The 72,089-nt window shown below is 31.2% G+C and overlaps 7 protein-coding genes and 1 long non-coding RNA gene across 14 annotated transcripts; 5 read left to right on the top strand and 3 right to left on the bottom strand.

The window, feature by feature from the left end:
* Nucleotides 1–8,024: 8,024 nt before the first annotated feature.
* LOC124826892 (kinesin-like protein KIN-13B) lies at nucleotides 8,025–13,373 on the bottom strand. Its single transcript, XM_047299884.2, has 12 exons — nucleotides 12,846–13,373; nucleotides 12,639–12,743; nucleotides 11,995–12,183; nucleotides 11,770–11,871; nucleotides 10,978–11,055; nucleotides 10,805–10,886; nucleotides 10,092–10,251; nucleotides 9,713–10,015; nucleotides 9,280–9,498; nucleotides 8,709–9,201; nucleotides 8,564–8,629; nucleotides 8,025–8,489 (listed from the first exon to the last, which is right to left on the bottom strand). The coding sequence occupies exons 1-12, from the start codon at nucleotides 12,945–12,947 to the stop codon at nucleotides 8,313–8,315; spliced, it is 2,076 nt and encodes a 691-aa protein (XP_047155840.1). The 5' UTR covers nucleotides 12,948–13,373; the 3' UTR covers nucleotides 8,025–8,312.
* A 9,503-nt stretch (nucleotides 13,374–22,876) lies between these two features.
* LOC124826800 (uncharacterized) lies at nucleotides 22,877–27,834 on the top strand. Its single transcript, XM_047299774.2, has 6 exons — nucleotides 22,877–23,092; nucleotides 23,211–23,343; nucleotides 24,439–24,542; nucleotides 25,261–25,405; nucleotides 25,497–25,637; nucleotides 25,803–27,834. Exons 1-6 carry the CDS (start codon nucleotides 23,052–23,054, stop codon nucleotides 27,414–27,416), a joined length of 2,178 nt encoding a protein of 725 aa, XP_047155730.1. The 5' UTR covers nucleotides 22,877–23,051; the 3' UTR covers nucleotides 27,417–27,834.
* A 660-nt stretch (nucleotides 27,835–28,494) lies between these two features.
* Nucleotides 28,495–29,748, top strand: LOC124826717 (uncharacterized). Its single transcript, XM_047299662.2, has one exon. The coding sequence runs from the start codon at nucleotides 28,652–28,654 to the stop codon at nucleotides 29,495–29,497; it is 846 nt and encodes a 281-aa protein (XP_047155618.2). The 5' UTR covers nucleotides 28,495–28,651; the 3' UTR covers nucleotides 29,498–29,748.
* A 3,078-nt stretch (nucleotides 29,749–32,826) lies between these two features.
* LOC148199909 (succinate dehydrogenase assembly factor) lies at nucleotides 32,827–39,595 on the bottom strand. 6 transcript variants are annotated; one of them, XM_088112561.1, is made up of 3 exons: nucleotides 38,611–38,700; nucleotides 34,223–34,260; nucleotides 32,827–33,430 (listed from the first exon to the last, which is right to left on the bottom strand). In XM_088112561.1, the coding sequence occupies exon 3, from the start codon at nucleotides 33,357–33,359 to the stop codon at nucleotides 33,024–33,026; it is 336 nt and encodes a 111-aa protein (XP_087968687.1). In that variant the 5' UTR covers nucleotides 33,360–33,430; nucleotides 34,223–34,260; nucleotides 38,611–38,700; the 3' UTR covers nucleotides 32,827–33,023. The 6 variants fall into 6 exon arrangements, with proteins under 6 accessions (XP_087968687.1, XP_087968686.1, XP_087968685.1 ...); XM_088112560.1 differs by lacking the exon at nucleotides 38,611–38,700 and adding an exon at nucleotides 34,673–38,246; XM_088112559.1 differs by lacking the exons at nucleotides 34,223–34,260; nucleotides 38,611–38,700 and adding an exon at nucleotides 39,443–39,595.
* A 3,183-nt stretch (nucleotides 39,596–42,778) lies between these two features.
* LOC148199908 (uncharacterized) lies at nucleotides 42,779–43,693 on the top strand. Its single transcript, XM_088112047.1, has 2 exons — nucleotides 42,779–43,199; nucleotides 43,497–43,693. Exon 1 carries the CDS (start codon nucleotides 42,892–42,894, stop codon nucleotides 43,141–43,143), a length of 252 nt encoding a protein of 83 aa, XP_087968173.1. The 5' UTR covers nucleotides 42,779–42,891; the 3' UTR covers nucleotides 43,144–43,199; nucleotides 43,497–43,693.
* Nucleotides 43,694–47,658: 3,965 nt separating this feature from the next.
* On the top strand, nucleotides 47,659–50,973 carry LOC124821230 (uncharacterized). Of its 2 annotated transcripts, XM_047293091.2 has the most exons (3): nucleotides 47,668–48,347; nucleotides 49,102–49,173; nucleotides 50,674–50,973. In XM_047293091.2, the coding sequence occupies exons 1-3, from the start codon at nucleotides 47,736–47,738 to the stop codon at nucleotides 50,725–50,727; spliced, it is 738 nt and encodes a 245-aa protein (XP_047149047.1). In that variant the 5' UTR covers nucleotides 47,668–47,735; the 3' UTR covers nucleotides 50,728–50,973. The 2 variants fall into 2 exon arrangements, with proteins under 2 accessions (XP_087967550.1, XP_047149047.1); XM_088111424.1 differs by lacking the exon at nucleotides 50,674–50,973 and having other exon boundaries at nucleotides 47,659–48,347; nucleotides 49,102–50,660.
* An 8,702-nt stretch (nucleotides 50,974–59,675) lies between these two features.
* Nucleotides 59,676–60,152, top strand: LOC148199907 (uncharacterized). The gene is made up of 2 exons (XR_015786403.1): nucleotides 59,676–59,819; nucleotides 59,968–60,152. It is a non-coding gene; the product is annotated as an uncharacterized LOC148199907 (long non-coding RNA).
* An 842-nt stretch (nucleotides 60,153–60,994) lies between these two features.
* LOC124821231 (aldehyde dehydrogenase family 2 member C4-like) lies at nucleotides 60,995–64,454 on the bottom strand. The gene is made up of 9 exons (XM_047293093.2): nucleotides 64,177–64,454; nucleotides 63,754–63,896; nucleotides 63,133–63,516; nucleotides 62,443–62,532; nucleotides 62,176–62,349; nucleotides 61,961–62,098; nucleotides 61,650–61,787; nucleotides 61,492–61,553; nucleotides 60,995–61,394 (listed from the first exon to the last, which is right to left on the bottom strand). The coding sequence occupies exons 1-9, from the start codon at nucleotides 64,265–64,267 to the stop codon at nucleotides 61,121–61,123; spliced, it is 1,494 nt and encodes a 497-aa protein (XP_047149049.2). The 5' UTR covers nucleotides 64,268–64,454; the 3' UTR covers nucleotides 60,995–61,120.
* Nucleotides 64,455–72,089: the final 7,635 nt, after the last annotated feature.

The following is a 72,089-nucleotide window of genomic DNA, read 5'->3' as shown; positions in this document are numbered from 1 at the left end:
ATTTTAGTTGTAACACCAACAATATTAATGATAAGAGGTGGTATTGTGTGCATGATAACTAAATGAGATTATTAAAGAGGAATCTACTTACCCCACATATCTATAATGGTAGTGATCATATCTCATATTTTATTTTTTATATAATGTGCATGATTGCTGCTCTCATTACTTGCCCAAACAAGAAATGGTGTTGCAAAATTTGATTGTTGAGAGTTGATTCTTTTGAATATATTAATCTATCTTACCCACTTCATGTTCCAAAGTGTTTGACGTGAATAATATTAAATGTTGTTGTAGAGACATAACCTCCAAGAAAACCTGAAAATAATACTTGGCTACATCACCACCAGTCATTCTTTCGATATAAAAATAATATTTTTAGGTTAAAGAAAGCAAACATCTTTTTAGGTCTTAAATAAATAGGTCTGCTTCATTACTGAGTATAATATGGAGGTAGCTGTCTTTAGTTCAACTTTTCATTTCTCAGATTGGATTCTGCAATCCAATGAAAAATCGTGATTTCGCAATAATCTTGGATGAAGCTACAGAGACAACAAAAGTGCATGCCATTGGATAATTAGGTTAATTTAAAGTTTTCAAAAGTTTGATTTGTGTCTAAAGATGATTCATGGTTATATCTCAGTGATTTCCAAGAGAGCATACAAGTTAGTGTTATCTTAATTTTCGTGGAGAATAACCATTAGTTAGTGATCAGTGAATATGTTGGAAATTTAAGAGGAGTTTAAATTTTTATATTAAATAAAAATGAATAGAATAAATAATATATAAATAGAATAATTTATATGTTTTACGGTTTTAGATTAAAGATGATATTTTAATTTCCTATAATGTATTTACAATTCATAGTATTGAATATATGTTTAGTGTATTCTCCTAAAATAAAACTTCATAACAATACCAAAATAATTTATAATATGAATAAATGATCATCACTATAAGATATGCGTGTTGAGAGAAAGATGTTTCACTGTGTTGAAATTGATACTTGAAAGGAAATTGTTAAGAACTCAACGTGAATTTAAAGTTTTACATTAAATGAAAATATTAATAAATAAGTAGAAAAACATATAAGTATATTATCTTAAATTTTCTTTTATTAAAAGTGAGGTTTTGTTATTTTATATGATTTTGCTCACAACTCATTAATTCAAATCTTTCCGATATTTTTCCTAAAACAAAACCCTCAGAAAAAGTTAATTTGAAATGATAAAAGTCATTAGAGAAGTTGATTTAAATAATACAATAGAGTATAGGATATTTTTGAAAAGAGGGGAGATTCAGGCTTTTTATTATATGAACACTCTTTCTTCTGTTCCTACCTATAAATTTGTAGATGCACAAAACTCTTCTTATATTTTCAAAAAATAATTATTTATAGTATTGTTATGTGAGAATCTATACATTCCTTTCCAATATTTAATGTGTAAGTAAAAAGAAAAGTGGAGAGTCTTACTAATTGAGATTATCATTTTTTTTTACTTTTTAATTAGTACATTATAATTCTAGAATTTTGGCTGAAATTCTTAAAAGAAATAATTTACACTAATCAAGACGGTTATAGAGTTAGTAACATTTTATATTTTTTTAAATAACCTTTCTTAAATCGTAATATCAAGGTGTTTAATTTAAACAAAATTTATAATTAAATGAAGGTCATATTTTTAAAACTATAGTTTGTTTATTTAATATAATTATAGAAGAAGACATATATAGAAAGGGTTACTTTGTATTTCTTCGACTCTAAAATATAAGTTAAAAAACTAAATTATATTAATTAAAAGAATTAGTAGTATTTGATTTTATTATTTTTAAATTATCTTTTTAGTTGGTACAATAATTAAAGATGATTTTGTTGAATGCGAATAGTACAACCTATAGAGTGTTAATAAAATGCCAAAAATAAGTAACATGACTGGTCAATGACTTTATCTTGAATTTGACGTGCTTGCATTTAAATCTTTTGATCTATTTTCTTTTATTAATGTTATTTATATTGCCCTTAGCTTAAGGGCACTTCCCAAATTAGTATTTACTTTTGGCCCTACTTAGCTATGACTTTTATGTACATGGATAAACAAGGTGTTCCCTTTATTTCATCTAATTCATTATTTCATCTTTGTTTGCACCCTTCACAATCGAAACCTAATCAATACAAACATGGGAAATGTAAGGTTGGGATTTAATCACTACACTTTTGTTAACCATCTCCACCTAAGGTATCTATCAATGAAAATGTTGTATCACAAATTATTAAAAAATATTGATAATTATTCATGATAGCTAAGTTAAAATAAATAATTGTATATTTGGTTTCACATTTAAAATGTTCATACCTCATTTAAGTTTTTCCTTTCCAAATTATGAAATTTGTATAATCTACATACTTGTGCAATGCTTTCGAACTATTTAAATATAGTTCAATATCTCTAATGTGTCCCTAATTAATTAGCGACAAATTTATACTTTAATTATTTTGTTAATCATAACTTTGATAGCTAATGATAGAGATTAATTTAGAATTTAGTTCACAAACCAATTATTAATTTTTTATTTAGTGATTCATTTTATTTTGTTAATTTGTTAATAATTGTCCTAAGAAATTGTGTATTACAAATAAAAAGACACTTGAAATGCTCTAAAAGTCTTCAACTTTAAGGGTATTCGCCTTCCTTAAGAGTCCTCGTCCTCTCCTAGCTGGACAGGAGATTGTGCTTATACAAGACATTCTAACGATTAAGTCAACCAAGTACATCATAAGGAAATTAATATAATTAATTTACCTTGTATTATGTACTATTTATACTATGTTTACGGATTTTTTACCTAGATGGGCCTAACCCATGTGATTAATTACCTTTATTGGTCTTTGGTTATTCCATTTACTTAATCATGCTTTAATTATTACCTTAAATAGGTTGTCCATAATAAATCTAGGTAATAGACATGTAATAGGCAATACCATTATGGTTTATTATCAAACCTAATAACTGGTTACTTCTAAGTGTAGGTGGCTGAGATGCTATCATATATCTCTTGTCCTTGGCGTAGTTGGTCATGTTTTCAAACCATAAGATTTAAGGACATCTTAGGCATGTGTCGAGATGTTCTGGATATATACAATACAATCAAGTACTTTCAAAAGTTAAAAGAATATCATTCTTTGATTAAATGACAATCATGTACTAATATATATATATATATATATATATATATATATATGTAAACTTTTCCTTATTATATTAATTAGAACCATGAATAATTTTCACGTAATTAGAGATAAAATCAATTTTATAAAATAAAGTTAAGATTAAATGTAATTCTTACCAATATTTTCTAAAATTTATTAAAACTAGAAAATATTTCTTATACAAATCATTCTACACCTAAAAAAATAAGAAATCATCACTCAAACCTTTATATTTTCAACTTTTATATTTTGAATATTTCCTTTATAATATACACTGATATTATTTTTATCTCTAACTATATTCTTGATTGGTTGGTAAAATCAATAGTAAAACGTGCTTTAATAGAGTAAAATGCTAAACTTGATAATTTGTGACATTGATTTTAGTGATTAAAATATTGTGGCCATAATCAAAGTTTAGGTAAGCTTACATACGAAGTTTTCAATTTGTCTTCTCTCTCAAGAAAACCAAATAGCATAAAACTGTGAAGCAGATTCCACTTCTCTGATTAGTTAATTAGTTGTTAAGTGATCAAAAAATGATTTGAGAGTAATGAAGCAGATTAAGCAACTGATTGGTCGGTTTATATTATTATTATTATTATTATTAGTAGAAAAATGAGCTGAACGTTTTCTTAGGGTCCATGTTTGATAAACAACTCTAGAACAACAAGATTTCCATCACATGGATTATTGAGGCAACCAATAACATTAATTCTTGAGATTATTAAAACCAAATAAAATATTATTAATAGAGTCTTTGACTGGTATTACTAGATTCAAGATTTGCATAGTAATGGAAAAATCGAGGGCAATGGTGACTTAAATTCACCTCTTTTAAATCTTTTTTTTTTCTCAAAATCATAGTAGTTAATCCAAAAATGGTCTTCGACAATAATGAAAACAAATTTTAAGGAGGTTTTGAGAGAAAGTGGATGATGGGCACGTTAAGGTAACATCAAAAAGATTTAGAACCGTTTACAAAATCTGAAATGTCTAATCATTAGAAAACCAAAGAGTAATAATGTAATTAATTAGCCATCTTAAACCGACTTAGTTATAGTACAATTAACTGCAGAATATTTATATCTTTAAGAACAATCCAGTACTACATCACTTCAAGTATGTTCTTTCAGATTGTTTGAATCAGAGGGCAACTTTACACCACATTTTTCTTAGCTGCATTAATTGAAGCATTTGCTCTATCTACCAGTACAAATATAAATATTGTACTTTTAATACAAGCATGCACGTACAAGTCTTATATTAATTAAAAGTAAAATTAATTTATAGTATATAAATATATTTAAATTCTATTTTATAAAGTTGATTTTGTAAAATAAATTTAGATTTAAAGTCCATTCTTAATATAATAAAAATTTAAATTATTTTTTTTCAAAATTTTAATCTAATTTAATCATTTTAATTAAAGTCTATTAAATTTATTTAATATTTAAAAAATTTTATGATAATATTTAAGTTATTTATATTATTTAATATATTTTTTAATGTTAATTTAAAAACAACTTTGAGACTTTAAATAAATTCAATAAAATTTGGTTAAAAGAATTAAATTCATGTGGTTATAAAAATAATAATCTAAAAAATCTAAAAATTCTAATTTTTATGAAAGTTAAGAATATATATATATATATATATATATATATATATATATATATATATATATATATATATATATATATATATATATATATATATATAAGCATGGTAAGTTAAAATTAGCTTGCTTTTCTTATGATTTGGTGAGGTGAGAATGGGATGCATGTGGATACATGAAAAGAAAATTTCTAAGGATCTGAATTTATTTTTCATGTTCTTTCTCTTCTTAAGAGAGAATGAATCATATGATTCAAAAACAACTTTATTGAAGTTAAACAGAAGAAGTGGTTGGTTTTTGAATAAAAAATGAAGGTAAATATTGGCTAAGGCAAAAGGAAAATTGAAAAAGTGCAGCTTCATTCTGTGTATTTCTGTGAGGGTGATGTTACCCATTTTCCAAGTAACAAAAAGAGATGAAGAAAGTTTTGACAAATAACAATCTCACAAGTTCGTCCTTGACTTGCACCATTTTTGTCTATGTTTGTTTTAAAGGTGCTGTCATTCAGAATGAGGACAGGACATCAGGTGAAAGCTGCCAGACACGTGGAGGCCCATTGACCAATCAAATTTCAAGCCGTGGCTGTCAACCGTCACCATAGATTCTCATATCTCTACAGTCAAATGATTCCACTCAACATTTTGTGTGCTTAGGTTTGGATTTCATGGGTAGTTAACCTTTTCTACCGACTTAAAATGTGAACTTATAAATGTCCAATTTTTAGTTTTTGCTGACAGAATTTTGAGCTTACAAGATATATCAGTTGTCACCAATTGCACTAAATGATTGTTTAAATTAACATCCTCTAAAAGTTTTGAAAATAATTTACTGATAAAAGTTAGAAGAAAAATATAAGAGATTGTAAATTTATTTATTTTTTTAAAAGATATAAGAGGATACAGTAAAGTGGAACGTTCAAAATCGAGTAAATGCACTGAAAAACTTAAAAACAGAACTTAATTTTTTGTAAAAAATATGGCTGGTCAGTTTTTCCATTCATTTTTTTTTATCATACATCAAGTTAAGGGTATTGTTAAGAAGCGGTTTGGGAACAGAAGACAAAAAGGTTTTTATTAAAAATCATATAATGGCTTTGTGAATTTGAATTCTGAAATTGACTTGATTCATTTATCATAAAAATAAAATACGATTTAGTTTGATTTGATTTTAATTTAATATAAAATTTAAAGTAAGAATTTTATAATTAAGGTTTTGTAATACATTTTTGTATTACAAAAATATTGAATAAAATTGTTAAATGAAAAGAAATGTTGAAAATTTTCTGATATTATTATTTTCATATTTATAATTTTAACGTTATTTAATGTTCATAAATAATTTTTTGCAATTTTAGAGTTAGGAAGTACAACAATAAATTTACTATTATACTTTAATAATTATATATATTATTTGTATAATATAATCAAATTCCAAAAAAAATTAGAAGATAATCCACGTATGTTTATTAATTTCTAACTATTCAATACAATACGTGATTTACTTTTTGTTTGATTGGGCTTTTGATTTTCAATCTGAACCAAATTCATTGGTTTGGGAAAAGTATATCTACAAAAAAAAAGTTTTAACCATGTTTTTGTTATTTGTTTATTGATGGGGTGTTTTCAGTACCCTACTTAAGGTTATGTTGAGAAACATGTAGTCTTTGCATATTAAGAATTCTAACCAAAAGAAACATTATTTTAGATAAAGCATTTTACTGATATGAAAATTCCGCTGTTCAAGTCTTCGGATGCAGAAAAAAAGGGCGTTTCATAAAATTGATAAGGATGAAGAAGCAAACGCCTTTTGCTTTTCTTTTGGGCATTGGCACTGTTTGGAAATTCATTCTTCAGAATCTGAGAAAGTTTTCACTTTTGTGGCGAAGCTTGAAAAGCACGGTAGACACTTGGCAATTAGCAAGAGTCCAATACGTTGTAGGGTTTAGAATCAGCATGTCATGCCTGTTGTCCACCAAAACTACAGCAAGGTCCTCATCAAGATAAGGGTAGCAGACAAAGATAACATTCTCGATGGGAAAAATACTAACCATACATTATCTTTATTTTTCAAACGTAGTTTTATTGTAGTGAAATTATACGCTGAACATAGTAAACTAAAATGTAGGCCTTAGATATTTGACGAGACTATTATAAAACTCTACATAAAACTTAGTAAAACATTAAATTGATCAAGGAATATGTTATGGTGTTGATAACATAGGGCATGACAGAATAAAATTCATAGGGCAGAAAATGCAAGAGTACCTTTGGATCAGTGTATCTTCTGCATAGAACACGTGGCGAAGACTCCAATGATAAAAGGTCGACCAGAATTGATATCGCCGCTCAAATGTTTAGGTATCATGATAGTATCAAAGAATGACACATCACCAAAGGTTTAGGTGCAACAGACGAAAACATGTTGGACATGGACAGTGAGAAGATCCCTATTGGGCTATGGACCTATGGTGAGAAAATGAATGAATTATTTTGACACATTGACATGTCAAACCACCTGTGTCTACGTTGTGATTTGAAAGACAGGCACGAAAATGGTGATCAAGATGGGGACATGTGTGGGATCGACAATGAGGAATTCAATTGGAACTTTGCAAGTTACGTATGAAATTATCACAGTTACAAGGGTACCAAACTAAATGATTTATCAGCGTGTGCTTGGAAATATTTTAAGAAAGCAACAAAGAAACAACCCACAGATTATGACTAGAGGGGATTTTGTACTGCTGATAATAATTCATATAAGAATGAATTTCTGACAAGCACACCTTGACATCTACTGCAGCAAAAGGAAACAACGATCAAGCCATTTCAACGGGATTGCTGTGACTCTTCATTCTTTATCCTTTACTCATTAACCCGAATCACTCCACGGCACCTGCCCAAGTTTCACATCATCGTGAATGGGAAGAAGAGGGTACACTCTGAACCAATAATATAGAACAAGACACGACAAGCATGCCACAATCGAAGCAAATAAGCAGTATGAACGTGTGTATACATACATATACATAAATACATACATATATATATATACATAAATACATATACATATATATATATATATATATATATATATATATAGATTATATATATATATATATATATATATATATATATATGAGATAATATATATATATATAAATATATTATCTATATATGAAGATTTTCAGTCGCAAAATACAAGCAATCCCCAACAGGGTAGTTTGACTTTACATTGTAAAAATAGAATGTGGGCATACATTTCTATTTGTATATATAGTTCAGGTCACAACAGTGACCCGGCAAAACAAGTGTAGAACAAATATTTGATTCCTATTTCGGCACCCCATAATCCACAATAATCTTGTCAACATCAACACTTTAACAAATGAGAAACAAACCACGGCAATGAAATCATAGAAGCGAAATCTAAGAGCACGAAGAATTCCTCATCCACAACACACCAATCATTTCCACAGCAGCACCATCAATTACCAGAAGATACGAAAACATTATACTCGTTTAAACGTCTCTGAAATTGAGCCAACTGTGTCTGCAATTCAAGGATTCCTGTAGCCTTTTGTGATAAAATGGTATTCAATTTGGAAATATAATCATCCAATTGATTTCCTGGTTGGTCAGCTTCAACAAGTAAATTCATCTCCTACATAAATTCACAAATATTAAAAAGTATAACCACGTTGAGCAAATCACTAAAGGTGTGAGATTTATACAAACCTCTCTAACAATGTCTATGGTTTCCTCCACCTGTCTACGATGAGCTGTTACTAGATCTTCCTCTTCCTGTTTACCAAACAAGATAGGTACCATTCAGTACTTTAATGGTCTAAATTATGTTAGCCAGTTTAGCAAAAGAATATACCTTCAGGAGGGCATTTAAATTATCATCCGGATCAGAATAAGTAGTCTGAAAATTTGATGCATCAACAGTAACACGAGACTCTATCCTCTTCTTGTCTTCAAAAGCAGATAAGTGGTTGTTATCCACCCTCTTAATCGTTTTTCTTGTTCTGTCTTGTTCATATATGGGTCCTATGTAATCATATTCATTTGCAGTTCTGTCATTTTGACCACCTCTTGGACCGTTTGGTGGATTAGAATACCCAGATGACGCCAAATTTCCCCCCATTCTACCACTTGGAACACGGTCCACATTATTTGGAGGAGAGAGTTCTCTTTCTGGATGTTTGGGCCAACCAAATCGATTCCTGTCAGTGGAGACATACGTTATTTCATCCTCCAAGGTATCATCATGAGCTAAAATTGAAGACCCAGGCAACACAGTGGACTCTCTAAGGTTTGAGGAAGAAAGAAGATCCCTTCTAGAGTTGTTTCCTTTTGACAGGCTCTTCACTCTACAATGTAATTGCCAATTAGAATATTTAATCATATCAGATCAATCATTCTCTATGAGAAAATTTCAAACTACATACCTGTCAGCATATCTTAACGTGTTAAGAGTATGCTCGCATGAACCTGAGCTAGGTGAAATGCATGATATCATTACAGTGCGCGAATTACCAACAAAGGAATCTCGCAGAACTTCCGTCAATTTACTTCCTCTGAAAGGGATATGCCCTTGGTCATTGTCCAAAGCTCTAATGCATTCTTTCAGAGCAAGTAAGCTTTTATTTATTTCTGCCCCTTCAATCCTGGAATAAAAGATAAAAAAATAAAAAAAATAGTTAGTTAAACCAAATAGATAATCTAACGTAATTACTTCTGGAAATAGACACATTAACTGTTTGGTAAGTCTTCCAGTTACTCAAATGAAATACCAGCATTCAGCTAACAAAATATGATTTTTTTTTTCATCGGCATTCAGCTAACAAAATATGATTGAAGATTAATAAAAAAAAATCCCACCTAGTCTGCTTGTCATTATCTGTAGTATCTGCACCTCGTTCACTTCCAGCCAGATCTATAAAAGATAGTTTGCCCACAAGTCGAGCAGGCTTTGATTCAGTCCCATCAGCTGATCTCTTAATGCAAAGCTGAAGTATAGCATGTGATCGAGAGGATTCCTCATTTGCTCCAGTTGTGCCAGTACTTCTTGTGGCATTTCCTTTCTCAATAAATTCCTTGATTGTCTCTACTTTAGATACTCTATATTCTTGCAAGCCAACAATGCAAACCTGTTGTTTCCCATCCTCCCTCATGAAAAGTTTTCTGCAAAATCACAAGCTAATCAAGCAAATAACCCCCAAATTAGATACTTATTACACTTCACATGATGATGACTTACTTTCGATCATTGAGGAGATCAAAAAGTTTTCCCCCATATATTTCAAAGAAACTAACAAACAATTGGAAACCTTGATTCCAGTAGGTGTGGTGCATTAATCTTAAAATATCTTGTGAAGCTTTGAGAGGCAATGGTTGCATAGTATATGTCTTCCCACTGCCTATATAATAAAGTAATTTCAAATCAGCTAAAATGTTCAGGTAGTGGAGAAATAGGAGAAAATCAAGACTAATTAAATGCTTTCGTTTACCAAACTGCTTTATGCATAATCTGATAAGCTAAACTTATTCACAATATATAGCAGAACACCAACACCTATTCAAATTCATCTCCAAAAACAAGAGATCCGGAGCATATTCTAATTCAACAAAGATATGGGCAACAATTAAGTAAATTAAGGAAATAGGTGTGGTACAACTAAGAAATAGGTATATGGAGTTTATACAGTTCAGAAACGACATGCCTATGACTATTGAATACATAATAAAAAATGTGGTTTGTAACATCATCAAGATAATATTATGCTATTCAACTCAGATTTGTTTAATTCATATCATATACAAGTGAAGTATCGAAGATTTACTACTGAAGGAAGTGCATCCCTTCCCTAAAAATACCGAATTTCAAAATGTAGAGAGGTATTTTTAATTTTTATAATTAGATTGTTAGTGCACAATGACACATTCCTCTATTAGAAATAAACAAAACCCTACCAGTTTGACCGTATGCAAAGCAAGTTGCTTTTATTCGCTGGAAAATGAGCGGAACAATTGGCTCCACAGTCTCGGCATATACCTATAGCAAAAGGAAACGGTAAAGAATATAGTGAAACCATTGACTAATCAGTCAACATGGTCACAAGAGCCACAACAAATCAAATACTCACTTCATTATTTGAAACATCTTCGTTCAGCACAGCATCAAAGACAAATTCATGTTTCTCAACATATTCTGTTAAGTCCACCTACAGACACAGGTGAAGTGGAAACACAGAAAAAGGCACAATACCCAAACATCCAAGTCAATTATGAGTGAGTATTTCGATTGAAAAATTGTAATATCAATCTATCAACACAAATTACAAAATTATTGATCCGAGTAATTGTCTCTTTGACAGTAATTGTAAGGTCCAATGCTATTTGAAATGTTTAGACACATACCAGAACTTTTGAAACTATTGATATTGAAATTTAAAGCATTGATGTGAAAGGTTGTCCCATCTAAGTCAATCTATTTTGATTTTTTAATACATTTTTCCCATACCTTTACTTTGGATTTGGATGCAACAAAAAAAATGAACAAAATATTCATAATAATTTGGCAGGATCGTTGGCAATATATTTTGAGGAAGTTTGTACTTATCAAATTCTACTAGGCATGCCTAACATTGAAATGCAATTTATGTTCTAAAAAGTCTTCAATAGAATGTAAAAAGAACGAGACATTACATATGTAGAATTTTGATGTCGAAGTATCAGACATAAAAGCATCAGAGTATTATATCATGATGTTCAGTAGTTTGGTTGACTCCTGAATTGCTTGTGAAAAGTACTTTCTATGTCAATATACGCATGCCAACTGCTGCAAAGGCAGCTTAGAGTACTTTGTATTGAACTTGATAATATGTTTCAGAACAGAACAGATTCAATCTAGAGTTTACATCATGAAATATGACAACCTTGAGTTTTCTTTCATGCACTGTGAGAAAATTTGAATCTATAGAAATAATGTCTTCTTCTCTCTTTGCTATTTCCTTCTTATTAAGGGGTCTCTTCCGGACCTGCAACAGACCTCGGCACATTTAGCTAAAACGCAATTGTTGAATGAACTAAAGCCCTTAACTCATCGATAAAAGAAAAGGTCATATTCAGCACTAAACCGAAAGACGTGGCAAGAAGCATACCGCTACTTTAATCTTGGCAACATTGTTTGCTCTCTCCTTTTCTGTTGGGACACTTTTCAGAAAATTGTTCTCAGGCAATCCCCGAGACCTTTGTACATGTTTGTTACCAGAGAGGATTGACTCATAGTCATCAAAACTCTGTCCCCGAACAGTGTAATTAGTGAAGTATCCATTGTGATCACCATAAGTCTATTAAGAATCAAATAAATTTCCAGTCACTTGCATGTTCACACAAGTCGTCATGCAAAATGAAATAATTTAGCAACAAATAAACACTAACGTCATGATGTTCGCTCGAGCAACTCAGCTCGTTTCAAACCGAATGAAACTAAAACATATTAGGCTTTCTACTTGGTCTTCACAACTTTTTAGCTAAGAATTCTATTTGATTACAAGCTTGTTTGGAAGAACTCATCGATAGAGACTTTTAAAAGAGAGAAAAAAAATAAGATTCGTCTTATGCACAAGTTAGTTTCTTTATAAAAGGAACTAGACCACAAAATTTCTACATGTTAGCTTATGTATGAGTTCATTTTAGCTTTATTTTCCTCTAGAAATACTTTGGAGAAGTTTCTTAAAACATACATGTACCTATAAGCTCTTTCAGCACACGAAATAAGCCAATCAAAACACAAACACTAAACCTCAGGTAAAAGCTCGGTATCTAAGGAATGCAGATCAAGCAAGCCGCTGCTCAAAGCACGATCATCGTCTATTTTCCTCAAGCTCGAAGATCGAGTCCCGAACTCCTGCACAAAACGATTTGTTCCGAACACAGACCGAGAAATTAGCTCTCACAGCAATTAATTTTCTTAAAAGGAATCATATGATCGAGAAAGAGAAAACCTCACCTGCGCGAAAGTCGAAGACTGTAACCAGCTTCTATGAGCGTCGAGGATGAAGTTGTCGGAGCTCTGACGGTGGTGGTGCGCGGCGGAATTGGATCGCGGCATCGCTCTCGCAATCACACTCACTCACTCTAAATTTCGCAATCGATATCTCGTTCTAGCACGAGTATGCACACGAGATACGAGAAATGGAACCAGAGACTCGTTAATCTATAAACGAAGATAAACGACTTCAAACGCTTGATACCATTGCTCTCTCTTTCTTTTCCCTTTTGAAAAAATATCGGGAAACAAACAGTACTGAGAGGAGAGAAAGTGAAAGGAGAGTTTGAAACTTCGAAAGGAGAAGCGCTCTTTCTCTATCAAACGGAGTTGAAGCGCGTGTCATCACGCCACAACAGTGAAGAGGAGGAGGAGCGCGTGCGAGAGTCCAATTAATTTTTCCGAAAAAAAGAAGTGTACCACTGTACCGCGGTTTTGCAATTCTTGGTTAGCCCCACCTGAAAATTTGAATATCCAACCACGCGCTTTAGTATGGCCATTTTACACGCTCGTGTGTGAATTCTGGAGCGGTCAAGGACAGTGGAGGTGACAAAGGGCGGAGGAGTTAATGGACTTCACGTTGTCGAGACTACGGCCCCACTGTTTGTGTACATGTAGCTCATAATATACTTGCGGGCTGCACCCCTCAGCTTTTGTCCTTTAGTTCATAATTTTTTTCTTATTATTTTATTTCTGAATTTATTTTTTAATTTTGGTTTAATGTTTTCGTAGATTTCTTTTGTTAAAATCTTAAATAGTTTTCTTATTTATTATTTTTTAATTGGTTCTTATTTTTTAAAAATTAAAACAAACAATGGTTTGTTCTTAAATTGGACAACACCATTTAAAAGATTATTACGTAACATACGATAATATTTTAAGTGACGTGACATGGTATATATGATAATTAGATTATTGTGACGTGTAACTTTTAATCTTTGAATTAAAAATTTAGAGAAATTGTCGTTTCCACTTCCAGAATCCTAATTTATTTTCCTTTCCTTATGTCACCATTGACCCTAGTCGACATCATTGTCTCACCAACCATCCACGTCGCAACCGTCAACTTTCTCAACACCACGTGTCGCTGCCACAAAATCTCCTCTCTCAGTCCACCATGCCACCATTAGCCATCACCTGCAAGCACAACACAAAAACGCAACTCGTGCAAAAATCATTGTTGTGAAACCAAATCACCATCTTTGCCCAACCTTCATCGCCTATTTTTGTTTTTCCAAAGCACCAAGAAAATCAAGCTTCGTTTTCCATCGCTTGCTTCACACTCCTCCTAATGTTGTACCCACTTGAAATCTACAGCATCTCATCGCACCAAAGTGTGGAAGTTTGAATCTTAGAGAAAAAGCAGCACACAGGTAAGTGGTGTTGGGTAGAGAGAGAATCAGAAACTGTGTGTGTGCATCATTGTTATGGTATGGCATAGCGGAGGCAATCGGGAATGGAGAGGCTTGGAGTGAGAGTAGAGTCCACGATCTGTACCCACGATCTATCGAGATTTGGGGTGACGTCGCTCACAAGCACCTGTGGTCCCCGTGATCGACACCAATCTGTTTTTTTATGAATCTTTTCTTTCTTTCTTTCTTTTATCATAATGCCTTTGTTGATTTCGGTGTTCTTGAGCACCCGTGCAAGTGAACATTATGTGTTTTGCATGAACTTGAGTGTGATTTCTTGTTTGGTTTTTGAATAGGAGAGGGTTTTTGAATTCGTAGTTTTTCTTGCTTGATGTTTACTTTAGGCTGTTCAGTTGGTTGACCAGGATTAGGTTATTTAGAGAAATGATAGGTTGAGTTTTTGGTTTCATCTATTATAATCAAATGTTTGTTGTTGCTTTAGCATTAGAGTTTATTTTGTTTTTGTTATTTATTTAGCTTAGTTTGTTTTGGATTTTAAAGACGGTCAATCGGTGTTGCATAAATAAGTAATAATAGTGATGATGGTGTTGATTTAAATAGTGATTCTGATTTTCTTACAAATGTACCTCGGATATAAAAGAACAAAGTCCTTAACTTTGGGCATGCCTCTAGAGGACATGGTTGATATTCAAGATATTGGAATAAGGATAATAGGTGAAGGGATGATGATTATGATGAGGATATGATGGAGCATATAAGTAAGGATTTGGAGATGAAATTGCTGAAGATGATGATGGTGTAAAAGAAGGATCCCAATTTTTTCTCAATTTTTTTAATTTTAAAATAATCCAAATTCACATCATTCACCCACGCAATTAAAAATATAGTAAATCGTGTCACGTCAAGCATACATTAATGTCGTTAGGTTCAATTTAACGACAAGGGTATAATTGATGATTTTCACAAAAATAAGGATCCAATTGAGACGTTGAGAAAGAAAAAGACTAATTTGAAATTTCCATCCAAAATTGGGATCTGCCGAATAATTAAACCTTTAATTTTTTAATCGAAAAGTTAAAAATTATATTAAGATTATATTATCTGAAAACTGTTATTTTTTAATTAAAATATATCAAATTATACAATTTAAAAGTCAAAAATATTTTTTGAGCTGTGTAATAGAGAGGTTAAATAATTTTTTAACAGTACAATTTAAGGTAGTTTTTGTCTTCTGAATTAAATAATCTAAAAATAATATTTTAGAGAAAAATATCTTTTAAATTGTATAATATATAAATTATTTTTTACTTCCAAATTCTACTGTCTATAAACTTTTTAATCGTTAGATTTTGTAATCTACATAAAAAAAAGGAGTAAAATGAAAAACAAATACAGAGGTACAAGAAAAAAAGTTAGGAAAAGTAGGATGAAGGATGTTTCTTCTTGCACCTCCCTCTTTTTCTTTCCACAACTCCATAAAAGTTTTACTCCCAAAATCACTCTTCATAAAAAATATGTAATAAAAATCCATATACTTTCTTATTTTTCAGATTGGGAAGTAAAACTTAAAGTTCACTTTACTATTGACTCAAGCATAAAACTGATGTTTTATAAATTAGGGGGTGAAGGACATAGAAAAAGGTGCAGGAAGTATCAGCCTAGGAAGAATCTGCATGTTCTTGGATAATTGGGCTTATGTAACTTGGGCCCAACTCTCTGCCCAATAAAGGTTAAGGGCCTTTTTCTTCTTGCACCCCTTAATTTCTGGGAACACTCTCTATAATTTTTATATAATCATTTGTAAAAGTGATTTCAAAATTATATATTTTAGAAATTTGTTCAAACAAGGTTTCTTGAATTTCTATGATTCCCATAACGAAATCTCTAAAGTAAGATTTTTGGAATGAAATTCTGAAACGCACGTTATATATTCTGTGAAACAAGTTATTTTAGAACAAAATTTCAAAACATTTTTTCATAAGTTATATAGTATTTTGGGAAATGATTTATTTACAATAAATTTTTTAGAACACACAGAATTCGTTTCCAAAAAAAAAATCTTGAATAACTTTTTTTTAAAGTGTAACATCCCGAAATACAATATAAATTATATTATAGAGCTATTACAATACAATTAATAATATAGTGGATAACTTATTCCTGAGCTGTTAAAGTATTTTAACAATACAGTTATCCAAAATAACTATAAAATTAAAACTTTAAGAAAGAAAATATAAAACATACGAACAAACCGATCGGTTATACAACCAACATTATAAATGGAACGATTTACAAAAATGTAAACACTAAAGTTGCTGACCAATCGGTCTTACTAGACTGCAAGTTTAACATCTTCCAGAGCCTGCTCCACCGAATAATCATCACCTTCTGCTCACATCCACAGGATGATCATTGCAATAGAGAAAACGACCAAACAGAAAACATAAGACAAGACAGGAAAGTATGGTAAACTAGAGTAATTTAATTAATCTGATACAACATATAATTCAAACACATACAAGAGTAAGTAAAAGTCAATCATATAAATCATGCAACCACCAAACATACATTCTTAATAATGATCGAACACATATATACAATGACCGACCACTTTAACTTTGACTGTCCGGACTGTATAAATTGTGTAGCTACGACGTTTTAACACCCATATGGTGTAGTGGCTGGGATGCCCTCAACAGCTGCCACCGGGGTTAGTCCGTTATACCTCGTCCAAGTTACACTTATGGACTAGGACCTCCTGTCATTCTCACACATGAGTTACTCCTCTCTACGTGAGAATGAGTAATCACAAAATATCAGGATAAACACCAGCTTAGCAATAACCACATTCATACTTTACAATTCCAATACCATTTCTGAGATATTCCTCCTTGGAACACTCGTTCATATCCATATAATACAATTCACATAATATTATAATGCCATCATACTTCTTCATTTATAAAATTCCAAACGAACAGTAAAACAACAACACTCTTGAGAACGACCGAATAGAACGATCCATAAATATTAAAGAATAAGACCGGACGAAAAATCACTACCCATAAGATCATGACCGAGCGGTCATTTAAAGAACAAGACTCAAGCATGAGCCGAACACGATTTTAGGGTCAAACACTAAAACAACCAAATACTATTGCCTTAGACCGATCACTATTGGCTATGGCTGAACACTATCAGCTTAGGCCCAACACTTAGAATTTAGACCTAACACCAATACAGACCGAGTGCTAGTACAAAACCGAGCACCACTGAGGCCGAGGGCTTAGTACCCGAGCACTACTGAGATCGAGCGCTTAGTACAAGACCGAACACTACTGAGATCGAGCGCTTAGTACAAGACCGAGCACTACTGAGTCGGTATGTGACCGAACGGTTAATAACAATTAAAAGCTATCTCAGACCAAACGCTGTTTACATCCAATTGTTATGTCTAGACCGACTGCTATATTCATCTAAATATCAATACAAGACAGATCGGTCATTAACTAAGGATCCTCAAAGTAAAACTCTTAAGAGACCAATCACCAATACAAACCGAATACTACCAAGGACGAGCGCTAACATATTATGACTATTATTAAAAGATAAATACCTACCCTAAGACTGCCGAGATCAAAAGGAATACCTTTAAAACTGAACGTCAATATTAACTAACCACACTTAATCAGATTATCACTACGAAGCTGAATACTGTTTAAACCTGATACATGACCAGACCGATCGTTCTATACCGATCGCTTGATTTTCTACAAAACTTGCAGAACCTATCAACCACCTCACAGGTTTCGCTCAAATAAAGAATATTTCATACAATTCAATCAAACATACAATTGTTCATAGATGCAACCGTTCAAACAGAGATTCCAAACACAAGCACAGAAAAACATAATTAAATTATTGGCTTCCCTTACCTCGAAACCCATAAAACTTATATGCTTCCACAGTATTGCCTACACTGCCAATAACTTCTATAACCTCCAACAACAACTCCAAAACAGTAACTTGATCGGCTTAAAAGAGAGAGCTTGACACCAAGAATACTTAGGTGTTGCCTGAACGATGATTGGGAAAAGGAAAAGGTAAGAATTTGTAGAATGAAAGAAAAGAAGTTTAGAGAGAAAGAGGAAAAAACTGAAACTCAGAGCTTGTGAAAAAGAAGATGCATGCAGGAAAGTGATACAAAAATCTGAAAATTTGATTTATATTACCGTCAAAAACCGATTGTCTACTTAACTACCCATATCTATTTTCCATTTTCCATTTTCTGAATTTTAAATCCCTTAAACCTGCCTGGCTGACCCTCATATGGAATTTACGGGTCCTTGACACAAAGTATTCTCTCTTGTTTTTTTTTTTTTTAAATGGTTTTTCCTTTGTAGCGATCATGATAATAACAATGACAGATACATTGAAAGTGGCGTAGTACTGTGGAAAGGATACATTTTAATCTCTTTATTCTATTATGGGATTGCAATTAGAAATGGAGTGGAAAGTTAAAGTGCACCTGTTTTATTCCAGAAAGAGTACTCCATTAATGAAATGATACTTATGTATTACTTTTGTTCTCATTTTCACTTTTTAGTAATAAAACGACAAATTTTAATTATTAAACTATAAAAAAGTACAAATAAATGTCTCTTGAATTTTAATTCCAGAATTGCATTCTAGATCAATTACCTGCTATGAAAATATTTTTTCTTTTTATTTTAAGAAAATAAATTGTATAGTTATAATAAAATAATATATATATATATATATATATATAAATTTATTAACTTATTCCATTTTCCTGAATTAAATATATTTTTGACCTATTAATTTTTAATAAAAATTAGAATTAATCATTTTTTTAAAGTTTTTGACTAATTTAGTTTATCATCTTTATATTTAGTTTTTTTAACTATTTTTTTTAATTTATTTAAAATTTTGAACTTATCTTTTAACTGTTATTAAATAAAAAATGTATTAAATAAGATAAACAAGTTAAATATTATGATAAAATACTTTTGAAATATCAAATAAAATTAATCATAATTAAAAAGATTAAATTAAAAAAAAACTAATTTTAATTTTGAACTAAAAGCATATTTAATTATATATTTTTTAAAATATTACTTAAGCTAGAAATATTCTGGGTTGATGTCAGATCGCGGAGCCTGGTTCAGGGAATGTTTTCTAAATGGATATATTTGTTAGCTGATTATAGATAGTTTTAAAGGGAACCTCGTTAACTAGCTAATGTTGGTACATTGTACTTATATTTAATTATACTCAATGTGGTGTGTTATTATATTTCAATGCACTAGAGTCATTTTCTAATTTACATATAATACTTTACGATCTTCTGGACAGTAGGGACGAACATCCAGAACGATCACTCATACCAATCACTAAGTCGACCACCCAGTTGATCGACTATCAGATCAAGTGACCGATCACCAGGTCGATCATCCAGGCCGATCATTCAAGTCGACCAACTATCAGATTGAGTGGCCGACCACTAAGTCGACCATTCAGGCCGACCATCCCGTCCAATCGCATGATTAAGTTATAAACGACAATAACTCATTAAGCTCCTAATGCATATTAAGGTGTGATTAGGCCGTCATTAGGCTAGCAAAAAGTAAAGGCCCATCACCAACTTGTATAAATAAAGGTTCAGTATGACTTTACAATCATGATGCACAATATAACAATATACATGCATTACTTGTTGTGTCAACCCCTCGACTACGTTACTAACTTGAGCGTATTTGACAGGTGCTCGCTCGCCCAGTTTGAAGAAGGAGAAGGAAAACAAACAACTTAACTTGGAATACCAGGACGACTAGGGAATCTGTCTGATCTTCAACGAGCTCGTGCGGTCCTCAACACAGTCTTGAGTGCTTTGAGTACGAGACTTGAACCTTATATCCGAAACACTCTTAATAATCATGATTTTTTTATTAGAAATAGGTCTCTATATTCTGTGGTCTACTTTATATTGATGAAAAAAGTTTTGTTAACATAGTTTAACAATATTTGCGGTGTCAGGAAAAATTCAGCCTGTTGATAAATTACCAAATGTTCATTTTTATGCCATTATTTCAATGTTATGTTTTTGTTTTTAAATTTATATTACTTTATAAACTTTTTCCTTTAATTTGTTTATCTTTACTTAATAATGTGTTTTTCAGGTTTTGGCGACTTGAAAGTTTAATTATTGTAATTTCTTCTTTCAATATCGTGTTAACAAGGTGGAATTGGAATTTGTTATATATATATATATGCAAAATAGAGATATTTTTCAATTATTTCTATTTTTCACATGAAACATGTTTCATGTTTTTAAGCATACACTTAGGTGGCATTGATACGTAAAATTAATTATTAATATATATATATATATATATATATATATATATATATATATATATATATAAATAGATGTAAATTTTATGTTATAAATTGATTTTGTGATATTAAATTACGTCTATTTTATCAGAATTAAGAAATAAAATATATATTTTAGTTAAATTTATTGTTTGTTGAATGTTAGATTAAAAAATATATTCATTTTTTTTAATGTTACGAAAGAAACAGTGACATTGATCCATTCAATTAATATTCGAATCATAATGCATTGCATGTGGCCTGTTCAAATATTTCATTCTTTAATTTATTTGTTCTTTACTTTTACCAACACTTCTTGCTTCTTTTTATAAATCTTATTTTGATCCTATAACTTCTATAAAAAAATATATTAGATTTTTTATTTTTATGTAATTAAATTTAAAAATATTATTTTCATCAAATTACTCCATCAATTTATAAATCTAATTTGAATATTTAAGTTTTTTTAGATAAGATAATTTGATGTATAAATTTTAACAAAAATTTAACTACAATCTAAAAAAATAACCTAATTGAATAATTTTAAAATCTAAAAAGATAGATTGAACTAAATAAAAATTAAAAATATAATTAATTTTTTTATAAAAACCAAAATAAGCTTTTAGCATTTTATAATTACTTAGTAATAGTTGATCGCATGTGGCCCACGTCGAAGTTCAACTAAACTAAAAAAAGAAACAATTAAATTCACACATCGGTTAGTTAAAAAAGGATAAACAATTTTATTTTCTAAAGTTCAAATTATGTTATTCATATCTTTATTAATTTACGTGTATCACGGTAATTAAATAACTTTACATGAATTTTGATTTAAATGTTGATTATTTACTATTGAATAGATAATAAAGATGAGAATACTTGATTTAAATGCTTATTATTTATTCACAGATAATTATTTATTATTTGATACTTGTTATCTCTTGGGATTTTACTACTATTTATTGTGTCTTTTTAATTTACTAAAGAAGTTAATTTTCTTAATTAAACATGAATGTTTATTTGCATAACGAATTAAAATAAAAAAAATAAAAAATTTAATAGCTTAATTAATGAATAAATTGAATTTACCCAATTTATAATTCATAAGAATAATAGAATTAAACTCGGTTGATTTCGTTAAGACCATCTCCTTGTACAATACGTCCTTTTGATGTTAAAACCGTCAACGTTATAACGGTGGTTAGAACCTACCACATCCACTTAAACACTAATGAACCTATATTGCGTTTGGTCCAACCGAATAAGAAACCCCGTTAGCCGTTAATGCGATCCAGCTCAGCGTAAAGATTCTCATCGATTCCCATAACTTTACATCCTCTCCGTTCGTCACGCTTCAACACTCACAAGTCAACAAATCAACGGTCAACATCATTATCACGCTTCATCATTTTTTTTTGTTATCTGCTGTGGCAACATTAACATCATCCGTTAACAAAAGAGTTTGATGGGAAATCATTGTTATCATGACCTTTAAAATAGCTAATAAATTTATTTATAATAAGTTTTTTTTCCTTTTCACGTTTTCTTTGAAGACTAATAATTAAAAAAAATCCTAATAACGTGTACAAAATTTACGAATTAATTTGAATAAATGATTTTTATTAAAACAATGGTTTGAATTTTGGTAATTAGTTAGTAAAAAAGTTGGCTTAAAACCAATTAATTAACTTTCTGAAAAATACTTCCCGCAAATAAAAAGTGGAAAAAATACTCGCAGATCGAATTTCTTCATATTTTTATATCAATTTTTTCTTCAAATAAAAACATAAATTCTCCTCTAAAAACAATTTTGTCGAAAAAAGTTTATTTAAAGCATTATTAATAAAAAAAATATGATGTTTTAAAAAATGTATCACTACAAGAAACTTGGTATGTATTTTTTTTATAATTGATGTAACATCAAGAAAATCATAAAAAATATCAATGGATTACAATAATTTTAAATTACTTGTAAAGTATTTTTTATTAAAAATATCATGAAAAAATTACAATTATAAAAAAAATACCACGGAGATGATACTAAATATATAAAAATCTCTCCGTCTCCTGAATTTTCTTAATTAGTAAAAAAATATTGGCAATATAAGGTAAAGGACATTAATAAAAAGAGTGAGTTTTTAATGTTTGTTAAAAACTAATACCAAAAGTAAAGGTCATTATCGTACTTAACAAGTCTTAAAATTGGCCTTTTTTGTCCATCTTCTCTAGCACTTTTTCTTCTTCCTTCCCACTTCTTCAACCTCTTTCCACTACAGCTCTGTGCTATTGCTCTCGGCGGCGAAAACGTGAACGCGGTTTCGTCAGTGCGGAATCTCGCATTCCGAATTACGGAGTTGAATCGCTCGTTGAGTCCAGTCACCGAGTTCGATCTTTAAGCATGTTGGACGGCCTGCTCGGTCGAGGATTCTCCCCGAAATGGTTCGACGCTGCGATTTTCTCTCTTTAGTTACTTGTTGATAGTTATTAACTGATTCGGCTTGAGAATGTGTTTGTGATCTTCGTGTTTTGTTTTGTGTTGTTTTATTCGTTGGTTTAGCAAATCCTTGATCAAATTGACGAAGAATCGGATCGATGTGATAAGGCGGAAGAGGAAGGCGACGGAGAAGTTTCTGACGAAGGACATCGCTGATCTGCTGGCGAATGGTTTGGATGTCAATGCTTATGGAAGGGTAATTACGTTTTCATTTGGTTCGTTGCATCGTAACACTGGAATCGATATATCATTCATTGTACTGTTGTTGAATCTCTGTGTCTAAACGGGTTGCAGATTCTGTGAACAGTATAAAAGGATAAGGGTGGATCCAGAAAACAAATACCAAAATTAAAAGAATAAAATCATTTAACACATACTAGCATATTTACAGTTAAATTACATAGAATATATTTATTTGTTTATGTAGAGAAATATCACCACTGCCAAATATTTGAGTTTGAATCCATCAATGCTTAAAAGCTTTATTTTATTTTATTGGAATTAATTACAAAATGAGGAATAAATTGTATGATCAATTACTAATTTAACGTGTGTCCAATTCAAATGTATGAAATATAGATTAATTAGTGTAGAAAGTTTTGGTATGAACAACGGGATAAGGATTGACTAAATTTAGGCAAGTAATATTTGGGAGGAAAATACAAATGATAAAAGTACAAGGTACATGATATTCAGATAGCCGCGAGATATATGGAGAAAAGTGGTGTATTGAGATAATTAGGTAAACTTAAGCAAAAATATTTGGAAGGAAATAAAAATGATAAAAATTATAAGATACATGATATGCTGAAAACCTCGTTATATATTGAGAAAAAGAGGATGTATTGAGATATTAGATAAATGCTCAATCTCAATAATCAAGAATGAAGAATCAAATATAATATATAGGAGTTGGTAATTAAGCTACTATTAGTGTATAAAAAAGTTACATACAGATTTCTCAAAAGAAGTTTGTACTTTGAGTGGGGAGGGGAGTTGTTGGAATCTAACCTCCTAAGGTGCTTAATGGATTCTGATAATGTTTTGCAGCACATTGAGACATTGTTAGAATATAACTTGATTGAGATGACTTGCAAGAACTGTTTTTCAATTGTGTGTGTGTTTTTTTTTAAAGGAATGCGAATGATGAATCATACCTACTATCTTCTTATTGTTTAATTTAAAGGGAATTCAGGATTTACAAAGTGTTTTGCATGTACCCATGATTATTGTCATTGCAACATAATAATTATTCTTTATGTTCTATCCTACTTGTGGGGTGTTTATACAGGCTGAAGGACTCTTTGTTGAGTTGACTTTATCAGCTTGTTATGATTTTATTGAGCAATCTTGTGAATTTGTGTTGAAGCATCTCTCAGTGCTGCAAAAAGTGAGGTATGGATCTATTATATTGACTTATGTGTTAGATATTAATGTGACTTTTTTTCCTTTTGAACCATGCTAGTAGGTTATAAAGACAACATGCTAGGCTTGATGTGTCTGTTATATTGATTTCTATTTGGTGATTACTTGAAAGAAATAATCAGTCAAGACCATGTATTTCTTAAATTGTGGTCTTTTACCTTATTTTCTCAATGTGAACCCATGAGAATTGAATGTCTATTAACATTTTCTTTTTTTAGTTTGATGTCCTGTGGTTTCCCATTCAATGTTACTATTTATTACTCAGAAAATATTAAAATAAATCTTAGGATCATTTCAATGTGTTTGATGATACTAAAGATTTCTTACAAAATAAGTGTTTTCCTTTTTTGTTCACTTTGCTCAACAACTAACCTTTTTATGGATCATATACTTAGAATATCATCACTGAACGTTATGTGATTAAACTTATGTACTTAAGCTTTGTATATAATATCTATGTGACCAAGAAATATTCATTGCAGGGGTAACACAAATTTTATTATAGATTATTGGCCAAAATATATTTTATTAAAGAGTGGGAATACTGAGAATATTGTTCTCAAATGGTTTCTGTTCCTGTTGTTGAACTTTTCTTTTTTACATTGTTATGCTTGTTTGGACACTTGTAGTGTCTAAATATTCTTATGTTCACGCAACCATTTCATACATTTCCTCATGTCTTTTGCAGTGGATGCCCGGAGGAGCTCAGGGAGGCCATATCATCTCTGATGTTTGCAGCAGCAAGATTTTCTGATCTACCAGAGTTACGGGAACTTAGACAAATATTTCAGGATAGATATGAAAGTTCCTTAGAATGTTACGTCAATCAAGAGGTTACTTCATCACACCTTTTTTTTATTTCTTGAGAATGTTACATATTTATGACTTACTCTTGAACTAATGCATTAAATTGCCGATTATCAGTTTGCTACAAATTTGAATTCGAAGTCTGCTACGTTGGAGAAAAAGGTTCAATTGATGCAGGATATTACTTCAGAGTTCTCAATAAAATGGGATTCCAAAGCTTTTGAACAGAGGATGTCAAAATCCTCTGTTTCTGTACAGGTGCTGTCCTCATCCATTGCTCTCAAATGGATTGATTTTGCCATTGTCTTGTAAAATTACTTTCCACCACGTATTTAATTTTGCAGTTGGGAGTCATTTTTGAGAATATGTGAAATTTAATAGTAGTTACATTCCACTGATTTATTTATATATGTGCTAATGCAGGACCGCGGTAATTTTAAGTCTAACCACAACAGTGATCACAGCATACCGTTACAAGGTAACGATGCTACCCTGAAAGGAGTCAAGTTTGAAAGAAGTCATGACCATCCTCATGACAGGCACAAATTTCAGAATGGAAAGGAAGCTCTCTCAAAAGGAGATGAAGATTATCTTCGTTCTAAATCCAAACTCCCGAATGCTGAAAATGGATCCAAGCCACTAAGCAGTTATGATGAAGTCAATTTGAAAAGGGATAACCATGGCAGTCCATTACCTGGAAGAGAAGAGCTTACTTCTAAGACCCGTGATACAGGAGGGTATTGGAAGGAGGGTAGTATGCTAAAACCAATTGGAAGTTCTTCCAAGGATACAAAAGAGAAACAAATTGAAGGTGGTTCCAATCTGCATGATGGTTGGGGGAATGCTAGGCAAGTAAAAGAAAGGCAGGACACTAAGACTGCTAGGAAATCTCCTGTTCATGCACGATTTATTTCAAAGAATGGTGGCATACTTGATGTTGATAACTCGGAGAGAAAAGGCCAAAAGGATGAAACTCCTCAGGTAAAGCCCCCCTTCAATAATGCCATCCCACCTGCTTATCCAAGAGAGGAACAATTTGAAGGTGGTTCCAATCAGCATGGTTGGGGGAGTGCTAGACGTGTAAAAGAAAACCAGGACGCTGTCACTGCTAGGAAATCTCCTGGTCATGCAGGATCTCGTTCCAAGAACAATACAAATGAGCCATTTGCTGTTAATGATGGTGGCCCACCTGTTGTTGATAACTCTGAGAGAAAAACTCAAAATGATAAAACTCCTAGGGTAAAGCCCTTTGCCATCCCACCTCCATATGTAAAACCTAATTCAAAAGTGAAGAACCGAACGCATGGAACCAATTCAGTTCCATCTAATATTGACAGTAATGGCATCCCTGCTTACCCATTGGTACATGAAAAGTTTGATGCTGCTCCTACAATGCACAGGATCCAATCAGGCTTGGATGATTCTGAACGGGATTTGCAGGCGATTAGACATGCTGCTGCAAGACAGAGTAAACATGGTCATGAAAAAGAACGCTTTGTTCAGGAAGATGCTACAGAAGTCGTTGTTCTAAAACAAAAATCTTCGAGACGGAAGCACTCAAAATCAAGATCATCCATTTACGATGACGCCAGTAGTGAAGATGCCGAAGTTGTGAGAAAACATAGGAGCAGGAGAAGAGATGAAGAAAAACGTGGCCTGCAAATTCTGTTTGATGATGAGCGGCACAAAAATGATGAAGAGGAAAGGATAATAGATAGATTACTGATTCATTACAGCAAAAAGCCATCCATCAATGTGCCTGAAAAAGCTAGAAGAAAGTCTCGAAGTCGCCATGCACATCAAATAGAAAAGGATGGAAGCAGGGAGGGACCTGATGAGACACCAGAGATGGTTACTCGTCCACCAAGATCAGTTTCACTTCCCCGTGATCAAACAGAAGCTGTTGAAGTTAAAAAGGTATTTGCTCGTGCTGCTTCGTTTCAGCCTGAGAGATCGAACGAAGCTCGCCATGTACATCCCAACTTACCTGACTGTGATGATTTAGCTGCTAGGATTGCAGCCTTGAGAGGAACATAAATGATAGAATCATGATGAGTAAGTACTCGCCTACCATGATTGCTGTGATTATGAACATCGTGCATCAATCTCACGTACCATGGGTAATGTTGAAGACTGCACCTACTGTGGTGCTTTAATTTTCAAGTGTTGACCGCGCCAGAGCCATATTATTGATCAGCCATGGCCGTTCCTTTGTTGCTGACAATTTCTGTGTTGTCATAAGTTTTTCTAATGATGGTTATGCACAAAGTTCGTTCGACTTTGTTAACTTATTGTGTTTGTAACAGCAGAAAATGGTATTCCTATTTTGTTGAGTGGAGTAAAAGTTGAGATACGTGGTTTTGTGTCAAAGTTTACTTTACCATATATACATATATATATTGTTATATGAATTTCGTTGAAAGAATATCACTATTACGGTATTACTTTTGTTGCAGTGGTTATATTTATTTGTGGAAAAAGAAAAGTGAAATGGTCAATGTGGTGGAAGTGTGGTAGTAGAGTTATTTCTCTTATATTTAAGGGTGTTTTACAACGACGTACATCAAAACAAGATTAACCAGGTTAACTAGAAACAGAAATCAGAAAAGTAGAATAAATGAAAATAAGTAAAAACTAAAGTGAATTTAAGAGGATTTTATTTAAGATAATAGAGAAGAGAGTGGTGGTGAAGAGCGTATGTGAGTCTTTTCATAGTATTGTAGGGGGTGCAGTTACTGATTATGAGGTTCAGGAAGCAATACCCAACGCTACAACTTAACGGGCCCAGGCCCTGTTTGAGGAAGGATTTCATCTTACCGGCCCAATTGAAACTATTCTCAATGATTTGTGCGGGTTTTACGTCATTATCATGCGAAATAAGGTAAACATATCCCAACGTAAGCTTCTCATCTCAAGGTGGCAAGTTGACAGTAACACTACAAATATCAATCTGACATTGTCAGAGGTTGTAAGGCCTAACTGCGATTACTCACTTCACTTCACAGATAAAAAAGAAATATGCTTTATGACATGACAACTTTTATAGAAATAAAATTATTAACAAATTAGTTTTGTATTTTAACAAATTAACTTTGCTCTTCCCAATAATTGTCACCCATTTTCAAGATTCCCTTCAGCAGCACTCCATTGCCAAAACCTCTGCTACACAAAAAGTACCATTTCCCGCCACAAACGCCTTTCTTCATCCTCTCTCTTTCTCTTCCTCTTTTTCCCGCCACATATATCTTCCACAGCAACAACAGAAAAAGACAATGCTAAACACAAAACCTTACAGTACCAAACTCCAAAACAAGATGAAGGCCACATCCAAATTCATCATGGCAGCAACCTTGGTTATGGTGGTAACCCTTGCCATTGTTCTAGGTCTCATTCTAGTGCTTCTGGCGGAACTCTACTGTTCCCTCTTACTCCACCGCCGCCAGCTCAGAAAAAAAAACAACTCCAACACCACCATCCCCATCTCCGCCACTCCAGCCACCACAACAACATCAAAGGCTCCACCTTTACTCACACCACACTCTCCTCCTCCTCCTCCTCCTCCTCCCTTCGCCAGTGCTTACTCACAAGGGGTTCTCCAAGCCCCCAGAAGCTTCCTTTTCCCATGCAAAGATGAAGAAAACCCAACCTCGCGTGGTATTGGCCTTGTTTCTCTCTCTTCACCATCTCCACTGGCATCATTCTTGGCAAGAGCTCCTCCACCTCAGTCTCTTCAACCCGGCGCCGATGAGAAGCCTTGTGGATGTGGAGTGGAGCACCTTGTGTACATTTCCAACCCCATTTACGAGAACGAGTTAGAGGTCAAAGCAAGTAGAGTGAACACCCCGTTTGAGACACCGAACACTTCGCCCTCTCGTTTAGAAAGAAGTGGCTCTTCCGGGGAAGATGACGATCGTAACGGTGGTGGTGCTTGTGGCTGTTCTCGTTCACCACCTTCACTTACACCTCCTCTCACCCCTATGAAGAAACTCCCCGCAGAAGGGTCTTCTGTTTCTCTTAGAGATGCCACCTCCTTAGGTACTTCAGGCAGTGATACTCAAAGCATCAATGGACCTTCTTCTTCTTCCTCGGATACCCCTTCTACTTCTCCTTCGTGGTGATTATCATGTGGTATTGTTCCAACCAGAACTGTTATCTATTCAGTCTTCAGACATAACAGAGTTTTCAAGTCCATGAGAAACTTCTGACAGAACTCATTGTATATCACTTAGAACTTGATCAAGCTATGGAGTGGGAATCCTGTGACATTTTTTTTCTAGAACCATATGTCTGTTGATTCGGTTAGTTCTCACATGATACTATTACGAAAACATAAAGCCATGTTATGATAAATTTTGTGTTCTCTTTTTGTCTTCTTTTTCTTGTCTTCTTTGTGTGTTTTGATACCATATATATATATATATATATATATATATATATATATATATATATATATATATATATATATATATATATATATATATATATATTTATTTATTTATTTTACAGTTTATTTTAATAATAAAATCATAATAATATTTAGGTTTAAACCTTAGGGAAATCTTAGGTGGGTTCTCGTTGTCAAAATTTGTAAAATTGAGCTCGGATCTGTTAGAAGGATCGAGACAACATTTTGAAATTTGAAAATAGTAGAAACCTCCCCGAACTAACGCCGAATTGGTTAACTCGTGAAAATTTATTACACTTGTAGTTGGAGGAATCTGATTGCCATCAAGAATTTATTTATCATCTAACTCAGTATTACTTTTTATCTTCCAAGTATTGTTTGATTTTTTACATTAGTTAGTCAAACAATTTCTCTCAAAATGGAAAACAGCTAATTGATTGTCAACAAAAGAATTCACCTGCTCATTTATGAGCTTGTATTAATAGTTAGAAGAAAAGCAATGACGTTACAGATCTTTTACAAGTCACTAAAAATAGTAATATGTGTTTAGTGGTGACTTTTAAAGTAGTTCAAAACATAATTTTTTTAATGATATAATAACATTATTTTTTAAATAAAGAATTTATTCCCCAAAGGCTAGAATCATCTTATTAACAAGAAGTTAAAAAAGTTACTTCACACACTTACTTCAAATAATACTTAATGCATATATATCTCCAACAACAATGCCTTCTGAATGTCTTAGATTTATGCAGATAAGATTATCTTCAACGCAATTCATTTACAACAAATGGATTTCTTTGTGTTCATTTTTTGTTTCCATGATTTATATGATTCAAGTATTGTCTAAATGTGTTTCTACGAGTCCTTCAATGTCTCAATTTCCATCTAATGGCATCAATCTTTGCTGATTTGCATCTCAAATTAAAAGCAATTTGCTCTAAAGTACAGGATTGGCCTGTGACTTCCATTGGGAGAGGTTTTTTTTTCTTTTTTTTAGATTTAAATTCAAGAATCATGATGTTTGAAAAACGATTATAGTTGCTAGTTATTCGAGCAGGATACTCAAGACAAAGGATAGATGTAGAAGTTGTAGAAAGTACGAAATAAAAGATTGATTTTCCATATCTTCCTATGCAGTTATTTTTTTTTTCTCTAAAAACTACTATATGACAGAATTTCAAAAGGCTAAGCTGCAGATAAGAACAAACAACCATGTCCCAAATACATGTATCCATTTGGTTATTTGAAGAGAATCTAAAATCATATATATCTTCAATTTTTACTTAAAAAGTAAAGTACAAAATAAATCCAGCAAAAGGATCATCTCAAGAGATATATCAGTTTCGCAAATCCTTGACTTTTCATCAATAAATCCATAATCATAATAAACCCAATCACAGTGATGAAGAACACGAAGAGTCGAGGAGTGATTGTCACCGACGAAGCTCCGATCGCCACCGGCGGCGAGGCCCATGGCCTGACTGGATGAAGAATGCACGGTGGTTAATAATTTTCAATCCCTAATCTATTATTTTAACATGAATCATTTCAATTTTGTCATGTCATAATATTTTAATTTAAATAAAAATTCCACATAATCAAACAATGCAATCAGCATAAACACACGCCGTCTGTCAAAACTTAATGGAGAGGGCAAAATTGGCTCAATTTTACAAGTATATGGACCAAATTTTTACAGTACCTAATATTTAGTATAACAAAATATAATTAAATTATTAATATATTAAATTATCGTGGATATAGTTTTGTAAAGACACACGAAGATGCAAAACTCTAATAACATAACATTCATCATTATCGTGCAAACTTTACCTATTATAGATATTTACGAAGAAAAAAAATTTAAGACACATTTTTTAAACAATATTTTTATATTTACACGTATTATTTTTTTATTGGTTCATTATTTATTTGTTAAATATAATTTTATATATTGTGCTAAAATATTGTAAGAAAATTTGTGTTGGGATATATTTTTCATTTATGAACATTCTTTTAGTTAGGGAAATGCATAATGATTACAAGGGCAGAGAAATAATGTCACAGTGATTAACATTAGCTATACGGTTATTTATCTAATAAATTGTAAAAATATTGATTGGTTAATTAGGATGTTTAATATTATTATATTGTATATGAAAATAATATACAAATCGTTATTTTTTTCCATGTTTAGTGTATTTTCTTTTGCTTGGTTTTTATGGAAAGGTGCTGCTGTTCCTGGTAACAGCTTCTTGATTTTCCCATTTTATTTACTTATTGGTTTTGGGATTGCGAGATTGTGCACGTGAATTTTGGAGAAATTACATTAAAAGAATGTGCTTGTTCTTTTCATTTAAGTTTTTTGGGGCCTGGTCCGTCCAGCTACGGTTCCAATTTAGGGTTCATTGAAGAAAAAAAACAAACAAATGACGACATGCAAAAGCAATCCAAGTCTTTTCTTATTCGCAATTCCATCTTCCAAGAGTAGTTTCTTTCTGATTTAATTTTAAATACGTCACACACTATTTCAAATTATGTTTAAATTTTGTTCATTTTGTAAAATATATATTCTTTGTAGCATTTTATCTGTTTTTTATTTTTAAAACTTCAAAAATAATTTAATTGTAATTAATTGATTTTTATTCTTAAAAATCAAACTTCTTTATTGTCCCGTTTTAAATTGCAGACATTCATATGTAACAAAATTCATCTCAAACCATAAAAAGAAGAAAAAAAAAACCTAAAACACCATCACTGTATGAATAAAGCTACATTCTTTAAAGTTATAATTTGCAAGTTTTCAGAAATCCTCTTCCCCTTTGCTATGTTTCATACAGTTCTGAGTACCCAACAAAAGAATGCACAAGCAGTATTAATCCGCATCTGCTAAAACCAGCACAAATCATCAATCCGTTGTTGAGAATTATGTCCGCAACAAGTAAATTATTCCAATGCACACAATTACAACGGCATGAGAGTAATAAATCAAAGGCAACACAATTACATAATCATCACTTGCATAAAATCAGAACTCAATAGAAAAATCGTATAATATTATTGAAATTAAATTATATGCATGTTTAGGATTATTTGACCTTATAGGAATTGGACGCGCCTCAAAGTGAAAGGCACCATCTCTTTCCTTCAATGTGATATGATTTTAGTTTGAGGTGGGTGTGCATAAAGTGATCCAAGCTCAACCATTATCTAAGATATACAAGCAAAGTAAAAACTTAAAAATCAGAGCAGCGACCATTGCGTTCCCAATCACCATACCTAGTAGGCTCAGGTCCTTTGGGTCCACCGATCTCACCAGTTTCTTTGTTGATACTGTCACCATCTTCGTTATCTTCTTCCTGCTCATGGATTTGTTTGATCTCATCATGGAGTGATTCCTGAGGTGATTGTGCTTGTTTCTTGACAGGGTTTTCTTGTTGCAGCTGAGTTGAAGATGTGCAGAGGAGCCGTGTCACTGAGTTGGAAACTATGCCAGTCAGCTGCTCGGATCTGGTGTGGTGAAGAGCAGTGTTGGCTATACTGGTCAGTGTGCGAGGGAAAGAGCTGGCCATTGTTGCTTGCTAATGATGTTAGGCAGATGATAAGAGACAAGAAACTTGTACCAGAAGGAAAAGAAAAAACACTGAAAATAGAGCAAACAGGAATTATTAATGTTAGTGCGACACAGACATTCAAGACTGAAATTATGGCAGACTATCCCACCCCTAATATAAGGGAAGAATATTATCTCGTTTTCAGCACAATTTATATCCAAAAAAAAGTATTAATCATATTTCTTGGATTTCATTGGTCAACGGGGTAACACAGATCAACAATGTTCCCAGACACCTATTCATGAACATCTGCAATGTTCATTCTTATGAATTTCAAGAACAGAAGATCATAGCTAAACATTTTGCCTCTTAAACATTCCCTTCACTTCCTCATGGCCTGCTTTATTATCAAGGAGCATATATAGGAACCTCTCAAACAATTTCCACATATATGGAAACATGCTTTGCAGATTCCTTTCTTTCCCCTGGACTAGACCAAAACCCTAGCGCACCCCAAAGGTACGCCACCTTAATAAAAAAATTCCAAATCACTCTTCCAACACAGATCCACCATTCCTATGGCATCCACGTAAGTGCAAAACAGGGTCGTACAGTACTCATACAGTATTCAACAAGTCACAATAGTAATATAAAACCCAATCCAACCATTTCCCTCATTGCAGCATTTTCACAAACACCTTACGGGAAGAAAAATCATGTAAAGTTGCAATTGAAACATATTCACACACATATACATACACGATCATACTATTTTGCTAGGTTTTAAATTTTAATTATAATTCTGATAAGAAAAAAAACATAAGCAGTGAAATGAAATCATAAGAGAGAACAAAAAAAAATAGTGTAGAGGATTATATTACCTGAAATAGATTAATCCTCACAGTTGCGGCGCGTTTGGCTTATGAATGAATGAAAAGGAAGATATATAAAGTTAGACGTGGCACGAATTTGCTGTCAGGTAATCAAGGGGACACGTTCTCTCTACTTATTTTGCATTTATCTCTCTCTCTCTATATACATATATATATATACATATATATACATATATATATATATATACATATATATATATACATATATATATATACATATATATATATATACATATATATATATACATATATATATATATATATATATGCACACACGTTAGTCCAACATTCATCAGCCATAGAAATTTATTTCAGTAAAAAAAATAGTTTATTCTCAGAAACAAAGAAAAATTCCAATTATTTTTGAGATGAAACTTTAAGAGTAATTTGGATTAAATAAAATATAATTATAATTAAAATAAATATATTATATCTCACCTCAAATTAATCATTTAGTTATTATATAAGACAACAAGTTTGGTTGATGGTTCGCATCATTATGAGAGCCATGTGATCCTGGATCCGATCAATCAACGCCACAAAAGAAAACCAGCGTCAAAATAACAAAAGAAATAGCAAGGACAGAGAAATTGAAAAATATCAATCGATTTGAATTTTTAAAAGCCTAGAATTTAAGTATTTTTTAGAATGGAGGAAATTGAATCTTAAGAGTGGCAGGAATCCCTGGCGAATCGTACAAAAAAATAATAAATGGTTTGAAAATGAAAACATCACCCTGCAAAATTACGAAAAAATCATAAAATAATACCTGGTTTACGAAACAGAATTTAGAGTTCGGATTCAATTAGATGTAAAGAAATCTTACGACACTACTCAAAAATAGTACCTTTATATCGGATTTATTTTCTTTCATCAAAAGAAGGTAGAGAGGAAGATTTGATAAATAATTTTACCATAAATGAAATCTTTGTATCTCGAGATAACTTAATTGAATGGGTAAAAGGGAAGACTTATGATTAGGATTTGTTGTGGTAATAGTAAGATCTGACATAGTTACTGGTGTACGGAGAAGAAAAACGTTCGTCATACTTGGATGCGGTGGCTAGTGTATACGACACTAGTAAATGTGAGTGTCCTTTTAGGTTAAAGGGTAAACCATGTTCAGATGGGGACGAATGGGTGTTGAAGGTGATGTGTGGACATCACAACTTGGGTGAAACTTTAGTTGGTCACTTTTATGCTGGCAGGTTATATATGAGCGAGCAGTTATTACTCGTTGATATGACAAAGAGTAAAGTTACAACGCTTAATTTATTAACCCTCAAAGAAAATAATGATCGAAATGTCACAACGATTAAACAAATCTACAACGCAAGGCAAGCGTATTAACCATCATTGAGAGGGTCCAGAACTGAACTACAACAGCTTATCATGTTGTTGGACCGAGATAAGTACCTTCATTGGAGCAGGTGTACCAACAATTCAGAGGTTGTTAGTGACCTCTTTTAGACACATCCTGATGCGGTGAAATCGTTAAACGCATTTAATATTGTATTCTTGATGGATTCGACATATAAAACAAACAAATATAGACTTCTGTTGCTTAAGATTGTCGGTATGACGCCTACGGTGTTAACCTTTCCAGTTGCATTTGTTTTTTTGTCTAGTGAAAGGCAAAGTAATTTCACTTGAGCTTTGGAAAGGCTGAAAGATTTATTTTTGACATCTGAGGATGGTCCTAAAGTTATTGTGAGGGACCGAAACTTGGCTTTGATGAACGCCATGACAAATGTATTCCCTAAGTCATATCAGATGTTATGTCGATGCCACATCCTTAAAAATGTTAAAGCTAAATGCAAAATGTTAGTTGATTCTACTAAAGCTTGGGATGTGTTGATAAAGGCATGGGAAAACAGGATGGATTGTACTGATCAGAGCTTGTTTGCTTACTATGTGAATGGTCTTCAATATGCCTCCAGTTCATGGCCTCTGTTCTTTGAATATGTGAATCAGACTTGGATTATTCCATGCATTACATACTTTGTAAAGGCTTTTGACGGACAAAGTAATGCATTTATAAAACACAATCACAAATATGTATGTTGTAACGTTATTTTACTTAGTTGTTTTGTGGATAAATATTTTTTGCATGTTTTTCTTTTCTTTCAGAGTTGAGCTGCTCATTAGAGGCCGAAGAAAGTTCTGGACAATAATATGAGTGATCTGTGTTCTTGTTGGGATGATACTCATAACGTCGTTATCCTACAACAAAACAAAACTAAGGTGTCATTTGAAAGAAATCTCTTACTCATGAGCGACCGTTTTAAAGGATACAGATATAGAAAACGTATTGGACGTGTCTCTCGATATGCATTGGATCTCATTGTTGAGAAATTGGAAACAGTGCAACAGATAAGATTGGATTCATCAAAGTGTGGATGCGTATTGAGACTTACATTCGGCCTCCCGTGTGCATGTGAATTAAAACGGTCACTCGTGAGTAAGAGATTTCTTTCAAATGACGCCTTAAACTTGTTGAGTTGTAGAATAACGACGTTATGAATATCATCTCAACAAGAACATAGATCACACATACAATTGCTCAAAACTTTTTTCAAGTTCCAATGAGCATATTCAACCCCGAAAGAAAAGAAAAGCATCAACAAGTGCAAAAAATATTTATCTAAAAAACAACTAAGTAAAATAACACTACAACATACCTACCTATTTGTGGTTGTGTTCCCTAAATGCATTACGTTGTCCGTTCAGGCCTTTACAAAGTATGTAAAGCATAGAATAATCCAAGTCTGATTCACATATTCAAATAACAGAGGCTATGAACTGGAGGCGTATTGAATATCATTCACATAATCAGCAAACAATCTCTGGTCCACACAATCCATCACGTTTTTCCATGCCTCCATCAACACATCCCAAGCCTCAGTAGAATACACTAACATTTTGCATTTAGGTTTAACATTTTTAAGGATATGGAACCGACATAACATCTTATATGACTCAGGGAATACATTTGCAAAGACATTCATCAAAGTCAACTCTCAATCACTCACAATGAATTTAGGACCACCCTCAGATGTCAAAAATAAACATTTCAGTCTTTCTAAAGCCCAAGTGAAATTATTTTGCCTTTCCCTAGACAAGAAAGCAAATGTGACGGAGAAGGTTAACGCCGTAGACGTCATACCGACAATCTCAAGCAATGGAAGTCTATATTTGTTTGTTTTATATATCGAATCAATCAAGAATATAATATTAAATGTGTTTAACAATTTCATCGCATCAGGATGTGTCTAAAAGATGTCACTAACAACCTCTGAATCGTCAACACACATGCTCCAGTGAATGTACTTATCCCGGTCCAACAACATCATAAGCTGTTGTAGTTCAGTTTTGGACCCTCTCAATAATCATTTATACGCTTTCCTTGCGTTGTAGATTTGTTTAATCGTTGTGACAATTTGATCATCATTTCCTTTGAGGGTTAATAAAATATTTGCAGGTGTAACTTTACTCTTTGTAATATCAACGAGTAATGACTGTTCACTCATATTTAACTTGCCAACATAAGGGTGACCAAATAAAGTTTCAGTCAACTCATGGTTGTGATGTCCACACATCACCTTCAACACTCATTTGTCCTCATCTGAACATGATTTACCCTTTAACCTAAATGAACACTCACATTTACGAGTGTCGTATACACTAGCCATCGCATCAGCTTTGTATTTCCGATATTTCCTACTTCTTTCACATCCAAGTATGACAAACGTTTTTCTTCCTCGTACACCAATAGCTATGTCATATCTTACTGTTACCACGACAAATCTTAGATCATAAGTCTTCCCTCTTACCCATTCAATTAAGTGGCCACAAGATACAAAGATTTCATTTGTAGTAAAATTATTTGTCAAATCTCCCTCTCCAACTTCTTTGATGAAAGAAGATAAATCTGATATAAAATCAGAATTAATTTCAGATTTTATATCATGAAGATATTCATCCATTTTAAATAAATAATAATCACTATCATTAACATAATTCATACTTAATTAAACTAATGTACAAAAATTTATTAAATTAAACTATATAATTCATATAATTAAACTATATAATTACACAAATTCAAATTTATCTATATAATTATTAAATAATTAAACATAGAAAACAGAAAAACATTAATAAATATCTACATAATAATTAGATTATTAAACTAATAAATTAACTATAATTAATAACATTTAAGTAATATACAAACATTATAAACTAAAACTATATATAATTAACATTTATATATAATAAATAAGTAAAATAAAACATTCAAAATAAGAAAATAATTAAAAAGCCCGGGAACGGATATCCATATCAGTTTCAAGACATGAATTATGTATTCACACCTGTGAAGCTAGCTCCTGGTGCGTGCCACCACCTTCAAACACCACCACCAAGACCAAACTCTGCCACCACTGGACCACCTTCTTGCACCACCACTAAGCTTTGCCACCTCCAACCAAGCACACCACCACACTCACAACAAACAAGAATCACAATAAAACAGTTAGAGGGAGAAGGAAAACAAGAGAAATCTGATTTCCGGGAAAGTGGTGGGGTAAGAGAAATCTGATTTCTGGGAAAGTGGTGGGGGTGTGGAGATGCATAGGGATTATTAATGAAGGGAGTAACTCTCTTATCTCTTTTTAGATCTTTATTTTTTTCGAAAAAGAAACAAAGGGCCAAAGCCCAAACCCTTCGTTAGGGTTTTTCATTCTTCAGCAGAAACAGAGGGAGGAGTGAGCCTCTTCTCTGTTTTCGGTTTCTTCTTCCACGGCGAGAGAATGGCTTCTCTTCTTCAAACAGAAAGAGAAGGGCAACCATGGTCCCTCCTCCGAGAGGCGCGGAGGCTTCGGCGGCTGGAGGACGAACGCGGATCTGGAGCGGCGGCAACGTCCGATTAAAGAGTGAGAGGGTAGCAGTGACGCGAGGGTTTCTGTCGCGATCACGCGACATACAACAGCGCGCCGGCGACGGTGAGCTTGGTGATTAGCGACGTCAGTGCTGGGTTGCTGGTTCAGAGACGCGATTCTCGTGGTTTATGCAGATGTGGAGATTCTCAAGGTGATGACAGAGATGTAATATCACAGCCAATAATAACATCAACATATTAACAACACATTACATAATACTAACCGTTGAACACATTCAAACTATTTCATAAAGTTTATGACATACCTCTTGCAGTCTTTCTTATTTCTCTTGTGTTCCAGACTCCTTCGTCTCTTCCCCCTTACTTCTCCCCGCTCTTGTTTTCCTTTCATTCCTTTAATAATAAGGATGAACGCATTATGTTGAATATTTTGATTTAATCATATTTAAATGTTAATTAATTTTCTCTAAGAATATTAACTATTTCAATGAATCCCATTTTGAAAAGTTTTTATTCAGTTATATTTTTTTGACGCATGTTAAAAAAATAATATGGTTTTCTTAAACAATATGGTTTTAAACTATTAGAAAAAATAAAGATGTTATAGAAACAATAAGTTGAAGTTTTGGGATGAAAATATACCCACACACAAGTATTTTTAAATGGTTGAATTACTAAGAATAAAAAAATAAAAGTTTGATATTCTATTTTTTGTTTTTTCTTTTTAAAAAGGTAGCTTTCTTAAAATAACGTTTGAAATATATTTAGAAAATCCTAATAACGATATTTTGTTTGCGTTAATTAATTATCAGAATAAAGTTTACGCGATATAATAAGATTAAGTTGGGGCGTAAACGTCGGAAAGCTGATATACAGATATTAAAAGTGATTTAATAAAATAAAAATATATTTGTGTGTTTTTCAAGATATTGGAGCATGAAATTAGTCCTTTCACATCATATAAGAATCAATTATATATTTATTTTCTTTGTCCCTTAAAAGACCCATACACATTGGAACAAGACTTGGCCAATGAAGCATGATTTGGAAGACAAAAATGCTCATAAAGGGACAAGTGCCCACAAGAAAATCTCTACCATCAGGGACAATTATTGGATCAAATTATTCCATAGGACCAATAATATATATCTTTACTATTATTCATTAACCAACCCACTTTCTCAACTTCTTGCGCCTTCTACATTCAACACCATGGATTTTAATAGAATAAGATACGGAGAAGATTCTACTTTTAGTTAGAAATACTATTAATTTTTAATGAGTTAAAATAAATTTTATTTATAAATTTATTCGTGATATTGAAGACAGTTATTTATTTTGGTATTTTGGTGATCAGTTCAATCAAATACAGTATGGATGGAAAATTTTGTTCAAATAAATTTAAATTTTAAGATTTTATTAATAATTTTGTTTAAATATTATTTTATTAGTTTTAGGTCTAATAATATTTAGTTTGATTTGATATAAATAAAATAAGAATAATTAGTTATGATTTTCTGTTTATCTAGGTATAATATTATTTTATGATTAAACAGATTTTATTTTTAAGATAATTAATATTCTATTTTTAGTGTTTATTTTTATTTTCGTAGTATCACGACTATTTAAAACTTTTCAATTATTAATTAATAGTAAACTTAATTTTAAGAAAATTTCAAAGTATATATATATATATATATATATATATATATATATATATATATATATATATATATATATATATATTTTTTTTTTTTTTTTTTTTTGAGATTTTCTCAACAAATTTTAGATGTCAAAATTATTTATATCGAAATTCTTTCTGATGAAGTTTCAGATATGGTTGTCATGATAAAAAATAGTATAAAAATGTCAATGTTTGAAAAAGATATATCAATGTAAAAGAGATTTATTTTTGAAGAAAATATTGTTTGAGAATTTAAACGCAAGTTTAGGTTACAGATACATACATATACGAAGTTGAATGAGAAAGAAATCTATAAATTTATTATATTAAGATTTTGATTTAGAAGTTGTATCAATCTATAATATGAGTTAAATTTATGATGATTGTATGTTTTTTTTGGTGAATCTTTTTGTCAAACAAAAATTAATTAAATCTGTCAAAATAATTTTAGAAATAAAATAAAATAGAGGTTAAATGTAAATGATATCTGTGTAATGAAAACAATTTATTAATAAAAAGTCCATATACCAATATTATGTCGTTTAATTGACAATTTTGTAATTACAAGTAACGAATCTAAAATCCTAAGTCAGTGAAAATAATTTAAGAAGTATATTTATACACTCTTAATTACACATAAGTCAATGAAACATATGAAATTTAAAAAATAAAATAAACAAATTTCAAATACGTAATAATTTAAAACAAAAAATAAACTTATATACACTCACGTACGTATAGGTCCGCCAAATTATTTTCTCTTTTATTTTAAGGTTTATATTTTGCTACTGCGGCTAAGAAACAAGTGGTTATTCTCAATATTCCTATTACTATTTTAATTTGACTAAAAAAGTGCCACGTGTGCAACCTGCCATATGAAAGCACGAACTTCCCACGTGCTTATCCTCTCTCTCATACATTCTCATGTTCCCTCCATTTTATTCCTTATGGTGGAATTGGGTCCCCAACACAATAATTATTACTTTATCCCTCTATTAATCCTTTATTTTTTTTTCTATTTTTTAGTTATAAATCCATAATTCAATTTAATGATAAAAAAGAGAGCTACTAATGCATATCATAATCAATTTTAAATTACACGAGAAGTTTTGAAACTCGATATTATATATTATTTTCCGTCAATATCAACAAAATGAGATCAAACATCAACTAGCTCGAATCATGAAATATATTCAAAGGAGATAAGGTTTTGGTTTAGAGATAAACATTTAAATAACAAATACAAAATGAATATCCTTCACACAAAATCACTAACACATAGGGTACACATACAACATTTCATTAATAAATAATTTGTATTTCACGAATATTGTAATTCAAGCAATTCATATTGCCGTATATTTCGTGTGGATTGGATTAGAATTAATTATTCGACGTTTTGTCCCCTTATAAATAAATATTGTGGTAGTAGAAAAACCCTTTAAAAATTAAATAAACTAATATAAAAATAAAAAAACGTTTTCATTTACTAATTGTGTCGTATGACTATTGAGTTAGTTATGGGCTCATCCAATAACAAAGCTATTGAGGAAGTCGATCTATAATCAAGCCAAAATAACTATAAAGAGTAATTTGATTAACCTTAATCCAAATTATAGGTAATCAGAAATCTATTTACAAAAATCTATAAATACAAATTCGATATTCACGTATATTTATTGTTAAAATTGACTAAATAAATATTAAGTTGAGCTGAGTATCTTGTAGAAATGAAAAAAAAGTTAAGAACAAAACTAAAACATAATTTTAAAACTAGAACATAAGCCGTGTAAAAGGACTTAACTTCGATCCCAAAAAACATTAATTATTTGCTTGTCGATATAATGTTTATTTAATTATTATTTTTCATCATTAATCTTAGGATTCCTTGTTATTTTAGTTTTTCTCTTATCTATAAAGATAGATAGATCTTATAGATATGCAAAACCATCATCATCACCATTATAATAAGTATATAAATAGGGTCTATCTTTGCCTTGGTGTGTTTTTATTGTATGCAAAGAAACCCCATTTTCATCACCACCATCATCATCATCATCATCTTCATCCATGGCATCTCAAGGTCAGGGCAACAAGCTCACTGTTTCCACATCGCCAAAGAGTGACAGCGGCAGCGGCGGTTGCGGCGGCGGTGCGGCGGGATCACTGCCGAAAGGACAGTGTTTGTGCTCACCGACGACACACGAAGGATCGTTCCGGTGTCGTTTGCATCGTGGCCCCACAGCGTCACCAACCAATTGGATGAAACGCTCCAAATCCATGCCTGCTAATAAGCATGTGGTTTCTGACTCCACTTGTTGATCATAATCATGCTCGATTGCTCGTGATAACAGAGATTAAACCTATATATATATATTGTGAGTTATAACTATGTGTTCATGTGTAGTTTTTTAATATGATATATATGAATCCTTCAATTGCTTGCAGCTCTCTGTTGATTTCTTCAGTTTTGGGAGTGTTGTTGATTGTTGCTTGATTGAAACTTTCTTCTTCCATGCAACCCTGGATTTGTATGTGCTTAACTTAATTAATTATATAATAATAGATTAATTGTAGATTATTAGAGTAAGAAAATGATCATGAATCATGAATCATGGAGTTGCTAGCTCTAAACTATGGTTTGTGATAATCATTTTCTAGCTTTTTTTAAACAGTGAATTAGCAGATCATGAGATTCGGGTCATGAACATGATGATCAAGTTGCAAAAGCAGAAGCCAGTGTTTTTCAGATAAATTTTGGAGATGTGAAATTGAAAGTTTTTGTTTTTGTATTTTGAATATTTTCTTACAATGAGATTTTGTGTGTGATGTGCATTCAGCAGAAAGTAAAGAAGAAAGTGATTTGTTTAGTCATTGAGGATTTAAATTTAGAAGAAATAGGATGATTGAATTGGTTGGTTGAGCCATTTTGATTAGTGATATGATTTTTCTGGACAAGAAATAAACGACTGAGATGGGTTTTGAATGGCTTATGATTTTAAGAAATTTGCATATGAAAACATAGAAAATGACGAGAATGATGTAGTTGTTGAAGTCAACTGGTTTGGAATACCAGAAAAACCACCCCACCCTCTCAAAACAGAACTATGCCTCTTCAATGTGGATAAAGACACTCATCAACGTTTCCTTTCCTTTCTCCTTTCTTTTATATAAAAAAAATAGGTAAAAATAATATCGTGTTGAAAAATTCGTCTCCACTCACTACATTCTATTTAAAATACATAAATAAATATGATTAAAATTTTACAATTAAATTTAAAATTTATTATGTTAAAATCATAATTAAATTTATGTAAAGTAATATATTAGAAGTCCGATAAAATTAATTTAAAAAATATATAAATATAAATATCATCGATTTCATGATATTGAAATACGCTTAAAAGATCGTGATAATGAATAAAAGGAAACATATCATAAATATTGATTCTATTTAGAAATGAAGAACCACCCTAAATTATCCTTGTGCCTCATTTTATGTTAGACTAAAGTTCTCTTCGAATGAACCATTGAATTAATAAATGTTACTCCACTGTATTTTTCTTATTTTTAAACGATATTAATATTGATATAATGAAAAGGATTATATTAAATATTTTTAAAAAACATATAAAATTCATATTCAATAAAAAATAAAGAAAGAAACAAATATAAATCATTACTATAAATAAAGATTAAAAAAAATATTAAGCCTAAGAAATATATGTAAAAAATATATTTTCGAATCTGTTGTGTTAAATTTTTTAATTAGAAATAGTATTATACTCTTTTACATAAACTGTACATGATTTATTGGTTTTCAAACTTTTCTATATGTCTACTTGAATACTGATAATACTATAAATCTAATAATTTGTCTTAATTCTAGGTTCACTAGAATATCTGAATGGATACAAACTTATTGTCTTTTTTTTTTTAATTTCATGGACATTTTCAAATTTATTAACTTATCAACAATATTTATAGTACTGTAAATATTGTAATTTATCCGACAAATTTTCCTATTTGTTAGGAATCAAACACAAAATTTAAACTACTTAAATTTAAACTAAGTATGTATTTGTGGATTTATATTAAAGCTGTGTAAAATTATCATAATTTTATTTTCTAATTTAGAAAAAAAAAAAGGTGACCTGAACAAAGTTGAATTGATGTCACTGTCACAAGCCTAGATATTCTAAACCACTTTGATTACTTCAATTCTTTAAGATATTTGGATAGATTAGTTCTTAATAAAAATTTTGTCACTGTCATATACCTAAAAAAATCAGCCATGTCCCCTGTAAAAAAAGGAAAACAGTCACTATCACATGATTCACATCAATTAAGGAACTTTAATTATTGTTTAATGGCCACTTAAACATATCCACATAACAAACTAAGCAAAAGGGGTTAAAATATATTTAGACCTTAATAATGTTTAAAAACTTATAAACTTTAACTAAAAATGAGCTGCTTTTAATTGAAATGCAGCAACATTTATTACTTACATTTAACACAAGTATTATCAACTACTCCCTTTATTTTATTATCTTTTTTGTATTTTTTTTATATATATAATGGATTTCTTTATTTTAATGAAATGTTTTCTGAAAATTTATATTTTATCATTTCTGTTTTTGTATTATGATGAATACATATGCTTGGATTGATTAAATTTATATAAAAAACTATAATTAGTGAATGAGAAATTAATATTATTTTAAACTTCGCAAGTAACGCATAAATAAAAAAAGTCTGGTAAAAATTAAACTAAAAGGGAAGAAGCAGTAGTTAATCTCACATAAATGATTTATATGTTCTGGAAGTAAACATTTTTTGTTGAGTTTAATAATTTGATGGTCCCCAAGTTATTTTGTATGTATGTGTCGATATTATCGAGAAAATAATAATAACATAGAAGGATGCAATGAATCGGTTGATTTGTAAAAGGGTGAAAAAGATAGTTGTTATGATAAACAAATTAAAAAAAGAGAGAAATCAAACATATTAAAATGATCAAAATCAAGATGAAAATTAGTTCAAGAAAGAAGTTACATATTAATAGTAGAATGTGAAACCAACAAATATATATAATACGAAGTATCAAGCAGTAGTAAGTTGATTTTAAAGTGAAATTGAAATATATATATATATATATATATATATATATATATATATATATATATATATATATATAATATTATTTTTAGTTGATATAAAATTTCTAATTCTTTTATGTTAAAATATATATATTTTGAAAATTGAACTAAAATTAACGAGTAATTATAGCAATTAAAACAATAAATTTTATTAAGATATGTTATAACTGATCATTCTAATACAAAGTTAAGAATAGACTTGAAATCTAATATATATATATATATATATATTATAAATTGATGTTATTTTCTGTATTTCATTGGAAATATTTTAAGATAATTAATCTTTTTTTATATATTTTTTATTTTATTAGATTAAGTAATTGTCAAAATAAAAGAAAAAGAATATAATTTAATTATATTATTTAGATATATATATATTATCGATTAAAGATTACATAAGTTATTCAACTCTCACTCAATAATATATATATATATATATATATATATATATATATATATATATATAGCTAGATCATATATAAAATAAAAATAAAAATTATAGACACAAATTAAAATATAATGTCAAACACTCTTAATAGAAAAATTAAAATATCAATATTTATTATAGGAAAAGTAGTCTCCACTCTCATTAATTTTATCTTTAGTAATTTATTTTTTAAAAACCACTAAAAAATATACAAATTAATAATATAAATTTTTTTGGTTATAACGAAAATTAGTTAGCTTCAGTAGTGGCAATGCAATTTTTAACAAATCATTTTGATTAAGGAATATTAACCATCACTCTAAACCTGTCAACTAATATTTTTTTCTAAAACCTTAAGTTTTAATAATCTCAATTAATTTATCAATATTTTTTATAAAATGAAATTTTTTCATCCGTAAAATGTGTTTAATATATGATATTGGATAATGATACTTTGATAATATTTTAACATTATCTGCGTGTTATTCTGTGATTGGTCCATGTTGGTGTTTATGATTAGTATTATTGATTGTAGAATAATTTTAGATCAATCATAGAACGATAAGTAAATGATGTTAAAATGTTGTGAAAAAATGTTGTTAAAGTATTATTAATTATATGGCACGTTTATGTGATGATGGATGACATTGTGTAAAGACAACCATGGTCTTGTTTACCTATAGTTGTCAAAATAGTAAAATGTTAATACTTTAATTTACTCCATATTTTAAAAGAGTTACAGATTTTATATGTAGAATTCTATTTTGAATTATTGAACTAATAAATCCCTTTGATTTGGGTTTAAGATATAAAAAAGAAATATTAGTTTTAGAAAAATGGTAAAATCACTAAAAATGAAGAACAAAGTTATTTGTTTTATTTATACCTCAACACCTAATTTATGTAAAATTATTAAGTGTGATAGAAATAAGCATAGGTGATAATGATTAATAAATATATGATATTGATATACTGTAAAAGCTTAATATAATAACAATAATATAAAAAAAGTTTATTTTCATTTGTTAAAAGAAAAACTAATATAATATTTGTGATGTATACACAGTTTTGGATCAGGTATAACTGTGAAAGTTTTCGGAAAAAGAAAACAAATTATAATATCTGTGGTTCTAATATAATGTACGAATGACCAATTGAAAACTGCCAACACATAATCATATCATATAAAACAAGCCTGTTTTAATTTTTGTGATTAAAGTTAAGCAGAAATTAAAATTTTTATAATCGTGTTGATATCGTATGATTTGTTTTATGCGTTTATCTCCAAAAACAACCATTGGATCTGTTGTTGAAATTGAAAGATGACTGGGAAGGACGAGTTCGTCTCTTACTCGCCCCTTCCCTCAAACCCTAATCCCAATCCTTACGCTTATCATTACCCAAATCCTAGTTCTTACCCCCAAAACGTTGTCGTTCTCCTACCCACCTACCGCCCTCGTTTTCACCGCCGTCGCCGCCGCTGCATCCTCTACTCATCCGCACTCTTCCTCTTCATCCTCTTCGCCGGTGCAGCCTTCCTCCTCTTCCCCTCCGACCCGGAGGTACGCCTCGTCCGGATCGGGCTGAACCACATTGGGATCCGAACCAACCCGAAGCCCATTCTCGACATTTCCTTCTCCCTCACGGTCAAAGTTCGCAACCGAGACTTCTTCTCCTTATCGTACGACACCCTCGCCGTCTCCGTTGGCTACCGCGGCCGCCAAATAGGGTTTGTCACCGCCCCTGGAACCGGTGGACGCATCAGGGCGCGCGCCTCTTCCTACGTCGACGCCACGCTCACCGTCGACGGGTTTGAGGTTCTCTACGATGCGTTCTACCTTATCGAAGATATCGCTAAGGGTGTGATTCCGTTTGACACTGAGTCGCGAGTTGAAGGGAAGTTGGGGCTTTTCTTCTTCACTGTTCCTTTGAAGGTACCAAATTCCAGTAATGTTTTAATTCAATTTCGGTTGTTTTTTTGCTCGAAAACTGATTCACACTTTATCCGCTACTCAAACACTCTTTGATTTTGGGGGAATTGTAAATAAATTATGCAGAGACATGCATATTTTTACAGTACTATAAGTTTGTATATTGACTTGTATATTAAATAAATTAAAAGTAATATTATTAATGATTATTTATGAATCGTTTGTAATGTATAAATTGAACTACAATATTGATGCATAAATTAAACGTGGTTTTATATTATAGGTTAAATAGTAATGTAGAAAAACAAGTTGGACAAAACATAGTACGTGTGTCTGTGTCTAATGAGTTGGAAGCATTAAAAACATTTAAAGCATTCTTCGTCTAGCAGGAGTATGTTGTGGAGGATTTTAAATTTTTTTGTGATAGACCAGATTAGTTACTTGGCATTATTTTTTTCATACTATTTAGAATTTCCCATGAGTGGATTACTTAGCTTTTGCATTTAATTTACTTGAAAGATGCTTCGGGGGATGAAGGTGAATTTTTTTCTCCGAATGTAATCTTTTAATTCAATGGTGGTAAAATACTGTTACTACCAATATTGTTTTGCTGTAACTATATAGCTTAAAATCTCGTATTTGATTGGTGGAACTTGCTATCTGGAGGATGTTGTATTTACTGGAAATTGACACGAGTAATGTCCATGCTTTTGTCTATTTGATTCCATTATATCTAAATACTGTATGCTTAATCTAGGCGACGGTGTCATGCGAAGTTTATGTGAATATAAACCAGCAGAGAATTGTGCGTCAAGACTGCTTTCCTGAGGTGAGGATTTTCATTTCTCATATCTGTCTACCATTTACAATTTTGTCTCCATATTCATAGCCCAGGAATGATCTTTGTCATCTATAGAGAGAAATTGTTCCGCTGATCCTGTCCATATTTTTTTACTGAATTGCATGTATCTGATTTATACTCCAGCAAGTAATTTTTAGGTTCAAATGCAATGCACTTGTCTCTTTTATACCTTGTGCAACTCGTAGCAAGTATTTAAGTTCTGTTTGGCTTACTATCAAACGCTTTGTCTGCTCTTACTACCCTAGAGGGACGAGGTTACATTAGGCACCTTTATTTGTCAAGAGAGTTAAAACCCAACTCAAAGTCAGTGTGGAGAAAAAGAGGCAATATTGGACAGTCCCTCGTCTGCTTCATATTAGAAGCCGCATAAACTTGGTGGGCACTTTTTATGTAATAGAAATTTGAACTAACCACAGGCTCTAGCTCGTTTGCTTGAACACAACTTAGAAAAGGGCGCGTGGAGTTGTGTGTGTAATTTTTCTTTGAATTGTTGCTTGCCTTTCTCCTGTAAGTTTCTGAAAATTCAAACAAGCGAAAGGTATCAAATAAATGTGTTCACTTCATATATGTGCATAGCAGCTACATGTATTAGCTTAAGACTTGAGAGCACGTCTCTTACAGTCTTGCCGTAGAGATCTTCTTTAGCTTAGCTGTTGTTTGAGAAACTGCTCAGATTAAACTTAAATTATCATGTTTTTTTGCCATAGAAGGCTGTTTCAATCATATAGGCTGTTTTTGAAAGAGAAGTTCAAACAACCATACAAAGGACGTAGAAATTACAGTGTTCTCCTATATGCAAAACTGTTATCATTGATCGCCTCGCCTCATTTTCACTTGGATTGGAACCTTGGATTCTCATTTTTTTTTTATAAATTGCTTGGGTTGCGTTATAGGACCCTTTTTTATAAATTGCTTATGCTACCATATTTCTGCCTTTGTTTAGTTAGTCTTATTTCACTGGTTAATCTATTCGTTTTGTAGCTGCATGCTTTTATTAGTGAAACATTATCATAAAGCTATTCTTTCCTGTGGCTCTGTGCAATCCTCCTTAGTATAACACTGGAAACTTCAAAGGATATCTGTTTTATGCCTTTTAAACTGAAATTGGTATTTTTCATTTTTAGATAGAATTTGAGTCGGTGTTTGTCAGCCTAGTAGCGTTTTTCTGTTAACCATTATCCATGTTTCTTAAATCCTGGAGTACTCTACTGGGCGATTGAGTTTCTAATAGAATTTACCCTCGGTACCAATCATCATTATTTACTGTTGTTTTTACGCAGTTTCAAAAGTTTAAGGTTGAACTAAATTATAGTATGAGCTTCTCGTTTGGTACTTTCAATTTTTCAAGTTTTAGTTATGCAGGCCTTTTGTCTTATTCCGTCTTGTTTCATATTCTTAAATTCTTGTAATTAAGCATATCTTAATTTAATATATAGAACTTGCTAATGCGTTATTCACTTGCTTCAGTCATTGGGTGATCCGCTGGATCAGAGCGCAGATATTGAAGCTGGTGATACATGATGCGGTATTAATCTTTAGCATCCTTTATCTATACTGCTCTGGTGGTGGTGGTGTTCGTATTCATTACATTATTGTTAGCGTGCTGTATAATCTGTACATGGTTCCACACCCTTGTAAATAACGATTAACTAGAAACCACCTGCATTTTGTATTCAACCCTCCTATGAGTTAATAATGTAATGAAAATGTTACCTGGGAGTTTTTCAGTCTTGTAGTTCAGAAATAAAAATATATCTTCCCTCATAATCTGATTTTTCTCTCCTTTTAGGGCGCTTATATATTCACAGTGCACACCCGGATTTTTGTTGAGTTTTGTTTTGATAGTTCTTTTATTCCACTGGTTGGTAAATACTTTTAGGAAAAATGGAATGGTGGTTTAACCAAGTGATTTGCTTTCGTCGCTTACTTATACTGTAAACATTATCTTTTTGTGCAATTTGAAATTGCGGAAGCTTTGAATAGAGTGTGTAATATATTATGTATAGCATACCGTAGTACGATAATTCGTAGTTTTTTTTAGCTGAGCCGATATTCTGTAGTGCACATGGCCGATTTTATTTAATTATAGCAATTTTTACTGTGAGATAAGACTTCATCGATAAGGCTCGGTTGATGCTGTTGAAATTCCTGGACATTTGTGTTGTTTTCTGTTTTTACTGTGAAAAACCAAACTCCTACTGATTATGGGGCAAATGTGAGAAAAAAGGTCCTAGCACGATATCGTATTAAAGTAGCTAGATTGGTTTTTCAACTTGAATTTCTTGGTGGAATGTCGTCATCAGAGGTTAGTGGGGTGCCATCTAGCATCAAATTTCTAGTAGCAGTCTCTGTTCTGACCAATATTCTGTTCTCAACGGGTTCTTCTAGTAGATTTATAGGTGATGGTACACATGCCTCGTTTTAAAGGGAACCTAGAGCAGGGGTATAAAACCCTACTTTCTTCTACCGTACTTCAATGATTAGGTGCTTTTGATCTCTCTTTTATTCTCACCGACGATGAAAGGCAGCATGTAATGCCTTCATGGTATTATTTATTTCACAATGCTTCTGCTATTCATTCTGTGATCTTGTTCCTAAATAATGCATAAACTGTAACCGCATCACACATTACGACCATTAGATAGATATATCTGTGTATTTGAGATGGCTATTGTGTCAATTCTGCTTAATCAAGATCTAACGGATGAGACTATAACTGTACCTTAATCAATATTTGTTTAAGAGTTAATGCAACACTTGTTTTTCTTTATTTTTAGTTAAGATACTAATTCAATCCTTATTTAGTTCAGTTTTATCAATTCAGTTTTTCTTATTAAGATTTTAATTTTTAATAAATTTAGTCATGTCGTTTAAATAATCGTGAATGTCACGTATTAGACGGTGAATTGTGGATCTCATTTATCAGTTTATGTCTTTTTTAAAATTAAATTTTATTAAAAAATATCAAAACTAAATTGACAAAACTCGACGAAAAGAAACCAAATTCGTATTCTAATTTTTTCTATCCAAACATGTAGTTATACGATGAAAAAATCTGCCTTATGGCACAGAAAAAACAAAGAAAGTCACAATTTTCATTATCATTCACCACAAAAGCAAGCAGCTCGAACATCTGATCTCAAATTCTGTCATCGTTCATCATGAAAGAAGAAAGATGGATTGTTTGTTTACATGCATGCTAATAAACTCTTATCATTAACTACATCCAACTACTTATCAGCTCTACCACGCCATACATACTCCCCGTGATGCAATCGGCACCGGAATGACCCCGGATGCTGCGACGGCGAGCACGCGCATCGCTTCACAGAACCACTCTCGCCGGAGCTGCCACCACCATCACGAGGCTGCCCTGGCACCGCTGACAAAAGCCATCTTCTACGCAGCATGAAGGCTTCTCTGTTGAGAAAAGGAAGTCCAGGGTGACACATTGATTCTTCTTTGTGCTTTGAACCTTTTTGTTAGCAGTGGCTACAACACATTATATATATTATGTGGCTCACTTTTGAAGTTTAGAGTTGAAAAAGAAAAGAATCTGAGAGGGGGAATATGACATTTTGGAAGAAGAAAAGAAAGGGGAAGTAAAACGTTGGGTGTTTGGCATCGTAAGAAGCACTGACAGGTTTTGAGGATGTTTTTGTAGTGTGTGTTGGGTTGTATTGTGTTGTGTTGTGACCAAATCCCACTGCATCTACGAAACCATGTTGTCTCTTTTGGCATCTGTCTTTGCTGCTTCCACGTGGCTCTATTCAGTCCCTCTAACTCAATAACAAATCTTGCGTGGCATCTGCCTCTTCTGTGACACCACCCACCTTCAAAAATATTCATCACAAAATATCGTGAAAATTTAAATAAAATTTAATCTAAATACAATTGAAAATATATTAAACTTCATATATAATTTAAAATAAAAAATACAATCCAATATGTTAAATTTTAAATACAATTCAAAAACATAAAAATACAAACAAATTACTATTTAAATTAAATTATTTTTGTTATTTATCCATTTATACTATTAGAATTTTGAGTGATAAATTCATCACATACGAGGATTTACGTTTAAAATTTTCATTTTTTTTATACAACTTAAAATTTATAGATAAATTGTAATCTAAATTTAATAGATTGGGTTCAATTTTAGTCTATGCGAAAAATTATAATTCTTTTTAAACTCAACTCAGGTTCAAATTTATATATAAGATTGATTTGTAAGTTTTAATTGTAATAATTTTAAATAAATTATATAATTTATTCCTTTTATCACATAAAAATGTGTTAGTTTATAATTGTGACATCCCAAAATATAGTAACCACATCATATAATTTAGGAGTCAACATTCCCAATAAAGAGAACAGTTAGAGTATGACTTGCAATTAAATACGTAACTACAGTCATCCAAATAAAGGATAGAATTTAAAACTTAAACAGTTTTGATTATTTCAAAATAACACCAACTCTTATTTAGAAATCCTAAAAAGACTATATTGCAGCATCAGCATCTTCCAACTCTTGCTCCAAGCGAACCTCCTCGACAACATCTGCTCCCATTCAAGTGGATGATCATCGCAAAGGAAAAACATACCCAAACAGCACACAACACAGAAGCAAGGGTGAGCTAGGTAAACAAGCAATAAACATATAGTACAATCAATCCATGTTATCATGCTTAGTTACGTATAAAAGAACAATTAAAGCATAGCCATTAAACCACGACTCACACACTCACACGACTCATCCGGATTTGTATAACTGTCGAACTATTGGTCGTCTTTGCACTTGCGTAGTTCAGCTAGCACTCCCCAACACTATGCAAGGTAAATCCCCCAATCTGTCTATGTCTAAACTCTAAGACTATAGACGAGGACCTCCCTCTACTCTCACCACTTACACTGCTCTCCTCTATCTGAGTATGAACAGTGCTTCGAGTGTAGGGATAGACATACCAGTTCAAAGCTCCATACAGTTATACAGAACAACATCATCACCCCACACATCACTTTCAGTCATCTCTCCCTGAGATGTCCTCTTCATATTCATTTACATCATCATACAACATCAACCATGTCATAAAAACAACTCATACATTACATACTTTCACAAAACCATCACTTATTAACACAAATTTCTTTAGGACTTTTAATGTTCAATACTAAAGTAATTCAAACAGCTTGGAGACCCTCACCAATGGCTCCGGAAGGGTCAAAACCCCCCAGAACGACCTAAAGAACGTCCAAAACGGACATCCGGAACCCCGAAAACCACCCAAAACTGTCCGGAATGATTTTCCGACGACAATAATCGATTATCATATGTGATAATCGATTATTTGCGAGAGCTTTGACGAGGATACAACTCTCTGACTAAAATAATCGATTATCAAGTGAGATAATCGATTATTCTTATCAGTTTTTGACAACAACGTGATTTTTCTGGTTTTGGTGTATCTTAGACATATCCAAATGAACAAATTAAAATCTGTAACTCTAATATTGATATGAAACATGTTTATAGATGAAAAGCATTGGTCATTTGGATAGGAATTAGATGTACTAAACCAACTCAATTTCTACTCCAAAACATCTAACTCAATAACTAGAGGACCCCAAACCCAATTTTATTAACTTAGGATCCAATTTCAATCCTACCTTGTTGCTAATGGCTTTGCTCAATTTTATGGCCCTAACCAGTTCTAATAGACTCATACCAGCCAGCCCCACTGTCCAATTTCACTCAAGACTCCCTAGGCTCAAATCCTCTACCTCAGTTCCTCTCAAAAGGCATAAAACATTACTCTCTTAACCCTTTACTCTTCTCGCAAGACCAACTCATCAATTCCATTTCAACCACTCTTTACTACCCAGCTGGTCAACGGAGAAGAATCAGATGTCTGAGCGCATCAGTCTCACCTTCGACGCCAACACATATGACTAGTCACAACGTACTGGACCAGGCCAGGGCTGCTCTATGATCAGGGATGTGCCAACTCAGGTTTTTAAGATTCCTCTATCCTACCAACACGGTACTCTCAACAAGTCCCAATTCAGTAACCTAAGTTATCCAAACTGCCCTATAGTGTTTTAGACTCTACTTGCCCCATTTCCCTTATCTCACTTTCCTTTACCGTAAGCTAACACAATACCTGCACACCTATTTATTAACCCCAAGACCAACATTACATATTCCAGTCCTCTCCAACAATAGTCAATACAACCAACAAATATATCCAGGTAAAATCAACATCAGTGTAGCATGATCACACAATTTCTTCATTTTCAACCAACACAATTTAAACATGTTCATCACCAAAACAACATAACAGTAAAAGCAAAATAAATCAGACAAGCATATCATACATCATCTAAAATTGTAACTAGCTCCCCTTACCTCAGAGTCGAACTACCAAGCTCATAAGAACACTCCTTTACGGTGTTTCACCAAATGAGAACTCAACCAAACCCTACAAACCACCAAGGTGGTGACAATAACAGCTCTTAGAGCTTGATTTAACAAACAAAAATTATAACAAAACCCCCTAGCAACATACAACCAGTAGCATTTCATGTTCTAGGTTTGAGAATGGAGACAAAGAAGGGAAAAGTTGACTCACCGGTCCAATCGAAAATGCGATCGGTTCAAAAGGAAGTCTTCGGTGAGATGAACGTCTGAGCACCCTCTAACCCAAGATTGAAAGGTTCAAAGAGCTGGAAATTTAGAGAGAAGGCAGAGAGAGTTTAGGGCATGAGAGTTTTAGAGAGAAGGAGAAATGAAGTTCAGGGGAAGAAAATGGGTTCTGAAGAGCCCCTCCTAAGGTCAAGTTGGCCTTAGTTTGATGGGCCTGGCTGCCCCACATAAGGCCCAAAGGCCCTTTTATAAATTTACAGGCCTTACAATAATTAATTTCACAAAAACATGAAAATTAATGTAAACATTTTACTCAAAATCATGTAGATGGTATCTCAACATGATTATGAAAAGTTAACATTAAACCAAATGTTTATTTTTGTCTTAGATTCATTAGGTATTGTGTTCATTTTTCTTTTACATCAAAATTTAGGTCTAGTTGTAATGTTTAATTTTTTCATTGTTGACCATATTTCAATTTAAAATTAATAAAAAAAATTAAAAATCATACCTAACCTAAAATTTATTCAGTACTTCGACTTCATTACGAAAATGTTACATATTATAAGGACCTGTTCATGGAAGAAGAACGTAAGAAACTAAATAATAATAAGAATAAAATAAGAAACTTAGTTAATGCATACACGTGTGAGAGAAGTTGGAAACTTTTAACCTATTTGTATTCAATTTTAATGAATAAAAACAGAGTTAATAAAGGATCTTGATTTTTCTATTCATTTTTAATACTTAGGATTATATTCTGGAATGATTATAAAAATAGAGAATATTACTTTCCTTTTCGAATTCTTAGTTAATTATTTTATTTGTTATTTAGTATGTTGTTTATAATATAGGTGTCTAACCCTAGTTAAAACTTTTTTAAGATGTTTAAAACAAGACGTGTGACATTGACGTATAAAAACTCATAAAATCATTAACAATACCATGCAAATATCATCTTACTATTTTTTAACACAAACGTAAAATTTAATCCCATTGTCAAAAGGGTCGTAATTTTCCTAAAATAAATTATTATACAAATGATTCATTTGATAATCATGCCTATTCCTGATCTTGATATGATAAAAGAAAATGCCAAAATGTTTTTGGTAAAGTTTGATGTGTTATTATTCCTTTCACTTTCAAAGTATACATTCTTCTTTTCTTCCTTTAACCATAATTAGTAATGACTTATGAGACTGTTAAACCAATTTTTGATGATTTTTTTTTCTCATTAGTAATAGTTTAAATTAATTTATTTTAAAAATTATTAATAAGTAAATTTAAATTTAATTTATTTATACAAAATTGACATAAAAAATAAACGTCTTACACATTTATATATTATAAATTTACCTTATTTTCATAAGTTTTTAATAAATATTTTTTTATGAAATTAAATATTTATCAATGATTCAATGTTAGTGACTGATATAATATAATACATATAATATACTTTTTTAGAATAAATTACAATATACTAAATTAAGAAGGACTCTTTCTCACAAATCCGACTCATAAATAATATAATAAAATGAAAATATTTCTTGAAAACGTGTTTTCCAACCAAAACATAAACGACACATTAAGATTCTTGAAGACCTATTTCATTTTGTTACATTAATTCGATTTGAAATTAAAATTTTAGAGATTATAGTTGAGAAATTAGGAACGAATTTGAGTTGAATTTTGGAATTAAATTTGAGATAGACTATAATAAATCTGATATTAAGATCTTACATATAGAAATTCACAGTAAATGTGTTTTCTGATTAGATGCATGTGCATTTTGTTAATAATTAAAAAATATATCTAAAAGTAGTATATTTCTGAATATTGCACTGACTACTTATATTTAATTTACAGACTATATTTAAAAAGAGAATAATACTTTTATAAACTAAATTGACCTTCTTTTTTTCGGAAATAACTCATGGTCAAAGTTCAATGATTATTTGACTTTTCTAAGTTTTAGTTTGACATGCCTCTCAGCACATCACCTTTGACTATCGCAATATTAAGGGAATTTTTAATTTGGTTTATTTTAAAAAGTTAATTATTTAGTTTGTCAATATTTTAAAGAAATAGTTATTTCCTTAAAAAAAGCATTAATTCTTATAATAAAGATGCTGATCAAATTATCAAAGACGTAATTTTAATATCATTTAATTAAGTATCATGCTATTCACATATAATGCAGATTTATACATAATTTTTAAACACTATTAAATTTGTACACTTGATAATTAATACAATTAATATTTTTCCTTTTATTATTATTTTTATTACTATTAATTTAAAAAAACCATAAATGAAATTAATAAAAATATAGTAAACGACACAATTAAAACTTAACATGCTTGCAATAATAAATAAATTCACAAATAAACAGATATATTTAAATACTTATTAAAGACAATTGAAACTCAATGTTTTCTCCTTACAACAGTAATAACTGTTCCTTTAGAGGTAAACTCGGTTTGTATTAAATGTCCCATTAATTATTCAAATTTAGTAAATAAAAAGAAAATAAAATGACTATAAAACCTATATAAATTTATTTTGTTTGAACTGAGAAAAACGTGTTAATATTTCTTTTTTGCTTACTTTATTATATGAAAATATTAAGGTTTAATTTTCATTAACGATTGGTCCAATTTTTGTATGCTACCAACTAATTAAAAACTACTTTAAACATAAGTATTACAGAAAGTAATAAAGTAATTTGCACGGAATTAGGGTGATAACTACTATTCAAACTTTGAATATTTTTGGTGACATGAACACATTAAAAATATGATTGAAAAAGAAAAAGAGAAACATGTTCTAGAACAATTGGGGTTGGAGAATTAAGACAAAATTACAGATACACTAATGAATACACACTTAAATTTATTTGATATATATTATAAAGATAAAATAATTATAAAAGAAATACAATTTTATATTTTTAGATGAAAAAAAATAAAAACAATAATATCAAATAAATGTGAAAAATAAATAAAAATAAAATAAATATGAAAAATTTATTAGTGTAAAAATATAATTTCTATTATTAAATTACTCATTGTGGCAAAAAGCTATTAATTTCATGACATATACACATTTTAATAAATTAGAAACGTTTTTATTTGTTATACGATTTTTAGTACAAAGTGCGTAGAATAAATAGTAGATTCAGTTAAACAAATATTAATATATTTTTATTTATAATACAATAAAAAATTACCATATTAATATGAAATCCTTAATTTTATTTAATTTTTACTAATAATTAAAATCATAAAACATTAATAATTTTTAACAATTGTTAAGTGTGTTTATTAAATAAAAAGTTTAACGTTATTATGCAATTAATTTAAAAGAAATCCATTATATTTGTTTTATAAATTTAAAATTTTACTTACTTTTTAATATTAACGTTAATTTCAGTTTAATAAATAACATTATTATTATAAAAAAAAGCAAAAATTTAATAATTATAGTCATTAAAAAAATTTAAACCAGATTAATAAATTATTTCTTTTATAGTGACATCATGATATTTTTATTCTATCAGAAATAAAATATATTAATATTTATATTATACCGACTATGTTAATAATAAACCGAGTCGCCACCGAGTCGAAACCAGCTGCCACGTCTTGAAACTCAGTCTGCATTTGTTTCGTTGAAGTTTCTGGCAGACGCCACGCACGAAAGCAAACACAGTTCATTTCTTCTTTTCTTCGTTTCTTCATTTCTTCTTTCACTGTTATAAATAGCACCAACCTTTCTCACACTTCAAAACACATTTTCTCACATACCCTTTTATCTGCTCAACTTTTCCACAATTTTCTCGCCGGAAAAATGAGGACTGTGAATTTTGTCGCCGCCGTCCCACTTCTCACTTTGTTGTTCATGGCAATCTCTCATTTGGGTCATGCTCAGGATTTGCCTTCTCCAGCACCTTCTCCTACCAGTGATGGTAAGTTCAAAACTTTACCTTTTTCGTCTTCTTCTTCACTTTTTTTTCTCTTTCGGTTTTCCGTGATTTATATAAAGTGATAAACTTTCTCCTTTTTATGTTCTCCTTTTACAATTTGTTGATCTGGGTTTGTTTTTGATTGTCACAGGAACCACAATCGATCAAGGAATTGCTTACATTCTTATGCTGGTGGCTCTGGGCATCACATATATGATTCATTGATTCTTCTTTTCTTTATTGCTTTTATCATGGTCGTATTTAGAGAAAAATTCAGAATTTTTGTGCTGTAATTATTATCATTATTAATGAAATTCAATATTATTCGTTCTTATACATTTCTTCTTCCTTTTTGGGTCAATTTTTCTCCATTGTTGTTGCATGTAACTGTGTGCTGGGAATTCTCTTTTCATTGTTCAAAAGCTTCCATTTTTTAATAACGCGGCTTAGAAAAATTGGACCCATGATAGAGATTGGATTGATTATACTATTATGCGTAAAAAAGACAACTTGTTGTAAGACTTTATGAAAAAACATTCAATATTGCATTCACAGTTCATACAGGGTACAAATTGGTCAAGCCGTGTAAATTTGAATGTTAACCACTCAAGGAATTTCAACCTATTATTTAATGGCACTATTAAATAATGCACTAACACCTCTAGAAAAAAGAAATAATAAAAAGTAATTATTTTTATTTAACATGTATAATCTTGCAAGATGAGTTTCAAACACATATTAATGAATTTGTTTATGTATATATTTTTACTAGTACATTTGATAGAATTAAGAATTTATAAAATTATTATCATTTAATATAAGTTTTTTAAAAATAATAAAAAGTAGTAGGATTTTTTAAGGACATTTTTAATTTGACCATCCCAACTCAAGTATTCTAGCTCCACCCTGTTTTCCAACCATCTAGAAATTTTCTACAATGTTTGTTGACTAATAATATTATTATAAAAGATAACATGGATAGTAAAACAACGCATGTTCATTTGAAATTGAGTTGTTTGTTTCCCCCAAATGCTTAAAACACTAAAAATTTATACATTGCTTACTTAATTCTTTCTCTGCTCTGCTCATTAATGTAAGCAGCTTTTTATACGATCCTGATCTAACAAACATTTTGCATTTCCAATGTTGTTCTTCAAAGTGGAGGATCACACAAGCTTTGAAGGTTATAATAATGCCTAAAACTTGCGTTGTTTTGCAACCTTAAAAGGAAAAGGCAAAGCATTAAGTTGCTGATTAAACTGATGTATGCTTTTAGTGTTTACAAACACACAGAGATGCAAATTTCAAAGCCAGGGAGAATTGTAGATAGGAGTTGCAACAGATTTAACTTTAAGATACTTATGAAGTGCTTCCAGTCCATAATCTCTTCCAAATCCACTCATCTTATACCCTCCAAAAGGGCAATCGATATCAAATGCAAAGAAGCAGTTGATCCAAATGATGCCTGCACGGATGGACCTTGATACAGTGTTGGCAATATCCAAGTTCTTGGTCACAATCCCTGCTGCTAGGCCATATTTGGAGCTGTTGCCTTTCTTAATTGCATCCTCAATGGTTCTGTTGCATGGATACCATACTTGATTTAACATTCAGTTCACAATAACAATCTCTTTTTTTGTCTCATTCTAAGTGAAAAGGAATATAAGATGCTTACTTGAACTTAGAAAGTGTCATCACAGGTCCAAATATTTCCTCTTGTGCAATTAGCATCTCCTCCTAAATGAATTTTCATAAAGGACAAAAACTTAAGATCAGTTGCTCAATAATGATAAAGACAGCTAATTTCATGGTTTTTGTTGAACTGAAATACACCTTAACATTGGTAAAAATGGTTGGCTCAATGTAGTATCCCTTTTTGCCCACTGTCTTACCCCCAGTCAATAGCGTGGCTCCTTCACTCTTTCCATGATCAATATAGGAAAGAATTTTATCAAATTGTGCCTTACTAGTCTGCAGTATAGAATCATGTTAGAGGAGAATTACATCACCAATGGTGTTTTTTGCTAAAGTAGTTATGTGAAGATTGAAATAGAATATACTAAGTGTTACTAATAATAAAGCTACATTCCTCAAATCCTAGCTTAAACAAAGTTGTGTTGTGCCAATTTGAAGTAATCTCTTACTTGGGGTCCCTGTTGAACTTTTGGATCAAAAGGGTCTCCTACTACCCAAGTTTTAGCCTTCTCCACAACCCTTTTCTCAAATTCATCATATATCCCTTCCTGGACAAAAACTCTGGAGAATGCAACACAGATTTCTCCCTGAAAAGTATACAGTTTCAAACAGAATAAGTCCATGTCTTTTGTATGGTACAAAATTTCCATAGCAGAAAATTTACCTTATTGTGTAGGATGCCAAAGAGAGCAAGATCAACAGCTTTGTCTATATCAGCGTCATCAAAAATCAACACTGGTGACTTTCCTCCTAATTCAAGAGAAACAGGTTTCAAATTGCTCAAGGCCGCAGCCTGCATTATTTTACGACCTGTTTCTGTTGAACCTGTAAAACTGACCTGTGATATAACAATTGCAACAAACATTATAGTTAGTGGTTAATGAAATAACCTTCAACTTAATCAATGATATAAACTTAACACTCAAATTACCGCATCAATGTCCATATGTGAGCTTATTGCAGCCCCTGCAGTTGAGCCAAATCCAGGTACTACATTGAGCACTCCATCTGGGATACCAGCCTTCATGAAAAGGGAAAATATGTATTCATGTCCTTCCATGTATGAAGATAGCAGATAGATACTAACAAACCAAACATTCTAATGTTCCTGAGGTAGCATTTGGCCCAAACACTTATGTTCCATGTTCTTTGATTCCACTAAAAGGGTGTAGAATCAACATGTACCTCCTTTTTAACACCATGTGTACCAAACATAAAACATAACATGTTATATTTCATATGACACTGACAAGTTAACTAGCCAAAATCGTATATACAAGTGAAGGCAACTCTAGTTGAGTTTATAGAGTTTGCCTTTATCAGTATTTACCACATAACAATATAAACTCTCTAATCTCTAGTCAGATGAAATTTTCAAAACACCTATAACTCATTGTTCTAATATTAAGAAATATACTTTAAATCTAATTTAATCTTACAAAATAGGGTGTGTAAGATGAGTTTTGTATTCACTTATGTATTATAAATTCGTCTTATGTGAAATCTATAACATTATATATAGAAATATCCGACATGTTATGTTCGGTCTCATCTCAAAATGTCTACCAAATGTTACTTTAGCTTTGTTTGATAAGTAACTAAACCAAGGGGTTAGCCATACCAACTTAGCAAGATGAGCATAGAAGAGTGATGAGAGAGGTGTTTGCTCAGCAGGCTTGATGACCATGGAGCAACCAGCAGCCAAGGCCGGGGCGACCTTGGCGAAGAACATGACAGTAGGGAAATTCCAAGGGATAATGTGACCAACAACACCAACAGGTTCCATAAGAGAATACAAGTGGAGGTCACGAGATGTTTTGAACACATTTCCATGAATTTTATCAGCAGCACCAGCATAGTAACGTAGGATGTTGCAGGCTTCAGGAACATCCACAGCCTTACACCAACTGAAAAGCTTCCCTCCATCAATGGTGTCCAATGCTGCTATTTCTTCTACGTTCTGTTCAATTAGTTGCGCCCATTTCAGCATAATCTTTGCTCTTTCCTGTCCAACATAACAAGTCACTTAATGTTGCTACTGTTTGAGAACAATGCTATTTGTAAAATTTTGTAGACTTCACATTTTCATTATTATTACTCAGAATTTTAGTTATACAATGCTCGAATCTTTTGCAAACTCTACTTCATATATGTTGAAAACTCATCTCAGCTTTTTGGTAGTGATGAGTACACAATTTTTCATATAATTGAAATAAAAAGATAGGTGATGAAATGAACTTACAGCACCGGGCATACGTGGCCATGGACCAAAATCAAATGCTTCGCGTGCAGCCTTCACAGCAATATCAACGTCTTCTTTGGTAGCTTCTGCTATTTCGACAATCACTTCCTCTGTTCTTGGATCAACAGTCTCAAACGTTTTCCCTTTTGTTTTTCCAAACAAACCCAAATGCATTAAGGTTCTAACACCCCGATTTAATTGTTAAAACATAAAAATGAAGAGATCATGATCCTAGTCCAAGATCAGGCAAGTTTACAAGCAAAAACAATACTATCACATTAAGCTCACATGATATTACTACATCATAATCATAAAACAAAGGTATATACTGAGAGATTCTAAGAATGAGTTGATTACGAAGAAACAACACCAATAAAACATGATCTCAGAATATTGATACACCTTTAACTTAAACTTTTCTACCTGAAATAGAATCTATAAATTCTCCATTGATGAAAAGCTTGGTAAACTTTACTGCTGGAATCTGGACAAAGGATTGTGAGTGACTTGCCATCCTTATCTACTTCACTGATCACTGATGACTGATACGGTGAATGCCAAGTTCCAAGGAAGTTTGTTGGCTATAGAAAGGAGACACAACAGTTACTTATACATTTGAATTACATGAGTTATTGGAGCTTTATATGATGGTGTTGGTGGGTAGCTGAAACAGGTGAGAGATATTATTCTCATAAGTGTTTCCTTCGCTAGCAATGGAACTCTCCTAATGCATGCATTTCAACTCCCTCTTTTTCCTTTTGCATTTTCCACATTCAATGCCAAAGGACTGTCAGTATTTGTGGGAATACAAATCATGTACAACCGGATAAACTGGAATTTCAATTCATCATCCATTTTTTCTTTTAGTTTCCTTTCAAATATATATGATTTTGCATGCAATATTTTTAAATATAAAAACTTCTTTACTATAAAATTTAATATCTTGTTATTCTCTAAATTATTATAAAAAATATGAAACAAATTCATGAAATGTAGTTTCTAAAATAAACACGTGGATATAATACAATATGAAATATAATATAATTCTCAATAGAAATATTTTGTATGATAAAGTATAAAAATAAAATATTTTATAATTTTGTTTAGAGAAAATCGCATGTGATGGTATGATTATAGTTGGAGTGATGTATATGAAATTAAAATTCACATGTTTCACTGTTTGATTTCAGTTTCAGTTTTATATTTGTTTAATAAATCGAATTAAGTTACCATAATCTTTCATAATTACTCTTAGGTTTAATAGCCAATTTAGTCCCCACTTTGGTTGAAAAATCTCAATTTAGTCCCTCGTTATAAAAGTGTTTTACATTAGTCCTAACTTTTAAAATAGTGGGTCAGATTGGTCCCTTTCGTTAAATATAAGTTAACGAAAATCTCAATTTAGTCCCTCGTTATAAAAGTGTTTTGAATTAGTCCTAACTTTTAAAATAGTGGGTCAGATTGGTCCTTTCTCTTAAATATAAGTTAACAAAATTAATGGATGATGATGTGACTAAACTTAAAACTAACGAGGGACTAAATTGGCTATTAAACCTTACTCTTAATAAAATATACATATTATCTTGTAAATGTTATTTATATTGATATATTATATTGATGTCAGTTATGTTTTGGAATATAAAAAAAAATAGAATAACTGAAAGAAAGTTGTTTTTGGTTTGGAAGTCGCTCGTTGTACACAATTGACGTGTAAAATAAACCACAAATCAATTGCTCTTTCTTTCAAGTTAAAACAAATTATCAAACTTGCTTTTTCAAACAATAACTTCAAGCTAAATTAATAACTTTTGAAATTTTGGACATAACCTTGATTAGGAGAGTAATCAACACTGTTTGTGTTAGTTATTTTGTATTCATTATTTATCAATTATTTGTCAAATATTGTGTTTTGAAGTTAACATATATTTTTATTACACTCAATAATCTCATCTCAATTAAAATTTGAGATTAAACGCTTTAAATTTTATTTTTCGAAATATTTTTTAAAAACAAAATCACGGTTAAGATTTCAAAACAGATCATGTAATAATTAATCTAATAACAATTTATAAAAAAAATCGTAAAAGATAAGATTTCAAAATAGACAAAAAATAATTAATTTAATGAGCTTTTATAAAAAAAACCATAACGAATAAGATTTCAAATCAGACAATGTAATAATTAACCTAATGATAAAATTATTAAAATTGTGAAATGTATATTTTAACTGAAATGAACATTAAGTCTAACGTGCTCGTTTCATATTCCGTGTAAAACAATTTAATTAATTAAAATATAAATAAATGAAGATACACAAAAGGTTGACAAATGGATCAATTTTCATTTTATAGACACTAACATTTTATATATCAATGTTGAAAAAATAAAGGCCTGTAATATACAATTTATACAAATTTTAACCAATATATCGTTTATCAAAAGGGAAATTGAATTTTATCTCCTCAAAATAAGTTTCGCATTGGAATATTTTCTCTAAAAAACGATGAAAAATTTTAATTTATTAAAATTAGTGAGTTAGATTTTTCCACTGAAACTAATCATGAAGAATACGTATATTGAAAACATGAAGAATATACACATATAATTCACTAAAATGTTTATATTAATATAATAAAATTGTTTGCAATAAAATATACAACGATGATGAGATGTCCTTTTTAGCCATTTTAAAAATAAGAAGACTTTCTTTAATGGGCCTAATAATTGTACCAACTATTTTTCCGGTGTTATGGTTAATATGTCATCATGTGTACCAAACCAAATTATTTATTCTTTTGAAATTAAAAGGTTAATCAATATAAACTGGCCTTTACTCTATCTTTTTTATTTATTATTATTATTATTTTGTTTAAATAATATAAATATTCAGTTAATATAATAAAATTTTATATTCAATAAACACAATCATTTATTTCTTTACTTATTTTAATATAATTTTATAATTAGTATAAGTTTAATCATGACTCAATATATTATCTATAAACTTAATTATTGATGATATTTTAAGTGTTTAAATATTTATTTGATTGAACAGTTGCTATTATAAAATACTATTTGGTCAATACACAGTACAACGTAAATTAAATCGTGTAAGTAATTAAAGATTCTATAATTTCAAGTTTGACTATAAAAAACTTAGTACTTCTAAGCTTTTGATTCACCTAAAAGTTTTGACCATTAATTTCGAAGTCAATGTTGTTCAGTCTCACGTGTTTTGGACTAATAGACGTCACGTGTATACTATGAAAACTGTTAGGTATGATAAAACGAAACCCTTTCACCTTTTAACTTACGACATAAATTTAGAGCCAAGTTAATTCATTTTCTGCAACTGTGAAAATTTTCTTTTATATGAAAATAATAATAATAATAATTCTGAGCACACCACAGTGTGTGTGATCGCAGTGAGACCTGTGACTTTATCATCTGAAAATTGAAATAAAGAAATTCGTATTTCTTTTGCTTGTTTTTCTTATTAAAAAATGAAAATCTCATGAATGGGCCGCTTTTTAATTTGGGCCAAGTATATTAGACCGTCTCAATCCAATACGGGCCGGGAGTTTCTTCTTGCACCGCTCGTAGCCCGTAATGCATATTCTTAGTAAATATGAAGATTTACCGAAAAAGAAGAGTTTGATTTGAGATAAAAAGGTCACAACTGCATGTATTTGATAAAATGTATATTGTTCTTACCAAAAAACATGCATGGATCTTCCGATGTAATGCAGATAGACTTAGATTTTTAATATATGAAAAAATCATTGTAGAAAAATTTCCGACGATTAATTTAATGAAAATAAAAAATATATATAAGTATAAAAAAGTACAGTGAGAATAAAATATTTTTATTGGTGGAGATAGATCTGAAATATAAATTAGAGGTTAATTTTTTAATAAGGTTAATTTGCAAAATATTTATCATTTAATCTATTGTCTCCGTGTCTGTGAATTATCATGATTAAGAAATTTATGACATATTATATGGGGACATAATATTTATGATATTATTTAATTTTATTTACCGTCTATATAATTGTATTTATTATAGAGAGTAATTATGAGATGTTATAAAAGAATATTCTCCAGCATAATCATTATATTATGTTCCGTCAGGGGAGGTACATATATGAATAAAGAGTACGTTTCACAATTATTTCATTATTAATTAGTTATATTTTTTCCTGTTTATTCGGAAAAACAAACTTGAAATTTTAGAATTTTTTTCTTTAAAGATGTTTGGTTATTTTTGCTTTGGACACACATGTTTCTCAAAAGTGTACAAAGATATTTTCTTTTTAAGAAAAAGAAATAATGGAAGCAATAACATTTTACTCTGTCAACTGACTCGTATTGGGCCAGAGATTCAATAACAGTGTCTGCAACCAAACACGCCCTAAGCCGACCACATTGTGTACACGTGATTCAATTGGAGATACTTGGGTGTTAAAAAGGACGGTACTTTTCTTTTTCTTACTCCAAGGTGTCTAATTAAAAATTAAAGAAATTGTAATTTATTTATAAAGAAATCAATATATTTCCTTAATTAAAGATCTAAAGTATAATATTTAAAAAAAAAACATTTTACAAAACAGTGTACATGTTAATCTAAAAATGTTACCTGAAATTATTTTATCAATGTTTTTTATGGTATGCAATTAAAATAAGGAAAGATTTGTAAAAATGATATAAATTCATATTACTAGTTTAACTATTCCAAAAAATAAGAAATTTTATCTCTAGAGCTTATAAACTATATTATTAAGCAAATATGGTCAAATAGATATATAAGACATAAATAAACAAATTAATAGTAAATATGGTCAAATAGATATACAATATATAAATAAAAAAAATTCACAGAAAATATGTTCAAATAAACATACAAGACATAAATAAACAAATTCATGTGCAATTACCTTTCATACTAAACTTTTTTCAAAAAGGACTAATTAAAACTCATAAAATTTCACATGAATAATTTCTCATATCATCATTCTCACTTGGAAGTTCATCTACTTACATCATTTTGCAAAAGAGAAATATAAACAACACAACAACTAAAAGGTGCAAACTAGTGATAATTTTAAATATACATATTTTACAATTTCTATAATAATACAATCTATGTTAACTTGCAACTAAAATAAGCAACATACATTACAACTAAAATAAACAATACTCTCTCACATAAGAGTGAGCTTAGCTTATGTCTTTGCTAGAAAAAAAAATCTCATCATAAGAGTCTCTTTCAACTCTCACTTTCTATTACAATACTCTATTTGATTATGTAAGTCTAAGATAATTTATGATGATTTTAATCCAATATGTATCATTAGTCAATAATACATAACACTAAAGTAATAAGTATTTGTACTTCTCCTCTAAAAGCACAAACCTTATGCAAAACATACAGTTCATTAATTTAATCTTTCCATCTCATTTATTCACTTTTATAAAACACAAACTTCCTAACAAATTCTTCAGAATTTAAACCAAAATTCCCAATACAAACTATTAGAATAAAAGGGCAGAATTGTATTTTCCCACACTCAGATATTACTTTACTTTAAAAGTAATGTGAGCACGTGAGAGTGGGAGAGAGACAGAACGTGGACAGAGAAAAATGAGAATCGGAGAGAATGAAAGCACCCCGAGCTCTGCTAGGGTTTCAGCCCCTTTGGAGATCACCACCACGCACGGCTGAGCAACACCAGGATGCAGAGAAACAACCGGTCAAAGACTCACAAATGCACACAGGTAAACTGAATAATACCTCAAAAATTTTATTAACCTGTAAATGAATGATACAATGCTTATTTATACACAACCGCACACACTGTAACAGAATAGCTTCTGTTTTGTTTATTTTCCAACACAAACTAATTGACTTGCTCAATAATATCAATTACTCACTCAATGAGCTTCCCTCCTCAGCAAGACCAATTACTCACTCAACGAATTTCTCTAGAAAGACACTCACTAGCGACTAAATCTTTCGTCCAACGAACCAAGTAATGAAACAAAATGCATATTTATTCGTCAAATGAGACCTCATCTCTCTGTCAAACTCAAGTTTCACTTTCGCTCAACAAAAAGACATATCTTGACTCTCTGCCAAACCCAAATTTAACACTTATCTAGTGAGAAAAGGGTTTTCCAAGCGAGTTTGTATTATGTAGACACATAAATATGCATTTCAGACAATTCTCTTAACTTTATAAAATAATCTCATGCTTCGTTCAAGTAAAAGCAAACCAATTTCGTTTTCAATTACTCATTATCAATTATTCAATCTAAACTTCACATCACAACATCAAATTTCACATATATCACATTACACATTCAACTCTTTACATATCTCAAACCAACCCAATCCAAAAATAATTTAACGATCAAAATCTATTTCAAAACATACCAAGCAATCAGATCTCAAATCAAAGTTTAAGAATTAAAATTAACTTCTCTTTGTTTAAAATGTTTTTACTCTTACAATAACTCTTTAAAGTTCTATCTAACACCGTATAATGTAACTAGACAATAATAGAACAAATTTCTAACTAATAACTGAAATTTTTTTTTAACCGTAATAGTAAATAGTGTTATAAAAAAAATGTTGAGTATCAGAATAATAAAACAAGTATTCACAATTAAAAAACAAAATACGCAAATAACCTGAGATTGATTCTACATACAAAATAAATTCAACAAGATTTCTTCTTGATATATTCAATAGTCGAAGATAGTGAAGATTCTTGGTGACTCCATTTATTTGAATTTTGAAGGCTAAAAAACGTTAATTACTACTGGCTGAGAATTATGAACACCACTGTTAGAAATATTAAATCTTTTATCTTTCAGTTTATCTTTCAGTTAGTTTGTTAATATTTATTATTTGTATTTTGGGCTTAGCCCATATTTTTTCTATTATAAATAGAGAACCCTATGTGTGTTTAACACAAGGGAGATTAATCCTATATATAATTTTCACTATGTTTAACATGGTATCAGAGCAGGTTTTCTGATCTCTTCCGGTGGTCTTTGCTGTCTGCCGGTGGCCGGCCGTCATGGCCACCGGCAGCCCCTAAAAATTTTGTAAGATTCATTTTCTCTTCTTCTTAAATCTCAGCACCCAAAATCAGAGACAAGTCTCCTGGGAACCACTGCCTCCTCTGAATCATCGGACCTCCCTCTCTCTGTTTAGACCTTCCGGAGCAGCCATTGCTGCCATCGACGTCTGTCTTCTTCTTGCCGCATGCTTCCACATCTTCGGACCTCCTTCTTCTTTCTGCGTAATTTGCCGTAGAGGGTTTCGCCTCTGTATTGCTGTTCTTGCCTTGTTCTTCCTTTCTTATTGTATTTGTCGCACAGATCTGCTGCGTTTATTGCATCCTTCTCCGCTGCTCTCCTTCATCCACTTCTGAAGTTGAAGTATTTATTGTCTCCTTCTCCGCTGCTCTCCTTCATCCACTTCTGAAGTTGAAGTGTTTATTGCCTCCTTCTCCGCTGCTCTCCTTCATCCACTTCTGAAGTTGAAGTGTTTATTGTCTCCTTCTCCGCTGCTCTCCTTCATCCACTTCTGAAGTTGAAGTGTTTATTGCCTCCTTCTCCACTGCTCTCCTTCATACACTTTTGAAGTTGAGTTTCACAAGCTTGGTTCACACTTTTGAAGTTAAAGTTGAAGTGTTTATTTTCTCACTTTTGAAGAAAAATCATCTAGTTCAAAACCTAGTTTAGTTATTTCAAGCTTGGTTCATACAATTTGTATGCTCCAGCTTGAGGGGGAGTGTTAGAAATATTAAATCTTTTATCTTTCAGTTTATCTTTCAGTTAGTTTGTTAATATTTATTATTTGTATTTTGGGCTTAGCCCATATTTTTTCTATTATAAATAGAGAACCCTATGTGTGTTTAACACAAGGGAGATTAATCCTATATATAATTTTCACTATGTTTAACATGGCGTACTCGTCTGAGCCCGGTCCAGACCCGAACCATGGGCTCTGATACCACTGTTTTTATATATCAATGCATTTTTATACATAAATTATATATTTATTTATTTATATCTAAATTCAAACTCCCCTACAGTTCATTATAACTTTTCTTTCTTTCAAATGAATATGTGAAAACGGGTTCCTAAACTGCAAAAAAAATGTTTGAAAAAATTGTAATTAATTATATTTTCAATGAGAAAAAAAACAGTTAAAAACATATTATATATAGAGAGAGGATTGTAAAAAATTATAATATTTATTTTATTTTTCATTTAGAAGGAATTAGGGAGAAATTAGTCTAAATATATATAATTTGTTTTTA

Source organism: Vigna umbellata, chromosome 4 (assembly GCF_029865625.1).
Source record: "Vigna umbellata cultivar VRB3 chromosome 4, Vumbellata_1.0, whole genome shotgun sequence".
Classification (NCBI taxonomy): Eukaryota; Viridiplantae; Streptophyta; class Magnoliopsida; order Fabales; family Fabaceae; genus Vigna; species Vigna umbellata.
This window is presented reverse-complemented; position numbering and strand designations above follow the sequence as displayed.

Coding starts and splice junctions, on each gene's coding strand:
- LOC124826800 (XM_047299774.2), top strand. CDS start 23,052: ATGTTGGACGGCCTGCTCGGTCGAGGATTCTCCCCGAAATG. Junction 23,093..23,210: donor CGAGGATTCTCCCCGAAATG/GTTCGACGCTGC, acceptor TCGTTGGTTTAG/CAAATCCTTGATCAAATTGA. Junction 25,638..25,802: donor AATCCTCTGTTTCTGTACAG/GTGCTGTCCTCA, acceptor GTGCTAATGCAG/GACCGCGGTAATTTTAAGTC.
- LOC124826892 (XM_047299884.2), bottom strand. CDS start 12,947: ATGCCGCGATCCAATTCCGCCGCGCACCACCACCGTCAGAGCTCCGAC. Junction 10,887..10,977: donor AAGATGTTTCAAATAATGAA/GTGAGTATTTGA, acceptor CTTTTGCTATAG/GTATATGCCGAGACTGTGGA. Junction 8,630..8,708: donor ATTTAAATGCCCTCCTGAAG/GTATATTCTTTT, acceptor TTTGGTAAACAG/GAAGAGGAAGATCTAGTAAC.
- LOC124821231 (XM_047293093.2), bottom strand. CDS start 64,267: ATGGCAAGTCACTCACAATCCTTTGTCCAGATTCCAGCAGTAAAGTTT. Junction 62,350..62,442: donor CACATATGGACATTGATGCG/GTAATTTGAGTG, acceptor GTTATATCACAG/GTCAGTTTTACAGGTTCAAC. Junction 62,099..62,175: donor TTGGCATCCTACACAATAAG/GTAAATTTTCTG, acceptor TATACTTTTCAG/GGAGAAATCTGTGTTGCATT.
- LOC148199909 (XM_088112559.1), bottom strand. CDS start 33,359: ATGGCCAGCTCTTTCCCTCGCACACTGACCAGTATAGCCAACACTGCT.
- LOC148199908 (XM_088112047.1), top strand. CDS start 42,892: ATGGCATCTCAAGGTCAGGGCAACAAGCTCACTGTTTCCACATCGCCA.
- LOC124826717 (XM_047299662.2), top strand. CDS start 28,652: ATGCTAAACACAAAACCTTACAGTACCAAACTCCAAAACAAGATGAAG.
- LOC124821230 (XM_088111424.1), top strand. CDS start 47,736: ATGACTGGGAAGGACGAGTTCGTCTCTTACTCGCCCCTTCCCTCAAAC. Junction 48,348..49,101: donor TCTTCACTGTTCCTTTGAAG/GTACCAAATTCC, acceptor TGCTTAATCTAG/GCGACGGTGTCATGCGAAGT.